We start from the raw sequence: 61122 nt of genomic DNA, 5'->3' as shown, positions 1-61122 counted from the left end.
AAGAGCCACCTGCAGAGAGAGAAAAACGGATAATCCCAGGAAGACAGAGGCAGAAGATGCAGCCAGAATGGAAGATTACAGCCAGATCATGACGTATTTTTTTAAACCTGACTAGAGAGTTCAGACTTATAACCGAATTCGGAGTTTGCTAGCTTTGTTTTCGTTGTGGTCTTGGGAGAGAGCTTACAGGATCACTGAGAGGTCTCCCTATCAGGCGAGAGGGGGTTGAAGGGCACCAGCTGTGTGGGAATAATTAGCATCTTCTCATCCCAAACACTTCCCAACCCTGACCTACTCACCCTTTACTTCTCTCTTGCTTTGTTTTTCTCCCTCCTCTCTACCCTACTCCCTCTCCTTTCCCTACTGCCCTTCACCAATCTGGGCTCTCAGTGCATTTGGGGCAGGAAAGCATGATCAATAGCATTAGGAATTCTGTGCAAGTGCACTGGTGCCCACGTGGTGGGTGTGAAGGGGAGGAGGTAAAACGGGTCCCCCACCGAGGATCACAATTACTCACTTGGTCATGGGGGGAAGTGAAATAAAGCACAAGGAAACAAAAAATGAGAGCAACGGGCACGGGATTTGTGGGAGGGGTTTTCCTACCAAAGAGGCAAGAGGTAAATTCATGTCCACGTTCGAATTTTTTTTAATGTATGAAAAAAAAGTGGGTCTGAATTATGGGTTTTGAGAAAGTAAAGTTTCCTTTGCTCCTGCCAGGGTCCTGAGCAGCTTCTCAGAGTGATTCAGGGCCATCACCCACCACCCCAGGATGTCCCCCAATTGTGACAGGCAGGACCAACTATAAAATTTCACTCAGAACATGTATTCTCAACAGGAGCAGTATCATCTCCAAGGAGATAAAAGTGGTTTGGGGCGGGGGGCAGGGAGTGAAAAGAACCTTGGATATTATTGTACATCGGTTAGTGGCCCTCCAAAGGGCCACTGTACATAAACAAATATATGTTATATCTGTGGTATTAAGATTTTATGAAAGGATAGCCATTAGGAAAATAAAATGGTCTAGAAAGTTTCCTAAGGGGCATGATAATTTTTAAAAAGTTGACAACCACTAATTCAGAGGAAAACATCAAATTCCTACATATGCCCCTATGAGATCGGGCCCATTACCTCCCTGAACACAGAAAGTTCCACACTGGCCTCTCTGCCGATTCTCCAGTACATCAGGCACACACATCCGTGCGCACACTGAGCCTTGGCATTATGTTACCTCTGCCGCGGATACTCTGTCCCGGGTTTCCTCCAGGCGAACTTCACCTCCTTCCAATCTTCGCTCGACTCTTCTCAATGTCTCCTCAGAGAGACCCACCATGACCACCCTATTTAATACTGCAGCACACTCTGGATCCCATTTGCCCTGATCTACTTTTGCTTTTTTTTCCCCATAGCACTTATCATCTTCTTTTCATACATTTAATTCATATATGGCATGTCCACGTATAAATTAGTAAGATTTTACTAGACATTGCATGTTAACTTTTTTGCATCATTACTGCCTATATATTTTAACTTTACCAACAACAACAGACAACAGCAACAAAACCTTCTCTAAAGACTACGGACAGTGATAAGACAGAGCAGTCGTCACTTTGCTATGCTCAAGTATATGGAAGTCTTCTGTTGGTGATGAAATACACAACCCTCTCCCCTCACTGAAGAATATAGCCTGAAACAGAAATGGAGCAAGTTAAAAGATAATGCAAAATGACATGCAGTTTTAAGACAACTAAAACTAGATGTAGGTCCAAAGTCGTTAAACTTTCCACCAACTGGTGATGACTGGCTGTGTCAGAATCATCTCGGGGAACTTTTGAAAAGAGTGTCCTGAGACACATTTCCCAGTTTTCAATTTTAGTATTGTTCAGGGTGGGAGCAGAGCTAGTCTCAGGTATTTCTAGCACACAACAGATTCAAGAACTACAAACTCCATTTTATTAAAGCATTTCTTAAAATATTTATTTATTTGTTGTGCCGGGTCTTAGTTGTGGCAGGCGGGCTTCTTAGTTGTGGCATGCATGTGGGATCTAGTTCCCTGGCCAGGGATTGAACCCGGGCCCCCTGAATTGAGAGCACAGAGCCTTAAACACTGCGCCACCAGGGACATCCTACAAGCTCCATTTTAGAATTAATCAGAAGCACCACAGCACAAGCCAATTTAAAAATTTACATGAGATAAGGACCCAGTTTAGTAGCTTTTCACCGAGTCACTGAAGCAGACATAAACATTTTCTTTACACAGGACTACATAGATAGGTGGAACAAGATGAAAAGGAGGCCACTTGCTACAGCAACTGATGGCAGTGTTCTACCGTCTCATTTCCCTGGTCCACCAAGTAGGTTCTAAAGCGATGCATTATCGACTTTTCAAACAATTAGACTGAGTGGAACCATAGCAGCAAGGATGCATGCTGCTTCTACCAAATCCACAGGGCCCCGAACACTGGTGACACCAGTGCACCTATATATTACTGAAACAAAAGTACCAAGAAATAATTACATAAGACGCACCGATAGCTTCTGTGTGGGGCAGGACTGGGGCCATGGGGGGAGGTGTCAGTGATTAATGTTGATCCTGAACCACTGAAGGGCTGCAATCCAGAAAAACAGACCCATTTCAATACTTCACTTCATAGGTAGGAAAACACGAGTCTGTAGATACGCCATTTCACTATCTCAGTTAAATCTTCCGTGTGACCTTTCGTTTACCAAACTCCCACCATGAAATCTCTCTACAACATAACCTCAAATGATGTCCATCTCCAAGCTCTGCATTCTCTTCCTGCAGAGGCTGGCTTCCACCAAAGGACCTAGAACAAGGCCACCAAACCTCTCACCTTACAAGCCCTGTTGCCAAAGAAAGTGACCCATACTTTCTCCTCGAGGGCAAAAATTCTAAGACAACATAAGCTAGGTAGATCATCCATTACATATGCAATCAACTGGAGCAGTTGCACAGGAATGTCCATTCTAGCCATAAGTAACCAGGAGGAAAAATAGAGCATGGGGCAGACAATGGATAGATGTACACTAAAAATGATAAAACTGTTTTTAGAGACATTTCTCTTGGCTATAACAAATAATTTAAAGTAGGCTGCTTACAGGTAAAAATCACAATGAACAGCATTATCAATTAAACAATTCCCAAAGCTAGTGATTTTAGCTAAATAATTATACATTGGAACCTTCTAAGAAGGCTGCTAATAAACTAAACTATGTCAAAATTTGCAGTTTTACAGTCAGACTTGAAAGCCAAGGTAAGCAACTACTTTGTATAGCTATTACCTCTGATCAAGGCATAAGAATTCACTCAGACAGATAACATTCATAACCTACCTAAAAATAGGATAGCTCATAATTTTTCTGAACTGTTCTTCCCTGCTGTGGACAGCCCTTGATCTCTGACTATAAAGCTTGGCAAACTTTGTCAAACGCTGTTAGTTTTATAAGTTACTAAAAACCTCTATAAATAAAGCCTCATTTCTCAAATCTGGACAGTTCTCTCATTCTGAATGTCTAAACATTTAGGTCACAAATTGAAATACCAGTAGAAAAATATTCGTCTTTAGGCAGGTTGTATAGTTACCACATGGCAAGAAACTGACAAGAAAATGTAAACATTCAGAGCATAAAAATACTTCAAAGCATTATGAACTTTGAACTTAGTACACTTTCCTAAATTTTAGTATTTCCAAATACAGGAAAAGCAGACTGCTGTAGGATCTTAGATGATTTAAGCTAACTTAATAAATGAATGAATCTTTTCCAGTCCTGGGAAGCGTATAGTCCTAGAAGGAACTGTAAATTCAGTTGAGTGTGGAAAAAAAGTATGTGGCCAGGGCTGAGGATGTGACTCATGACCACATTACTAATTCTGTCTGGGACCCCTTCCTTAGGGTCATAAGAATAACTAGAAATTGAGGCATGTTAAAGCTGTATCTGGAGCCTAGCCAAAGCGAGAGGGATTCTTTTCTTGGGCCTCATTCATGAAGAGCCTCAAATGTAGGTTTTGAACAGTCCCCGAAAGGGGGTTGGTCATATCTTCAGCCAGAGACATGCCCACTATAAAGGAAGGAGACTTTCAGCCTACAGTTTAACCGGTGTCTCATTACAGCATCCTGCCTCAAGGATTAACTTTGTAAACCCTGCAATTATTGCATGACTATCAAAATTATAAAGGTTTGTAATGTCTCCCTGTTAAAAGCATTCATTTGTTAAATGTATCTAGTTCAATCGTGCCACAATTTTGGAACCCTGCTTTTGCTTCTCTTTGGTTTTCACATACTACTAAATTTGAGAAATGGAGGTGGCTTGGGCTTTAAGAGAGCCTGCATAGGTCACATAGTCTTGGCCCCTCTTGGCCACAGAGAACCAAGGAAGTGGACTCTGCAACATTACATGGCGCTTGCAGGCTGCCAGGTCCCAGTCCCCACATGCCTCCTACCCTTCTGGTTCCCCAAGCTTCCTCCAAGATATGTTCTTACAAAGCACATTCCTTCCCTTTTGCTCAGTTATCCCATAATACTCCTGAGTAGGGGCAGGGGTAAAAAAGGGAAAGTGGGAAGGATCACTCAGGAGTGCTACCTGTGATACTGTGATTTATGATAAAAAATATATATTTGGTCTTTGTCCCATTTCTGGCACAGAGCTCCTAAAACCCTTAGAGTTTCCTTAAGTGAGGAGAGCAACAAAGGTGTCTTTCGTTATGTTGATGAGGTGACTCTGAGGTTCTGGACTGGTTGTCATTGGAGCCAACCAAGGGATTAGGGGGTTGGAACTTTCAGTCTCACTATCCCCACCTCCTACACCAATGGTCAATGATTCAATCAATCATGACTATAAGGAAGTCTCCATAAAAACTCAAAAGGACGGGATTTGGAGAACTTCTGGGTTGGAGATTCAGGAAGAATTGTTCACTCGGAGAGAGGATGGAAGCTCCGCTGCCCTTTCCCCATACCTTGCCCTGTGCCTCTCTTCCATCTGGCTCTTCCTGAGTTCCATCCTTCTATGATAAACCAGTGATCTAGCAAGCAAAGTCTTTCTCAGAGTTTTGTGAGCCACTCCAGCAAATTAATCAAACCCGAGGAGGGGGTTGTTGGAACCTCCAATCTAGAGCCAGTTGATCAAAAACACAGGTGTTAACCTGGGCTTTGACTGGTCTCTGAAGTGGGGGATGGGGCAGTCTTGTAGACAGAGCCCTTAAACTGTGTAATTTGATGCTATCTCTAGGTAGATAGTGTTAGAATTGAGTGGAATTTTGTTGAATTCTCAGACTCCCAGCTGGTGCCCCAAGAATTCTTTGTTAGTGTGGGGACCACCCTGCAACACACACACATAGCAGTGAAGTCCAAGAACGCTTTTACAGGCCCAGGTATGAATGCTGCCATGAAAACCATCACAGCAAATGGGCACCTGCCCTCTTGGGGTTTTGTGGCTGTGATGGTTCATTTTATATGCCAGTTTGGCTAGGTTGTGTGCCCAGTTGTCTGGTCAAACACCAGTCTAGATGTTGCTGTTGAAGGAAACCAGAATACGTTGCTCCAAAATCTGCCTCTTTGATATAAAAATTACTTTGCGCTAAAGGTATTTTTACCAGTAGGTGCAAGAAGGATGCTCTGACTCTCCCCTTTTTCTTCCTGAAAGCAGGAGATAAGACCTTCATATGGAAGATGTGTCCATCTCCTACCAGAAGGAAAGTAACATTCTTATCATCAAGGATGGGAAGTTAAGACTTGGAAAATTCTGTAAAACAGACCTTATTAAAATAATTCCTGTCTTTCCACAGTTTAGTTGCTTTTCCACAATCACCTCTTTGCTCAACCTGGTATAAAAGCATGTAGGTTTTACCACTTCTTTGGCAGAAACATGAAAAACAAAGCTATGTATTATTTAGAAATCTATCTCAAAATGATAAAGAAGATCAAGGAAGTGACAAAAAAAATTTGAAATTATGGTTACTTCTGGGGTAGAGAGGGGGATGGGATAGAGAAACACACAAAGGATTTCAAAGAGTTGATAGTTGCTATAGACTGAATGTTTGTGTCTCTCTGTATCCCCAACCTGCCAGATTCATATTAATCCTTAATTTGATGGTATTTGGAGGTGGGGACTTTGGGAAGTGCTTAGGTCATGAGGGTGGAGCCCTCATGAATGGCTTGAACACCCTTGAAAATAGACCCGAGCGAAAGACTTGTACTCAGAAAACTATAAAACACTGATGAAAGAAATCAAAGATGACATAAACAGATGGAGAAATATACCATGTTCTTGGATTGCAAGAATCAATATTGTGAAAATGACTATACTACCCAAAGAAATCTAATGATTCAATGCAATTCCTATCAAACTACCAATGGCATTCTTCACAGAATTAGAATAAAAAATTTTACAATTCATATGGAAAAACAAAAGACCCCAAATAGCCAAAGCAATCTTGAGAAAGAAAAATGGAGCTGGAGGAATCCGGCTCCCCGACTTAAGCTATACTACACAGCTACAGTAATCAAGACAGTATGGAACTGGCACAAAAACAGAAATATAGATCAGTGGTACAGGATAGAAAGCCCAGAGGTAAACCCATGCACATATGGTCACCTAATTTATGACAAAGGAGGCAAGAACACACAATGGAGAAAAGACAGCCTCTTCAATAAGTGGTGCTGGGAAAACAGGACAGCTACATGTAAAAGAATGAAATTAGAACACTCCCTAACACTATACACAAAAATAAACTCAAAATGGATTAAAGACCTAAATGTAAGACCAGACACTATAAAACTCTTAGAGGAAAAAATAGGAAAAACACTCTTTGACATAAACCACAGCAAGATCTTTTTTGACCCACCTCCTAGAGTAATGAAAATAAAAACAAAAATAAACAAATGGGACCTAATGAAACTTAAAAGCTTTTGCACAGCAAAGGAAACCATAAACAAAATAAAAAGACAACCCTCAGAATGGGAGAAAATATTTGCAAATGAAACAATGGACAAAGGATTAATCTCCAAAACATACAAACAGCTCATGGAGCTCAAAATCAAAAAAACAAACAGTCCAATCAAAAAATGGGTAGAAGACCTAAATAGACATTTCTCCAAAGAAGATATACAGATTACCAACAGACACATGAAAGAATGCTCAACATCACTAATCATTAGAGAAATGCAAATCAAAACTACAATGAGGTATCACCTCACACCAGTTAGAATGGGCATCATCAGAAAATCTACAAACAGCAAATGCTGGAGAGGGTGTGGAGAGAAGGGAACCCGCTTGCACTGTTGGTGGGAATGTAATTTGATACAGCCACTATGGAGAACAGTATGGAGGTTCCTTAAAGAACTAAAAATAGAACTACCATATGACCCAGCAATCCCACTACTGGGCATATACCTTGAGAAAACCATAATTCAAAAAGAGACATGTACCACAGTGTTCATTGCAGCACTATTTACAATAGCCAGGACATGGAAGGAACCTAAGTATCCATCGACAGATGAATGGATAAAGAAGATGTGGCACATATATACAATGGAATATGACTCAGCCATAAAAAGAAACGAAATTGAGTTATTTGTAGTGAGGTGGATGGACCTGGAGTCATACAGAGTGAAGTAAGTCAGAAAGAGAAAAACCAATACCGTATGCTAATGCATGTATACAGAATTAAAAAAAAAAATAAGGTACTGATGAACCTAGTGGCAGGGCAGGAATAAAGACGTACACAGAGAATGGTCTTGAGGACACGGCGGGGAGGGGGAAGCTGGGGCAAAGTGAGAGTAGCATGGACATATATAAACTACCAAATGTAAAATAGTCAGCTAGTGGGAAGCAGCAGCATAGCACAGGGAGATCAGCTCGGTGCTTTGCAACAACCTACAGGGGTGGAATAGGGTGGGTGGGAGGGAGGCTCAAGAGGGAGGGGATATGGGGATATATGTATGCATATGGCTGATCCACTTTGTTGTACAACAGAAACTAACACAGTATTGTGAAGCAATTATACACCAATAAAGATCTATTAAAAAAGAAAATAGACCCCAGAGACCTCTCACACCTTCCACCATGTGAGGACACAGCACAGATGTCATCTGTGAAACGGGAAGTGGGCATTCGCCAGACACCAAATCTGCTAGCGCCTTGATCTTGGACTTCCCAGCCTCCAGAACTGTGAGAAATAAATGTTTGTTGTTTATAAACCACCCAGTCTATTCTTTTATAGCCGCCTGAATGGTCTATGGCAGTAATATTCTATTTCTTAAGATCTAAGTGTCTCTCTCTCTCTCTCTCTCTGTCTCATTCTCTGTGTGTGTGCATACATACACACTGTTATTAATACATAAAAGATTCAATAATTTAAAAAATCTTAAAAAAATAAAGTAGGTCTTGTGACCCAGCAATTTCACCCCAAGGTATTTACCCAACAGAAATGTATACGTATGTTCACCAAAAGACATGAACTGGATCATTCATGGAAGCTTTAGTCCTAATAACTCACAATTGGAAACTACCCAAGTGCCCATCAATGGTTGGATGGATAAATAAATTGTGTCACATGCACACAATGAAACACTATAGAGCAATGAGAATGAACGAACGAAACCCCCACATGGCAACATGAATGAATCACACAACCTTGATGGTAAATGAGAGGAGTCAATCACACAGGAGTACATTCTGTGTGATTCCATTTACGTCAAGTACAGAAACAGGCAAAACTACTCAATGCTGTTAGAAGTCCCTTTCTCCATGGGAGAAAGGTTGAGACTGGACAAGAAGGGCGCTTCGGGAGCTGTAATGCTGTTTTTTCATCTGGATGCTGGTGCATGTGCGTTCAGTTTGTGAAGAGGTACTGTGCTGTACATTATGATGTGTGAACTTTTCCTGTATGTATATTATGCTTGAATAAAGGTTTTTTTAACATCTTTATTGGAGTATAATTGCTTTACCATGGTGTGTTAGTTTCTGCTTTTGAATAAAGTTTAACAACAAAGTCGGGTGAGAGGATGTAGAAGGTCAGGGTGGTGGTGGGTGTGCTGTTTTCTATCAAGGGGACAGGATCAGGTTCTCGGATAAGGTGAAAACTGGACGGAAACCCTGAGGGAGTTCGCTGTGCAAGTATCTGTATACCTTGAGGAAGAATATTAAGAATATTATGATGAAGATAATGGGCACGATTAGATCAGTTGTGATACCTGAATCCTGGAATGCTAAGTAGCCTTAGAGACTGGGAGATGTGACACTGACATGGGAGAAAACTGATGACTATGAACAGTGCAAACGGGATGACACATAGCATTTGTAATAGCCACAATTTAATTTTTCGATTATGTAAATACACATAAAATGAAAAGAAAGAAAGAAAGAAAAAGAATACGCTGGTGAGTGCTCACTGAGCTTATTTTAGACAATGAGTTCTTGAAGATGAGGACCTGGTCCACCTTGAAATTCCAGTGTCTACCTCAGTACCTAGCACGTTGCTAACCTACAAATTGAATAATTTTTTTCTATATTATTCCAGCTGCTCCCAGGATTTCCTTCTGGTTTTTAGAGACTTTTTGTTTCGGCCTCGTGGTCTCTAACTTTGCTCTTTGCCCTTCCTTCTTTTGAAAAGGAGGGAACAAATCGTGAGGCGTGAAATAACATGTTTTCGTCCATCCCAGTGGCAGAGCTGGCCTCCTCCTTTCTGTCTAAGCCGTTTCCAAATGATCCCAACACCCCGTCTCTCAGCCTAGCAGAGCCTCCTGACTGGAAACCACACATTTTAAAATTTACCCCCAACTCGACCCCTCCCAATGCACACACCTTGTCCCATGGGTCCTAAGGGGCTCATTTCTAGTGTAGCACTTACTACACGTCACTGTGACACTTTGTTTGCCTGCCTCGCTCACTTACAAGCTGAGCAGTTATGGGGTCAAAGTACATGACTCTGACTCTTACCCTATAGTCTTTTTAAAAATTAATTTTTAAAAATTTAATTGCACTGTAGTCTTTGAAAAGTGTTGGTTGAAGGGGTGGGTCAAGGTTAAGAGAATCAAGAAAGGCAGACTTGGGGTTGGGAAGTTTGTTGATGGCTGTTTGATAGGGTAAGAATTGGTACTAGGAAAATAAGAGGCAAGGACGTCTAGTTTCAAAGCAAACAACAACCACCCCAAAAAAATCAGAATCGAAAAGAAAAAGAATGCTAACCGAGGCAGCAAAGATGCCAAGCCCACAGAAACCAGCCATAAGTTAACCACTGTATTAGTCAGAGTTCTCCAGAGAATAAGGCGAAGGGGGGTGGAGGGAGAGAGAGAGTATTTATTTTAAGGAATTAGCTCACAAAGTGTGGGGACTGGCAAGTCTCGAATCTGTAGGGTAGGTCAGCAGCCTGGAAATTCAGGCAAGAGCTGATATTGCAGTTTTGAGTGTGAAATCCACAGGGCAACAGGCCAGGCTCGGGAGGGTTTCTATGTTATTCAAGTCTTGATGAGAATTCCTTCTTTTCCGGAGACCTCAGTCTTTTTCCTTAAGATCTTCAACCAGTTGGATGAAGCCCATCCACATCATGGAGGCTAATGTGCTTTGTTCAAAATTAAATACTCACCCTACCTTAGAAGTACCTTCAAAGTGTAGGGCAGGCAAATTTTTTTACCTCTACCCCCTTAGGGTTTTCAGCTGGGCCTGCGAATTGACATAAAACAGAGTAGCAGGAGAAAAGCATACAGGCTTACTTAGTACAAGTTTTATGTGACGTGGGAGCCCTCACAAGAAAATGAAGACCCAAAGAAATGGCCAGATCTATGTGCTTTTATACCAGATAGAACAAAAAGAGGTGATTGTAGAAAAGTAACTGAACTGTGGGGAGGCTAAGGAAAGAAAGGAATTATTTTAATAAGGTCTGTTTTACAGAATTCACTAGGTCTGGGTCTTGTGAGTGGAAACTTTGCTTCATTTTTCTTCATAGCACTTTTCACCACTTAATATATTTATCTATTATCTGACTCACCTTCTTCCTCACAACTTGAAACCAATAAAAAATGTGTCTTATTTCTATTCACTGCTGTATCTCCAATTCCAAGAAGAGCGTCTGGTACATAGAAGGTGCTCAATAACACCAGTTGAATGAAAGGATGAAAACCTTTGCTCCCTACATGAGTAGTATGATTCAAGCTGTTTGTGAAAATGAAACAATTCTAACGATGGCTGATGAGCAATGTCCTGTAAAAGTTTCCTCTGTGTTAAGTAAAATGAGAACAGGGAATTTCTGAGGTAAAATTAAATGTAGCTTAAAAAAAAAAAAAGTAGTTGGCCAATGGAGCAATGGAAAAAGCATCAGCCTCAGCGCCAGCCGACTTAGACTGGAATCTGGCTCTGCCAGTCGCCAGCTGTGTGCCGTGAGCAAGGCTCAATCTCTCTTGTTTCCACTTCCTCATCTGTATAGTATCTGGGATGAGTGGGTTAGGCTGGTATACAGATGAAAACGCTCAGAACCAGTATGTGCAAAAAAAAAAAAAATTGGTACCACAAACTGTCATCAATATCTAAGGCCAGGGAAGGCTTTGCAGATCAAGCATCCCCACAGAACTTTCTCTACATCCTCCTCCAATTTAAATTTTATATTATAATCATACCTCATCTTTAAAAAAGGCATCCATCTTCTCTAATTAGTTTTCTCCTCAAGCAACAACACTTTGTTTTATGTTGTTGAAATATGATTCACATACTGTAAAATTCACCCTTTTAAGCTTCACCATGCAGTGGTTTTCATCACATTCACAAGGTTGTGCAACCATCATCACTCTATAATTCCAGAACGTTTTCATCACCCAAAAAGAATCTTCACACCCATTAGTCACTCCCCATTTCCCCCTCCACTCAGCTCCTGGCAACCACTAATCTGCTTTCTGTCTCTTTGGATTTGCCCAGTGTAGACATCTCACATAAATACAACCAGACAATATGTGGCCTTGTGTGTCTGATTTCTTTCACTTAGCATAATGTTTTCAAGGTTTATCCATGTTGTAGCACAGATCCGTACTTGATTCCTTTTTATAGCTGGATAATATTCCACTGTATGGACATGCCACATTTCATTTATCCAGTCTTCAGTTTATGGGTATTTAGGTTGCTTCCATTTCGGGGCTATTGTCAATAATGCTGTTATAAACATTTGTGTACAAGTTTTGTGTGAATGTATGTTTTCAATCCTCTTAGGTATGTATTTAGGAGTGGAATTTTTAGGTCATATTTAACTTTTCTACATCTAATTCTCATTTATAAATATAGTAACTCTATATTTAACTTTTAGAGGAAACTTGTCAATCTGTTTCCCACAGCAACTGCACTATTTTACGTTCTTGCCAGCAATGTATGAGGGCTCCAATTTCTCCACATCCTCATCAAGTATTTACCGTTTTATTACTACTTATCATTTTCCCTCACCCACATTAACATTGCAGCAGCCCTAAAAACTATTTAAATTAAAAGAAAAAATTTCTATGACACTCATATATTTAAAAATGACTCCAAGGTCATTTTCTAATTATTCCTGGCAGAGAATATTCAGTATTGCAGCTGCCTTGGCTAGCGAGGGATCAATGCACCATCACACCGTTTCTTACAGAATCCCGGGACAAAAAACCACTTTGGGAACAAATTTCTGTCTTAGAGAGCTGCCCGGAGTAGGCCCAAGAGTAGCACTTGAATAGCTCTTCATCTGCATTTCACGTTTTTTTACTCTATTCTCTTACTGTCCCACTGCGGGCGGTCTAGCCCTAGGTGGAACCCGGGCCGCCTCTGTTGCGCAGGCACAAACCCTTAGCCCAACCTCCTCCCTCCGGCCCCGCCCCCCCAGGCCCGCCCCTCCGCCGACATGCCCCCCTATCTCGGCGCTTTGGGGCTGAGGGAAGAGGAGATGAATGTTAAAGAGGGTCTGCGGCCAATCCGCGTGCGCCTCCGGGAAGCGGCGCTCCACACTGGCAGAGTAAGTCTGATGACGTAGCCACTCTCCAATCCGCATTCTGGGGGCGGGACTCAAGTCGGGCGGTGCAAGGCAGGAGGAGGAGACCGCCGGGTGGAATCACGTCACCTGGGACTGGAGCCGGAAGCTACGTCTGGCAGTGAGCGCCCCCCAGCACCTAAGGCTGCGATGGTGAGTGAGGACGCATGCGCGGGACTACGCGCCGGGGGTTCGGTGTCCCTGCCCCCCCATCTCCTTGGTCGCCCAGTCCTGAGCCTGCACTCCGCCCTCACCTCCTATCCGCCCCGGGACCGAGAGGGAATGGAGATGGAGGGGTGGCGACGTAGAGGGCTGAGCAGGGGACGGTGGGAGGGTGTACAGAGGCTGGGGAGTAATCTGAGGGGGAGCGGCGGGCCACAGGTGGAATTGGAGACCGGGCTGAGGGGAGTTGTCTGTGGGGTAGCAAAGGTGGGGTGTGGAAGGCCGGTGGAGCCCAGGGGCAGAGAGTGAGGACTGACGGACGCTCAGGAAGATCAGTGTTGAAGGCCATGTAGAGGGAAGAGGGTCTGGAAGGGCCCTGGCTGGGGAAAGAGGCCTGGGGGGCCATTGTCAAGAGAGAGTCTTGGGTTTGCCAAGGGCTGTTCTTGGGTTTGCCAAGGGCTGTTCTCTTAGCCTGCTGCTCACTGATTGCATCTTTACCCACTAGACTTCTGCACTGACCCAGGGGCTGGAGCGAATCCCAGACCAGCTCGGCTACCTGGTGCTGAGTGAAGGCGCAGTGCTGGCGGTGCGTTTTGGAAAAGGGAGGGGGGGCTCCTCCAATACACATCGCCCGATGATGCCTTCTAACGTTGCCCAGTTTAACCTGATTTGTCTCTGTTCTTGATTTTTACCTGGTATCATGCCTGGCATATAGGAATTAAATTCAGGAATTAAATCAATTAATCTATCTCTGGAATCTTAGTCCTGTAACTGTTTTGAGGTAAAAGAGGTTTACTGACTTTACCAAAGCCAAAGTAGTTACAGGTTTGTTGATAACTGACATTACCTGAGTTATTCTTGAGTATGTCTTTATTTGGTATTTATTGAAGAGGCTTGGTATTTTGTTCTGCAGTACAATATAGTGTCAGTGCTCTAGAAGTTTTCAATCTAGCTGGAGAGACAAGGCTTAAGGTTAAAAGTTCAGCTAAAGTATTGCACGTGGTAAAGATAACTGAAGGAGTCCAGAGAGTGAAGGATTCAGCCCTTTGTGTTATAACTTGTGTTTTGGCAAGGAAACTTTCTTGGAAGAGACAAGAATTCAGCTGGCCTTAAAAGATGGATGGTTGTGAACAGGCAGAAAAGAAAGAGCATATTCAGGGCTGGGAGGTGGACATATTTGCAGGAGTGTGACATCAGCCTGTCTGAATTGCTGGTGGGTTTATGTTGAAAAGATTTGGAAACGTTTGGGGGAAGAAGAGGATATGTTAAGGAAAGATCTGATTGGGGAGGACTTTCAAGGCTGGGTTAACACCTGTGGATTAATCTTGGGGGGTAATAGGAGCTTTGAAGGGTTTTTGAACAGAAACAGCTGATGAAGTGATTGAGCGGAATTGTTCTATTAGGTGTAAAGATGAGCCGGAAGGAGAGGGATTCAGAAGCAGGGATGCTGTTGCCAAAATCTAGGTATGAAACAGCTGGTGGCAGTGAGAAGGAGCAAGGAGAGAAGAGATTTTTTAAAGGAAGAATCGATATGTCTTCGTAATGACTAGAGATAGGTAATAGAGGAGATAACTTTTCCATGCTGTAAGACTTTGAACTCAAGCCTAGAATTATGGTGCCTTAACAAACAGGGACTTAAGAAAGGAAGTTGATTGGGGAGGGGGAGAGGTAAGGGGAGTTTTGGTGGCTCAACTTTAAACACTGAGTTTGATATAGAATAATAGCAATTAAATATATAATGCTAGGAGTTATTCTAAGCATCTTACTAATATGCTCTTGTAACCCTCACAACAAGCCCATAAGATAGGTATTGTTGTCCCCAATTTACAGATGAGGTAACTGAGGTACAGAATGTCCAAGAGAGCAAAGCGTGCTGAATTTGACTCACTGGGAGGCCCATATTGAGGAGGTAGGAAGAGGAAGTTGAGATCATCACGAGAAAAGAGGAAGCCCAGGCCACTGTGACATCATTACCCAAGGGCTAGGTAGTAGGAAGGGGTTCAGGGACAAAGGGGATGTTATGTTTCAGATTCTGCAGACAGGGCAACAAACAGGAAGACTGAGGAAAAGACGGCGCCTGGGACAAGTCTGTGGTGGGTGGGCACTGATGTTTGAGAATGTGATTTTATCAAGTAAGTGGGAACAGGGAGAGAAATCAAGATTCAGGGATTAGGAAAACAGCGTCAGTAAAGAAATTGATGAGAGTCACTGCTTCCCAGGAGGAAGCCCGGTATTTTAAGGTTGACAAACAGGATGGCATCAAGAGGGGCAACAACGTCACAGGGCAGTTTTCAGGTGGGTCTTTCCAAAACCGGGGGTGACCTTGGGGTATTGGAAAGTGGAGGCAGGTTACAAGTGCTAGAGCCAAAGTGTCCTCGGAATTTTCTCCCAATTCTGTTCCCTAATTCCTGCCATCTTCCCTCCTCTGTCTGCATGCAGTCATCTGGGGATCTAGAGAATGACGAGCAGGCAGCCAGCGCCATCTCTGAGCTGGTCAGCACGGCCTGCGGTTTCCGGCTGCACCACAGCATGAACGTACCCTTCAAGCGCCTGTCGGGTGAGCCCCTGGCCCTGGTGACGGTGTTGGGGGGTGCTGCTCCCCGAGGCTTCTCTTCTCAGGGAAAAGCACCTGTCTCCTACCAGCCGCCCACCACCTCCCTGGAGTCCCTGGTTCTGGCCACTCTGTTCCCCTTGGTATTCACCCCTGCATCAGAATTATGAGAAAGCAAGAGAAGGGGATTTAATGGAGACCTCCCATCTTCAAATCTCTGAGCTTGCAACTGTCAAATTTCTTTGGCTTTGGAGCCCAGCCAGTTTATGGTGACCCCCAGGGAGGCCTTCGCACCCCACTAACTCTCTGCTCCCTTCCCTCTCCCGGGGCGGGGGAAGGTGTGTCTCCCCTCCAGTGGTCTTTGGAGAACACACGCTGCTGGTGACCGTGTCGGGACAGAGGGTGTTTGTGGTGAAGAGGCAGAACCGAGGCCGGGAGCCCCTTGACGTGTGAGCCTGCCAGAGGGCGAGGGGCAGAGGTGGACGGGGCCGTGAGCCTCTGTGATGAGGAAGACGCAAACCTCCCCCCGCCTCTCTTGATTGCCATTAGAACTAAGGCTGTCTGCTCACCCACTTCCCCACCCCTACCGGGAAGGGCAGAGGCTTGGGGACTCTGTACTATGTTAAGGAGAGTGAGGGCGAGGGGACCTCCCTCTCCTCACCTTCCCTCCTAATAAATGTGAGTCTGATGTTCCCAGGCCCAGGGATGTGTCGTGTGTATTGGGGGAGGAGGGTCACACCCCATGTGTCTTCCAGCTTCTAGGGCCTCAGCCCAGAGGAGTGGAGCAAGGCCACCTCTAGACATCTAAAACTGGGACTCAGAAGAAAAAGAAAATGGGTGGGAAGGGAACTGAGGGGAGCTATTTGGTGTACATGCTAAAGGAAATCTTTCTGAGCCCCTGGCTCTCTGCTCCTGCCACCAACACACAAAGAACAGTCATTCTTCTCCCTCCTGAACAGGTATTTAATAGTCTTATTTCAGTTGGAAGCAGTAGTTGGAGAATAAGTTACAGGAACAGACAAACCAAAAAAAAAAACCCAAAAAACCAAAAAACCCCACATAAAGTGCTTCAGACTGCAAACGTAAACATGAGGACGAGGGGAGGCCACCAAGCGCTCTCCCCTGACCTGAGACAGGAGGGTCATGTCATTGTCGGGTCCCTTTACCATCACCACCCTCTGATCTCAGCCCTGCGGGTGGGAGGGAGGGAGGGAATGTCAGAGGCAGGGAAGACAACTTAAAGGAACGAGGGGAACACTTTGTAAACTTAGAACCAGGGTGCAAGGCAGGGGGCAAGGGAGCTCCTGGAGCCCTTGCCTTGGCCGAGGGGTGGGGCCAGCCCCCCCAGGAGGTCCGGGAAATACTGCTGGCTTCACGCCGCAGCCATCCCTGTCCATTTCACAGCTTCTTCCCTCGTCCCTCATCAGCAGACACAGACAGGCGGCCCTGAGGGCCTCCTCACCCTCGGTGGGAGGCATCCCAGGGGAGGCACAGCCTGGAGGGAGCACCGCTCCGGGGGCTGTTGATTTCCAGGAGTGTGAGAGGGAGGAGAGCTGGATGGCGCTACTTGACGGGCTCCACCACCAGGACCTTGCACTCGCGCTTGGCGATCTTGTCCAGAGAGAGCACAGCCTTGTCCGGGGGCAGGTAGAGGGGGCGGCTGACAGGCGAGGCCACGGGGGGCGTGATGGCCCTGCGCTCCATCACGCTGCCCGACCTGGGGGAAGGCAGAGGCTATGAGCTCTGGTTGGACCCAGGGCCCCTCCCTGCTCCCTCTCCAACTCCAGCCTCTACCAAGTCCACTGGCACCCCTCCCGCGGTTCCGTACCTCATGAGGTGGCTGCGGGAGGGCTGTTGGTGGGAGAAGGACTGAGAGCGGCCCAGGCTCGCCTGGTGCCTCTCGACCAAGTCCCGGACGGCAGGGCTGCTGGGGCTGCTCTTGCGAGAGAGAGGCCGGGCCTCTGGCGGAGGGTGGGACACGCTGGCGGTGAACTGCAGCTTCAGTTTCATGTGCTGGCTCAGCTGGGGTAGGGAGACATGCATCAGCCACCCAGCTCGGCTTCCAGGCCCCGGACCTCCTTTCAGGTCATCTTCCCCACTTGACAGGCCGAAGTCGGATCTAAATTCCACCTTCCCTCCGCGCGGCTTTGTAGCACCACCCATTATGCTTCAGCCACAGAAACCAGCGGCCCTGACTCCTTCCACCTGACGCTCTGCCTCACCCAGCACACAGCCTGGCCCCCACCAGCCCACCTCGAAGAGTCCCGTCCTCAGAGCCTGGAAGGCCACACTGAAGGTGAGCGCGCTGCCCTTCCGGGAAAAGCCGAGGTTGTTGAGGGGTGTATGGCAGACGATGGAGTCCAGGGCTGCCTGCATGGCCCGGCGCTCCTCCTCACACAGCTGCTTTCCTGCGGGGGACAGAAACGGGGGCTGGGAAACACATCTGTATGGTGTTCCTCAGTTTGCAGAGGGCGTTCACGAGCACAGTCTTGTTTTGATCCTCAGAGCCACTCTGTGGAGTAAACTGAGTATATGCTATTGTTTGCTGAATTTTATAAATAACAGTAGCTAATACTTACTGTGTATTGAGATCTATTCTAACCACTTCACATAATATTAACTCACTAAGTCGCTGTAACAGCCCCACGAGGTATTATTTTCTCTGTCTGAGAGATGAGAAATCTGAGGCTCAGAGAGATTAAGTAACCTACCAAAGGTCACATAGCTAAGAAGTGGAAGAGGTACAAGTCAAACATACCAGGGAGCCCAGCTCCAGTGTCAAGGCCCTTAAAATCACTCTGCCCCGCGGCCTCTCTAAACTCTCCATTGTGACACCATGGAGACCACCCTGGTTCAGAGCCGAAGCAGCCGGCCACAGTCACCCATCTCTGTGACTGCTTCCCTTCCCCTCCCCTCCTTCGGGACAAGGTTAGGCCTGGCAGCCACCTACCAGCCTGGGCGTGCTCTGGGGTCCACACGAGCCTCACAGCAAGGAAGTCTTGGAGATTGTTGAGCAGCGTATAGGTGACAGTGAAACGCTCGTAGGTCCGAACAGGGGACTCACAAGAAGCAGTCATCACAAAGCACGGGCGGTCCAGGCGGATGCTGGGCAGGCTAGAAGCAATGAGAGAGGGAAGCAGGATGTGTGTGTTTTGAAACAAAGATGAACAGGATGGTACCCAGGCGGGGCCAGGGTGGGGTGTCCCACAAACTCACCGGTAGTGGGTATAGATGCTCTGGGTAAAGGGCAGCTTCGGCGTGGACCACTGAACCACAGCGATCAGGGGAACTTCTAGGCCCTGCCAGAGGGACAAAGGGAAACATCACATGTATCAGAGGTTCCCTCTCCCCTTAGTCAACCCCCTGGCCTCTTCCTCCCACTGCATTTTCTCACCCTTTCTCCTGAACACACCAGTCTCTTATACTCACCTCCTTGGCCCCTGGAGGGGGCTGCTCACCCCCTCTGAGCTGGAACAGGAAGTTGTGTTCCTCCAGGGCACTAAGCAAGCAGGGGAAGCAGCCAGAGGTACCAGGGAGCCGGCAGAAGGAGCCCATAGAGACTTCCCCAGATTGGTGACTAGTTCAGAAGAAAGGGACCAGAGCTGGATCTTTCCACACCAGAGCTCTCGGCCCTGCCCCCATCCCCACCACTATGCGGCCCTGCCCCTCCCCAGGACCTCACCAGACATTGTCCACCAGCAGCACAGAGCCATCGGGCATGACAGGCAGATAACTGGCATTGAAGTTTGGGAGAATGCGGATATCCCAGATGGAAATTTCCTCCTGGGAGGAGCTGTTCAGCACTGTCGGAGGTAACCAGCTCAGCTCAGAGTATCTGGACCCCTTGGACCCCACCTTTTCCCCCCTAAAATGGATCTATCCCCACCAGAGTAACTGACACCCAGTCAGTGCCCTTGCTGCTGCCCAAGAACTGAGCCGCCAATCTGCTCACCCTTGAGCACGGTCAAGTGTTTTCCAGCCACAGTGAACTGGCGACATTTCAGAACTGGAGGAGGCAGCAGAGTCAGCAGGGTGCTCACTGCAGGAGAGGGCGGAGGCAAGAGATGATGGGCTGGGTGAGCCTCATTCCAACCCACAGTTCTAATCTTGCTCTTCTCTCCAGCTTGGGCACTTGCCAGTATCACCCCTCCACTGTCCCCCAAATTCCAGACTCCAGCATTTCCTCTCTGCATTCTCCTCCCCACCTTGGGCCTTGAAAGCGCTCTGCTCGCCCCGGAAGGTCTCCCCAGGAGATCGGGTTTGCAGCAAGCGCAGGTAGCCTTGATCTCTGACCTCTGGTGCCTCAACCTCCCGCTTCCACACGGTCACTACAATCTGAACACAGGGGACACAGGACCACAGTCGAGAGAAAAGACACACAGCCAGCCTCAGCAAGGGCGTCTGAATTAGGACAACAGCTCCACCCCGTGCCAGCCTTACCTTGGCCTTAGGTGTCCCTGGGGGCAGTCTATCCAGTGAAACGGTGAGTGGGAAGATGACCTCATCTGTGGACACAATTGGTTCCTCCACAGGCAGCTGGGTTGTGAAAAGGGTGAAGAGGTCAGAAGAGTCAAGGCCGCCCGCAGCGCCAGCGTTCCCTTTAAGATCCGCGGTACGTGGTTCTCGCCCTCCCCTCTCCTCACCCGTCATCGGCCTCCCGCTTCCCTCCAGCGTCCCTCTCCCCTCCGGTCTTTGGAGCCCAGCAGACCGCCCCTCCGCCCTGTGCCGTGTCGCCCCGAGCTCCTCACCGTGGTCGCTCCCCCTGAGGTAGCAGGGCCCGGGCCGTGGGTGAGGAGGGGGCTGCAGCCTCGAAACAACCCCCCACCACCAGGGTCCCCGCCCCCCGGGGGTTCGGAATCCTGGTCGCCGGAGCCACCGCCCACGGGCGCCCCTCCGGCGCTGACCGAGGCCAGGGCGGCCAGGGCGGTCGCCAGTTCTGCCCAGGCCCCTCGGGAGCCCAAGCCCGGGCCGCCTCCGGCGCCGGACCCCACGCCGCCCCGGCAGCGCAGCACCAGCAGGAAGCGGACAGTCTCCCCCAGGTAGAGGTGGTTGCGCCGGGGCAGCGCCCGGTACCGGCCTGGGTCCCCAGCCAGCTCCGCGCGTGGTGGCAGCGGCACGGCGGGGAAGTACATCGAGTAGTCGCACTGGGACTCCATGGGCGGTGAAGGCGGCGCGGGCCGGGGAGCGAGGTGGGCCGTGGCCGGCGGAGGGCGAGGGGGCCGCTGGGGTGGGCCCGGGGAGCCCCGAGCCCCGACCGGTGCTGCGCGCGGCCGGACCGGCCCGACAGACCAGCCGGGGCCGGGAACCGGGGCAACGAGCCCGGAACCGAGACCCCGTGGGGCCGGAACCCGGGTGCTGGGCCGAATGACTGGAGAGACACCGGAACCGGAAGGGAAGGGGCGTGGCCTCGGAGGCGCCGGAATTTGTGGGCGACCGGATTTTGGACAAGAAGAGCGGCGTGTTCCTGTGGTTAGCCCGCTGCGTGAAGGGTTTGGGTGAGACTGCAGACAGACCCCTTCTTAGAGAAGAACTATGAAGAGAACCCCCTCCAACCCCGTTTCTCCCAGGAAGATGCTCCATCCCCTTCCCTTCCGCCCTATATAGAGCAGGTCAAAGTTTCAAATTATTTATTCATCCAACAAACATTTCATAGTGAAATGAGTATAGCCCAGTAACAAATATTTCATAGAGAGATGGACGCGTTATTCCTATCCCTTGTGTCCCAATTTCTGCCGTACTCCATGGTTTGCTCCTCCAGGGGGGCTTTGAGAGTGCTGTTTGGACCTGGGGGGGGGGGCACGAGGTGCTGGGAAGGGAAAGGGGCAAGATGGGGGGAGGATGCTTCTAGGACTAGGATTCCTCGGCACAGGCTGGGGCCTGTGGGGCCCACATCCGTGCTAAGTTCCACTGGTCCTTTGGGGAGCAGACATGGTCTCTGGGGGAAGCAGAAAGGGCATGTGGCTGCCTCACGTTCATCACTGTGCCCCTGTGGCTCAGCTGCTTTTCAGCCTAAGACTTAGTGGCCTGCTGCCTAGGGGGAGGGTAGCCTTGAAGTCTTGAGGGGCACAGAGACTGTTGGGGGGAACTGCTTGGCATCTAGTTTGTCCTTGTACTGTAGCTCAGGGGTAGCCAGGCGCTCACACTCCTCCTGGTCTTGGAGGCTCAGGCCACTCTGAAGCACGTAACCCAAAACCTTACCTGATCCAAACTGGAAAGGGCGGAACCGCCGGTCAGTGATGTACTTGGGGTCTAAAGCCTCACCCCCCACCAGACAGTGTTTAGCCAGGGCCTCTCGGCGAGCCCGGAGCTCCGCCACAGCACTGTCCAGCCGGCTCTGGCCGTATTGCTTTATCCGGGCCCACAGGCTGCGGTTGAAGTGAACATAGAGAGCCCAGTCCAGGTTGTTCCAGGCTCGGGCCCTTGCAGACAGCTGCCTGTCCTCAGCAGTCAGTCCACCATCGCCGACAGCACTTCCGCCCTGCCCACCTCCAGCCTGAGCGTTGTGCATGAAGCCCACCACATCATCTAGACTCCAGCACAGGGCATCTGCCAGCAGGACCAATGACTCGTCAAAGTACTCGGCCACCAAGACCAGGTCAAAGACAGAGTCCAGCCAGGCCAGATTCCACTGGATGAAGGATGAAGACCTCAAATCTAAAGAGGCAGAGCTGGACGTCTGGCTGTGACCATCAGCAACAGTGGGAACGGGATGGAAGAGAGCATTGGGATCCAAGGTGTGGGCTCGCAGGCCAACACCAGAAGGCAGCTGTGGCGGGTTGGGATCTCTGGGGGGATGAGGATTCCCTCTCTTGGTCCTCATCTCTGGGGGAAAGGGGAGGCCAAAGTCAAACCATAACAAGTTGCGTGCATAGTGGTCCCCACGGGCCCCGGGCTGGTAGAAGGCTCGGGGATTGTCCAGGAAGGCAGCCAAGGACGGTGATTTGCGGAAAGCCGATGATGTGGATTTATAGTAGGAGAAGGCAGAGCGGGCCAGAGCCGCTGGGTCTCGGACAATGGAAAAGAAGAAGCTGTCAGAAGGCATGACCTGAAGTACCTGCAGAGAAGAGGAAACAGACATAAGGAGAGAGAACTAAGCCAGGAAGAAACTAAGAGCAAACCCAGTGCCCACGGATCCCCCAGCCTCCTCCAACCTCCTTCTGACAGCTCTGCTGGGAACCCCCAGCTTCCTTCACCAGCTACATAGATCTTGGGTAAGGCACTTAACATCTCTGAGACTCAATTTGCTTATCTGCAAAACGGGGATCCATCATACCTTCCTTCCCAAGTGATGATGGAGGTTACATGAGATAAGGATAGGAAGGAACCTGGAACATGGGAAGCTCCTGGAGAACATTAACTTCCTTGGGCCTTTCTGTCTGCCTTGGTCAGTAACACTTCTAGGAATCAAGCTTTGTGTTCACTTCTCCAACAAAAACCTAAGTGCCTACTCTGGGACTCTGTCACAACTCCAAGAAAGGAGCTGGCCTCAGGCCTTCTCAGGAGGATCACTGGCAGCAAATAGGGAGGAGACAGAGCAGTCGCAACGCTGTCTCAGGTATAGGTGTCAGGGGCAGGCCAAGCCCAGGATGGCCGAAGGACAGGGCACTCCTGGGCCTCCTTGGCATCTTGCAGAGCAAGAGACACCCCTGGAATGGGCACTGGGGAGCCATGGCCACTCGGTAGGGTGCTGCTCTGAGGCCTAGGATGTGTGGTCCCACTTCTGGGCAAGAAGGAAGGTGGGGATTGGGCTGAGCCACACCCTAGCGTGGTCCTTCAGGCAGATCCATGCCAGAACTCAGCTCTGGGGCTCCTTGAAGGGTTTCTGCCTCTGAACGCGACCTCTGTCATTGAACCTGACTCCCTGACAAGTCTTCCAGTCTGCTCTGCCGATGTGGGCATGCCTGCAGGGCGAGCCTGTGAGCTGTATGTCTCTTTGAAGGCATAGGGAAACAGTGCAGAGAACGGTCTGTGGCATCAGATGGACCTGGAATAAAATCCCAATTCAGCCATTTACCAACCCTGTAACTTTGGGCAGGTTATCGAACTTCTCAGAGCCTTCTCAGAGCCTCCATCAGTAAATCTGGGTTAACACTTACCTTGAAGGATGTGGAAGTGTGGGGAACATGGGGGGTAGTGAGGGGTGGTGACAATCATCCTAAACTCCAGAGGAACCTGCCTCAGTGACCGCTGTCCTCGCCTCACTCCCAGCAGTGCCCCCTCGCTTCCCATTAGATCACATTCATGCTGCTCAGCTGCTTTCTCCTGCTCCAGCTCCAACAGGACTGCCTTTGCAGCCACCACTGAAGTTCTACCACCTACACACGCACACACACCACTGCCACCATGTCTTTAAGATGTTTTGCTCTAAGAACACTTAATATTTTCCTTACTACAAAGTCATGTCCACCCTTTCCTATAAAACCCACCTCTCCAGAAAGCCCCACCTCTTTTGATGACTATTCTCCCCACAGTTCCGAATACAAACACACATACACACGCACACAGCCCACAGAAGGCACTTTGACTTTGGAGCAGCTGGGCCTGGGTTCAAATGCTAGCTCTGTGGCTTTCCGTTAACAGAGGCCTGTCACTTAGCCTCTCTGAGATTCAACCTCCTCATCTGTGTAGTGGAGACACTTATAATGCCTTCCTGGCAGGATGACGGTAAGATGACTATCCAGCACCCAAGAAGTATTCAGTGAAAGTTCGCTCTTTCCCTGTATGTGTTCATTTGCCCATTGATTTTCTTCCTCCAAGAGGTTCGCGCGCGCGCGCGCGTGTGTGTGTGTACAGATGACCTGTGAGTGCGTGCACTCATCTCCCCCTTTAGAACTGAGGCTCCAGGGGTTGGGGGTGGGGCTGGGACTGGGGCTTGGCATGTAGCTGATCTTCAAAATCTGGCAGACGTGGTGAGGGGAGTGAGATGCAGCCGGGTCAGAAGGCAGTGACTGCACAGGGCCCTGGTAGTGCTAGCGGAAGGGGCCAGGAAGGGCCAGGTACCTGGAGGGAGGGTTGGCGGGGTGGGGTCAGAGTTGGCGGGACACTGATGCCAGCAGGATAAATTGGTCAAGGAGAGAGACTGCAGTAAACTCTAGATGGAGAGGGCAGAACTTCGGCTGCCAGAAAATTCTGAGGAAGGGACAGCTGAGGAGGGGGCAGCAGGACTCACCTTTGTGGCCCCCATGCCCAACTCTTGGGTGAGGGGATGCCTGGGGAGCCTCCAGGCCTGGGGTCTCCTCCCCTGGTGGTCTTGGCTACAGGCATGAGCCCATCTCTCGCCAGTCCTGTCCACCCCCTCGACACTCCTCACCTCTTTCAGGTTGAACCTCATGTGATGACAGAGGATGTGGAAGGGGGACTGGGTGCCTCCACCCTGAGGGCGGTAGCCTTTGACCCGAGAGGCCTGGAAAAGCTTTGGGTAGCCGAACTGATAGCGGGCGGGGAGGGCGAAGCGCAGCCCGTGTCGGTCCCCGTAGCGGTGAAGTAGACTGAGCACAGAGCTGCTCCCGGATTTATGCGTCTTCAGGAACACGAGTCGCTGCCGTGGCAGGCAGGATGGAACAGCTGGTCCCGGGGTTGAGGCCCAGGACTGTCGGAGCTGCAGCCCAGGTAGCCTGGGGAGAGACGGGAGGGGAAGTGTCGTGTCCCTCACCAGCAGGTGGATGAGTGTCTTGAGGAGAAAGGACGAGGGCGTGGAGCGTCCTCTGAGTCCCCAAGAGTCACAGCCCCAGGTGGGATGGGGAGGAGCAAGTGGGGGGGCATCTGTGGGGCGTTGGGACAAGATGGGAACTCACCTCCTCTGGAAGGGACCCCCCCAGAGCTGGAGGGCAAATCCGATGGTCATGAAGACTCCCAGAGCCACCCCCAGGCTCCGAGGCCCCCAGAGGCGCATGGTCCTGGTAGGAGACAGAGGGCCCATGTGGCACAGGGAAGGGGGTTGCTAGAGCGGGGCAGGGCAAGGGCCAGGCACAGAGGCAGAGACAGCTTGAGACAGCCGTGCAGCCGCGGAAGGCGCCGGTTCGAGTTTGGGGGTTCATTCCCCAGGTCTGCTCGCAGCCCCGGTTGAGTCTGCCCCCTGAGTTAGCAGATTTTTGCCTCTGTCAGCGTCTAGAAGGGAAATGAGGGGGAAGGAGGAGAGTCTAAGGAGGGGGTAGAGCCTTCTCTCCTGCTGCTGCTGCAGCTGAGACCTCATTCCGGGCAGGGGGGCAGCGGAGGGGGGAGCCCTCTCTACACCCAGATCTTCTAGGTGCCCCACGACTGCTTCTCTGCTGTCAACCTGCAGCTCCTTCCAACCTCCACTGACAGCTCCTCACTGAGCCCCAGGGATTTGGAAGGCAAAGGGAGAAAGATCAGACCGGTCCGCTCATACCAGTGAAACAGACATCACCGGGCCCCTGACCACCTCCTCTGCCCCTCTGTCTGTGACATGTCGGGCTGAAGAGCCCCATTCTGAGGCTGAGAGGAGAAGCCATAAGGAGCGAATGAGGGCCAGACAGGGCACCAGCTTAGGAACCCAGGGAGGTGAAACCACAGGAGCAACTTTGTAAAGAATAAGAGCCGCCCAGCTCATCTAAGCTCAGGTATGCTTTCCCTCTTGGCGCCAGGCAGAGCCCAGTGTGTGAGAGGGCCTGGGGGGGTATAGGGTTGTTTAGGAAGCCCAGATCCCACACACCCCCATTCCCACTTTCCAACCCCAGCAGTGCACCCAGAGGGGATTGAGAGGGTGGGGCTGGAGAGAGACTGCGACACAAAGAGACAAAACCCGAACGCCGAGCTTCAGAATTCCTTCCCAGGCCCCAGCTTCCCAATCTACTGAGAGTCCAGACCTGCCCCTTCAATTCCAACCCGCAGCCCCTCCACCAAGCCCCGACGGCCCCCTTCCAGGACGAGCCCGGAGCGACCCCAGGCAGAGAACCCACACTGGCCACCTAGAGACCCGCCCCCTCTGGCATCATCCCCCAATTTCCTCCCCCAACCCAGCCTCCAGGATCCAGCCCCGCACTGGACTCCTTCCTGTGTCCAGATTTCTTCTATTCCTTCCATCCATCCCTGTCTCCTCCCATTACCCCCGATTCCAGCCTGCAGTTCCCTCCAGCTTTGGTGACTGCTCAGTCTGTTGCCAGCCCTGAGTCGGCTCCCTCTGGGGTTCTCTCTATGAAACCCCCCCAAGTCTCCTCCCATAAACTCTAGAGTCCCTCCACTGGCCGAGGCCTCGGCTTCACATGCCCACTCACCAGGCCACCTGAGGAGCAGCAGGGAAATCGGGGTCTGGCCCTCCCGCCTGCTCCAGCCACCGCCCGGTTTCTCGCTCGGCTCAACTTTCCCCCTAAACTTTCTCAGCGCCCAGGCTCCTCCCCCTCCCTCCCTTTGTCCCGCCAGTCTCTGCAGCTGATTCGGCTTTGATCGCGTCTCTGGGTCTCTCCCTCCCTGCACCTTTCCCTCTTCTTCAGGGCACCCAGCCTGCCATTGGAAGACACCAGTCCTACCCTCCTTTGGCACTTAAGAATCAATTATACTTTTTCTTTCAGCTTTCTGCAGAACAAAAGCCTCATTCAGGCAACCAAAGGAAAGAAGGAAAGAAGAAAGGAGAATGACAGACAAGAGTTGAAAGCAGACATTGTCAAGGACATGACAAGGTAGCCAGAGGCTGACGCAGAGAACTGGGGCCCCGACTCTGACGGCAGGGTCAGTGGTGTGGTAATATTAACGGTGGCTTGGGTCCAAAAGAGTTTTGCAGTCCCCTCCCCGCAACTCTCCCCATTTTGCAGATGAAGGTGCTCAGACCCAGAGGGTGGACAGCTTGCCCAAACTCAATCCCAGGGGACAGGTTCCAAGATAAGCAGGCAGAAATGAACTGCTGGTCACAGAGGCTCTGGGCTAAAGGTACAGAAAGTCACACATAGGGTCCAATAAATTAGCTATTTATTTATAAATAAAATCGAGCCGAACACTGAAACATGAAACGGGGAAGCTTGTGAAGGATGTGGCGGATGGCAGAGGCCATGAGATATGCTTTTATTTCTTCTTTCTTTTTTCTAGTTTAAGAAAGTGATACTGAAAAAACTCGATAGAACCCGACCCATAGATCCTGACATCCTAGTCCCCTGCCCTGCACCCCGCAAACACCAGCTTTGTCTGTTTCTGAGACCGGGTGCCCCCACCCATTCCCCACCTTCAACTTCCTTCAAACCCCTCCCCCCGCAACTCTAAAACTCCTCCCTTTTTCTCTGTTGGGGCTCACCACCAGCCCAACCATAGAGGCTGGGTTAGAGAGACCACACCTCCTTCCTAAATAAATAACCCCAGCCCCTCCTCCCCAGATACCAAATGAAAAAATAAATATAGTGAACACCCATCCCCAACCCAACCCACCAATGGAAATCTGGATTTGGGGCCCCAGCCATTCACCCAAAAAGTCCCTTCTCTACCCTCTCTGCAGCCCCCTCCGACTCCTCCCCAGACCCAGCAGATGGGGGAGGAGGGGATGGGCCACGAACCCTTCTGATGCCAGGGCACCCCTCCCCAGTTATCGAGGTCCGAGCAGGGCCAGGGCTGAGAGGAAGAGAATGAGGAGGGGTTGGGTGTGAAAACTGACAGACGTCCCTCCAGTCCTGCTCCTGTCTTGGCTGTGGCGGATAATGACACCTCCTCCTTTGCCCCCAGCACCATCCCTTCGAGGAGGGCGAGGAGGCCGGGCCGGGGGGGCCACAGCTGCTGCCCCAGCCATCCAGTCATCTGCATAGTGCTGTCCCTCTCCAGAGCCGCTAGCGTCCTCTGCAGGGAGGAGGAGGATCGGAAACAGACAGGGATGGAAAAGAGAGGTAGCGGGAGACAGAGAGAGAGAAGGAGCCACAGGCAGCGAGGGAGAGAACTCGAGATAAAAACAGTGATAGGTGGAGGGGTGGAGGAGCAGGCAGGGTGAGAAGAGGGAGAAAGCGAATGACAGGAAGGTGAGCAGAGAGATCAGACACATGAGAATGAGGGAAGGCAACGAGAGACAGGAAGAGACAACGAGGCAGACAAAAAGGAGAGACAGATGGAGAGAGAGGATAAACAGGAAAAGAGAGAAAACAGACGTACACAGAAGCAGCGAGCAGACGGGAAGGGGGGGAGAGACAGAGACAGACAGTGGGAGAGAGGAAAAAAATAGATGTCAGTGCCTTGTTTCCCTGGCAAATTCTACTTTGGGGAGCCAGCCCCATGGCGCCCGCACCCCACTTCCCCACCTCCCGGGATTGCCCACTCTTAGGAGCTTCCCACCGTTCTGTAAGAGTGTTTTGGTGTCTCCCCCAGGGAACCATGAACTCAAGGATAGAGACCCTGTCATTGGTGCTCTACCCCCTACCTTTGAGTAAAGCGCTCAATACGTGCGTGTAAAATGTGTGAGTCAATGAATGGATGGTAACGGAGAGACGCCAGGGGAGGGACTACAGAAAGCAGGGGGCGGGGCTGCGGGTTGGCCCGGGTCCAATCGCGGAAAGCCGGGCGGAGCGAGGCCCTCGCGGCGGCCCGGGGCCTCACCCCAGTCCTCCAGCTCCAGGTCGCGTCCCAGGGCGGCCGCCTTCATCCTGGTCGTGGCCGCCCGGAGCTGCAGCCGCCGCCTCCGCGTCTGGAGGTCGGGGCTCGAGGCTTCCGCATCCAGCTCTGGGTTGTCGATCTGCCCGGCCTGGGGACCCCCGACCACGGGCGACAGGTACCTGCGAGCAGAGCAGCCCCGGAGGCTCCCGCCCCGCCCCCGGAGTCCGCCTCGCCCTCCCGCCCGCCGCCGCCGCCGCCGCCGCCGCCCGGCTCTCACCGGCCCCGCCCAGCTCCGGTCCAGCAGGGCGCCGCTTCCTGGGAGACGTCCGCAGCCACGCGGGGGTCCCCGCACACTGTCAGGGGCAGCCCGGCCCAGAAGCCCCTCACCCGGCCCAGCCGCTCGCGGAGCTCCCACACCTGGACGCAAAGAGAGCCCGGGAGGAGCTGGTGCGCGCGCCCCCCGCCCACCGCCGCGCCTGCGCCCCCGCCTGCCGCCCGCCACTCACCAGCCGGGGCAGGCTGGCGCCCGCAGCCGTCGTGGGCCGCTCCTCCTCCGCCGCCGCCGCCGACCAGAGCCGGCCCACCTCCTCCCGGGGGGCTGGGGCACGGCGGGCGCGGGCCGGCGCCGGTTGGGGGCTCCCGCATTCCTGGAACACCTGCGGCACCGGAAAGAGACCCCACAGACAGTCGTCCCGCGGTAAAAACTACACTCCAATACTCCAATCGCCCCCGACACCCCAGTTTATCCAGAGGCCCTACAGTGTCTCACTGACACCCTGCACTGTACCCCCAGCCTGGGGCCTCCCCCTCCACCCTTCTCTCTCCGGTCCTCCCGCCAACTCCCACTCTTCTCGTGGCCCCTGTACCTGGGCTGACAGCCCCACGCTGTTTTCCTGCAGATGCATCAAACCCTCCGCGATCTTCACCCCGATGGACTGTGCTGCTAGCTCAAAGGAAAAGGGGCCCTGGATCTTCTCGGCCAGGAACAGGAGACCATCTTGAAGGAGGGAAAGAAAGAGAAAGGGTGAAATGAGGGGACATCCAGAGAGATACTCACTGAAGTAGGATGTTCACGCAAATCCTGACCCCGGCCTTGGAGGGAAGCAGCAGGTCTTAGATGGGGGAAACTGATATGAGAAGAGCCGCTCCTCATCCTCTCCCCTCAGTACCGCTTAACACTCCCTCCCTGGTCCACCCTGCCCACCCCCACACAGACAGCCCTCCCGGGCTTTCCTGAATCCCCTCACCCAGATAGGCCCCCCAGTCAGGATCCAGTCCCTGGCTGCTGATACAGCCGTGGGCCACGTTGAGGCAGAAGCCCCGGCAGGGTGGCAGCGAGGGGACCCCCCGACAAAGGGGGCAGCCTGTCAGACGCATCACAGCCCGCTTGCAGCCTTCGGACAGCGGCATCTGGGAGCAGAGAGCAGGCCTGTGTCAACCACGGTTGGCTGCCCTCAGCCAAGCCTGGTGCTGGGCACAGAGAGAAGTCAAATGCCCCACCCCACCTTTCCCAGGCTCTCAGTGTAGAGCTGGATGTGAACATCTAGGACTGATGACCCCGTGTGGTAGCAGGAGTGACCCCAGGACTGCCACAGATCAGAGGAGGGAGGCTCCTAGGGGCCAGGTTGCAGATGCTGCTTCTTGGGAGAGATGGGGCGGTGAGGGATCTGAGAAAAGGTTCAAGGACAAGACTGAGCCCATCATGGTTGGGGAGAGAGGAGGATGAGGATGCAGGAAGTAAGGCTGGGAGGTCAGGGAGAGAATGAGCAGTAGAGAGAGGGCCTTGAAGGCCAGGCCAGGAACCTGGCCTCCAGTAGCAGGGAAGAGGGAGCCACTGAGTGGTCCTGGAGAAAACCAGGAGGGCCAGTACTCCAATCTCAGAGATGCTATGGAGATGAGCAGGCCCGTAGAGGCTGGCAGGGGGTAAGAGTCATCAGAGGGTCAGAGGTGGGAGGAGATCATGGGTCATGACACAAGGGAGACTCCAGCCTTTCTGATTTACCCTGGGATGCCAGGGCTTCAAGGCTGATATGGGAAGGCCCCAGGCCTCTCCTGCCAGCTGGCACCGGACTCTTCTTCATGGGACCTTTCCTGCTTCTTGTCTCCCTCCCTGGGCCCTGCCCATACTCAGGCTCCCTCTAACCTTAAGCGTTTCGCTGACCACATCTCTTCCGGTCTCCAGGCCCTGGATAAAGGCCCGGGCAGCCACCAGGGCCCGGGTTATCTGGGGGAGGGGAAAGAAGGTGAGAAAAACCACAGGACTGTTGAGGGTCAGTCAACACTGGGACCAAGAGACTGCACCAAGGGGATGAGCAGGGGGGTGAGGTTTGTAGGGTTATCTTGGGGTGGTTAGGAGTGTCAGGTGGTCCCGGGAGGCAGGTTCAAGAGGATCAAAGGAATCACAGTCTAGAAGGACCCAGGGGAACTGGGCTTGGGAAGAGGTCGAGGGATTACATTTTACAGGGCTTGGAGATAGAGGGGCTTGTATCAGAACAAACACTGAACCCGAAGCCAGGAGACCTGGGTGTGAAACATAGCTCTACCACGTATTGGCTGTGAGACCTTAACCTCTGGGAAGTTCAGTTTCCTCATCTGTAAAATAGGAATGCTAATATCTACCTCCTAGAGTTATGATGATAATTAAATGAGAGACTATAAATGAAAATTCTTCTTAAATATTAAGTGTCTAATTCACAGTTAGTTGAACCAGAGGAAGCCAAGGTATTGGGATTAGGGAGGAGTTGGCAGAAAGGTGGGGTGAGGGGAGGCAAGAGCAGGTGAGTGGGTCAGCAACTTGTGTAAACTAGGACACAGAAAGGGGGCCATCCAATTAAAGGAGACCAAGGAGCACTGGGTCAGGCAGAGGTGACTGAGGCTCAAGATAGGGGTCACCAGGTCAGACATGGCTGCCATGCAGGATAGAGGGATCACCAGGTCAGGGGTGACTGGGGCATGGAAAGGGGGTCATTGGGCTGGAGGTGAGTAGTACATACTTCAGAGGTCACTAGGTCAAAGGTGGCTGAAACTCAGGCCTTGGGGCCCCTCACCTGCAGGCGGAGGCGGCGGGGTGAGTCCCCAAAAGGCTTCAGAGAGTCATCAGCAGAAGAGGCCAGGCGCGTGAGGCAGAACAGGTAGTCAGGGGAGAAGATGTACTGTGGGTGCAGCAGGGGGAACATTTTCTCCAGGAGCTGAGCCCAGAAATCCACCAAGGCATCATCTAACCCCTCACCGGACCTCTCATAGTAGTCCCGTAGCCGAGAGAACAGGCCACTGAACAAGGGGGTGTGCTGGGCATACAGGCGGCCGAAGGAGCGCTGGAAGAGCAGGGACAGGGAGTGCTCGGCTGATGAGAGCATCTCCCGAAAAACCTCTGTGGCAAGTGTAGAGAAAGGGGTGTGAGGTGGGGTAAGGCCAGAGAAGGATGGACAAGTGAAAGGGCAGAGGCAGGAAGAGATGGGCATGGGGAGAGAAAAGAAAAGTGAGTCAGAAATTAAGCAACTCTTAGAGGTCTGGGCAAATTGGGGCTGGGGGTGGAGGGCAGGACCTTGAGAGAGCCTAGGGTGGGGATGCGGGGGCTAAGCCAGGGCCGGAGTGCCTTAGGGATAGAGTCAGGAGCAGGGACGGGATGCTTGCTCGGGTCATGAGCACAGAGAGGAGGTGCGAGGCCAGGTTTGGGGACGCCAGGTCCTCACCATCAAATCTTCTGTGCCGGGCAGCCAGTGTGTGAACCAAGAAGGAGCCGCTCTCTTCCACCAGGCCTCGGAAGGTGGCCTCAGTCTCCCAGGTCAGCTTCTGCTCTATCTCACTGGAACAGCAAGTGTACTCCTGGGGACAGATCCGGAGGTGCTCACCTGGACAGAGAAGACACGAAGGAATGGTGGGAAGTCGTGTCGTGAAACTGCTTCCTTCTCCTGCTGATCTCTGGGGGCCATCCTTTCTCTTTGAACTGTCTGGTTTCTTTTCTATTGTCTGCCACCACATTCCCACCTGGCTCTACCCCCTTCTTATTGTCCCCTCACCCATCCCAGGTCCACTGGCACTAGCGATAGGATCAAATAAAGATGGGCCCATTTAGTGATCAGAGGGTCCTAGGTAGCCTGCCTAACATCGCACACCCCAGGCCTCTAAGGACTTACAGGATGGCTTCAATGGGAAGAATGGGGTTTGGAGGGGTGGGATTACCTGGTAAGAAAGAAAGTATGGTCATAGAAGGGGCTCATGGAAATAGCGAGGGGAACAAATTGGGCTGTGAATAAAGAAACACAGAGGCGGGTGCTAATTACTAGAAAGGGATTCCTGGGGTGGGGGTGGAGTAGAGAGCTATTATCTGAACAGGAGTGTTATTGTGATCCTGGTAAAGAAGTTCCGGAGGAGAAGAGACATTATTACTATGAGACGAAAAGATTATTATAACGGCCACTCTGAAAGGGAAGAGAGTTATTGTGAGATGGGGGGACCGGCCCCCGCCCCCTCCCTCGCCCCCAATTCTCTAGTCTTCCTTTTTCTCCTCACCTGAGATCAGGGCGGGAGGGAGTAGGCTTAAGCTATATCCCCGGGCCCCCAGGATCTGCCGGGTCTCAGTGCAACTCCGGGTGACCTTTGCCTCGATACCGGGTCCAGGACCAGGACCGGGACACAGAGGCAACAGCAGAAGCAGAAGAGATCGCAGCGCGTACATAGCTGCTGCCACCTTGGGACGGCAAAGTGGGTCCTAAGAAGGAAAGAAGAGCCGCCCGAACTCAGGAAGCCGGTTCTCTGCCGCGGGATCGCCCCGCCGGCCAGAGAAAGAGCGCGACCTCCGAAAACTGAACACGGAGCACGATCGCTGGACTAGGCGGCATCTGCCGAGACAATGGGAGCGGGAGCCGGACAGGAGGCGGGGCCCGGGGCGGGGCCCGGCCAATGATGGTAAGGAGCCGGACTCAGGGGCGGGGTCAAGGGAGAAATTAAGCCAATGTACTGGGGAAGCTCGGCAGTGGGGCGGGACTCGGCAGGACTAAGGAGGCTGGGGGAAGGGCGTGGCCTTCCTCGGGGGCGTGGCTATTTGGTTCGCAAGGCGGGGCCCGGGTGGAACCCAGCGTGTGGTAGTTGATGAAGCCAGATTAAAGGAGCTCTTACTAGTGCAGTGTGAAACCCGGCCAATGGGGGGGGAACTTGGGGGCAGAGGAGCGGGGCTGGGGCGGGGCCGGGAGGAGCCGAGTTAAAGCAGGTGGCCAGCGCGCGGGAGCCCACGTGACACGCCGGCACGCTGAAGAGCTCGTGGCCGCACGAGGCTGCCGGAGCGCCGTGACTGGAACGTGGTGAGCACGAGCTCGCACGCGCCCAAGCCTCGCGACAGTTTGCCCGCCCTGAGACGAGCCGTTGGGCTCGCGCCTGCGCACCGCACACCCCGCGCCTTCCCGCGTTTTTCTGGAGTCTTCTGCCACCCAGAAGGGAAGCGGCGGGCGCCCGTGCCGGACTGTGGGGCTGGTGGGGAAGGGTGACCACAGAGACCCAAGGGACCCGCGGTGGTGACTTTTCCTCAACTCAGCTCGGCCAGAAGTCGCTGTTCCGGGTTCAGACAGTGAGGCTCCCCTTTGACCCAGGCGGTCGCCCTCCCCCACACTCTGGCCCTGAGAGAGGACTTTCCCTTTTCCATACCCTCCTCCACAGTGGCCAGGAATCCCAGACCCAAAGGCTGATAGTCGCTCTCCTGAGCGGTTAGACGGCTCCTCCGCCCAAATAGCGTAGCCCAGCGTTGAGTAGAGATCCCCTCTTCTGGAAAAATGGAGAATGCGAGCTTTCCGTGACTCCTTCAGCGTTTCCGGCCTGGTTCTGATGGCGCCTCTAGCCCCAAATCGTTAAGCGCGTCGCAGCCGGGTCCTTGAGGAGTCCCGTTCTAGCCTTTTAGAAATGGAAGTCTAGGTGCTTCTGTGGGGGTGGGGGGGGGTTGGGGGGGCGGTTCTTGTTTCTCGTTTGCACCCTGTGAGCTGGTTTTCTTTTACTGGCAGTTAACTCCGAATCCTGGGGAGAGGGGTGTGTTTTAAGCTGCCGTGGTGTGTGCCTTCCTCGGTGCTTGGGGAGTGACCCCAAACCGGAGGTCGGCGTTGGGGCCGTGGTGTCTTTAACGCCCTGATGCCTCAGGTCGGGACTGTCTCCGTCTTTTTTTTTTTTTTTAATTTATTTAGCGGTACGCGGGCCTCTCACTGTTGTGGCCTCTCCCGTTGCGGAGCACAGGCTCCGGACGCGCAGGCTCAGCGGCCATGGCTCACGGGCCCAGCCGCTCCGCGGCATGTGGGATCCTCCCAGACCGGGGCACGAACCCGCGTCCCCTGCATCGGCAGGCGGACTCTCAACCACTGCACCACCAGGGAAGCCCACCGTCTCTTTTTTTTTTTTTCTCAGTTGAAGTAATAGAAGATTTACAGTGTTGTGCTAGTCTCTGCTGTACAGCAGAGTGACTCAGTTATATACACACATACGTTTTTTAAAATATTCTTTTCTATTATGGTTTATCCCAGGAGAAACCATAGAAGCTGTGCTGTTCTTTTTTAATTTGACCTGTAGTTGATCTACAGTGTGTGCTCCGTCTTATTTTTTTGTGGGTCCCCCACTCCCCGAGTTCCAAAGCAGTTCCCTTGGAAACAAGGGGGGTCGTCAGGGCTGCGGATGGAGACGTGGTGGGACAGGAAGCCTTACCCCTTCTCTCTCTCTCCCGCAGTTGGACCACCATGGCCACCCTGCGGTCGTCGTCCTCCCAGTCCCATAGCTCCTCCTCCCCGAGCAGTGGGTCCTCCCCGCTGCGCAGAGCTGTGGGGACTGGGCCGAGGAGCATGTCTGCGTCTTCTAGTTCGTCTGTCGCTGTGCCCTGCGATGACAGGGACTCGGACCAGACATCGGAGGGGTGAGTGGGGTTGGTTGCATTGTCCGCAGCTTTTCTCATTTTCATGTAACAGACGGGTAAAGTGGCAACACGTGTGTGACTATGAAAAGCCAGGAGATGCTATACTGGTTCAGAACAGGCTGGGTTTCAGCTGCCCTACGTGTTGGAGGCGTCAAGAATAATCCATCCTGTTCTGAATCCATCATCCAACTTGTCTGAACCTTTCTTGAACACTTTTGTGTGTTCACGGACAGCCTCCGGTGGGGGCCCACAGATGGGGGAAAGGGAAAAGAGTTCTTTATTTGGTACCTGAAAACTAGTGTATACTTTTTAGTTGGTGTCCTGTAGTTCTTTTGTTTGGGGTTTTGTAAAGAGGTCCGTAGCTGTTGGCATTTATGAGCTTATTCTGGAAGATTGTATGAGTATGTCTTGGGTTTTAAAAAAATCTTTCCAGGAAAAAATTAATCAAGGTCTGATTTATCCCCTGGTAATTTTTTTTTTTGCGGTATAGTTGATATACAATATTGTATAAGTTTCAGGTGTACCACATAATGATTCACAATTTTTAAAGGTTATACTTCAGTTATAAGAGTATCCCATGGTAATTTTAATTGGTCTCTTCTGAATCATTTCTATTTGTCAGTGCAGCTGTTTGGCACCAGGTTATATCTATTTTGTAAATTTAACCCTAATCAACAAGACGTGAATTTGTTTTCAAGAGGTAAAATTTAACACCAGGCACGTATTAATCTCTGGTTTGTGTATTAGTAATACATGACTTACTGAGCCATTTTTCTCTACTCAGCAGTGATCCCCTCACTGCTTATGTGAATATCTTTTTTTAAATGTGAATATCTTTTGATTTTCTTATTCAGAGAGGATATTAAGAAAGGGTTGTCCTTTACCTACCTCAGTTCTTCATCTCCAATGCTTTATTCAAGTGAAAGTTTTCCCTTAAGACGTTGTCCCTACTTCCTGGCAACAGTAAGCTCATCTCTTCTTAAAATCTGAATATATTTTTCTCATGGAGAGGGATGTAAAGTTAGAAACAAAAAGAAACTATAATTCATTTACCCTTTTATATATAGGGACTAGGGTGTTGTATCTAAGCAGAACCACACTCCCTCACAGGGATAGTGAATCTTTGTCAGCTGGTGAAGGCAGTGACTTCGAAGACAACTTGAGACGAAATGTAAAGAAGAGAGCAGCAAAACGACCACTCAAAACAACCCCAGTGAGTCAGTTTTGTTCTGTTTTTGAACCTGGTCTGGGAAGCAGCAAAAGAAAACCTAGAAGAGGTCAGCTGATATGCTTGATGAAAAGACAAGGCTTAAAAAGTGTTAAGGGACAGAAGTAGGAAGAAGGCAGATTTTGAAGAGCAAAGAATAAGAGAAGAGGGTATTAGGGTATAGAGGAACAGGAATGGGGCTTAGGGACTTTTAAAAGGACAAGAGGCTAGAAATAATAACGTTTACAATATAAAAATCAGTTATTTCTAATCTGAGTCAGTAACTCAAACTCTGCTGTGGAATTGGCAGCTTAAGCCTACCTGTGTGATGAGACCGAGCGTTAATGTCACTTTCACTTTTTAAAGATATTCGTGATCTCTTTATGCTTACTAGGTGGCAAAACGTCCAAAGAAGGGGTCCCAAATGGTACGTGCTCATGGTCAGAAAGAGTCAGAGCCACCAGCCAGTGATCTCTTTGAGGCTGTGAAAGCTGCCAAAAGTGACATGCAGGTAAAACAGAGTGTCTCATCTCTGTTTCTTGATACCATCTTACCCCTCGCTGGGTGGAAAGATAAGTACAAGTGCTTACAAACTTGATTTAATGTAGACATTTTAGTGAACATAACCTGTATCAGGAAAGGCAGATAAGACCACAGAGTGAATCCTTGGAGGGATTGATGTAAGGGGAATCTTACATGAGAGGGAATGTTCCTTTCCTAATAGTATCACAGAACAGAATAGATTTTGCCTTGATTGATTGATGGAGGAGACAAGGAAAGGCATTGGATAATGTAGAGAAGAAGCTTGGATTTGGGTGGCAACTTGTTCACCCTTGTCACTTTTTAGCTCCATTTCGACAGTTATACCTAATTTTTTTCCCTCCCCACATATCTTTTTTCTCTTCTTACATTTCTTTTTCAATAATTTTATTGTAATTACCATCTAAAAACATGAAAGGCATATATGTGCTTAAAAATTTTTTTTCAGTGATCACCCAGGCCTCTAGCCCCAGCTCAAGAAATGAAACCTTAATGGTGCTGTAGAGACCCTTGTGTATCCTCCCTCCACCTTACTCCCCCAGTTCCCTCACCACCCAGAGATAACTACTAGAATGAATTTTCTGTTAACCATTCCCTTGTCTCTCATTATAATTTTCTCACCAATGAATGTGTTTTCCTTAATTTAAGTGAATGAGTCGTTCATTAGTTTTCTATGACTTAAATTATTTCAGTTGTTTGAGATTGACCCTTATTGATGTATAGTGTGGATTTTTCTAGTTTTTAGAAAAACTAAAAATTTTCAAACATACGGAGTTTTTCTGTTTTTGTTACTGGTTTCTGTGTGTTGGAATTCTTTGGGGCCTGGGTTGAAGATGGGTTGTTAAGAGAGGAAACCTACGTTTGCTTTTGGTGGTTGAGTGAGGATGCTCCAGAGTCACTTTTTTTTTTTTTTTTTTTTTGCGATACGCGGGCCTCTCACTGCTGTGGCCTCTCCCGTTGTGGAGCACAGGCTCCGGACGTGCAGGCTCAGCAGCCATGGCTCACGGGCCCAGCCTCTCCGCAGCACGTGAGATCTTCCCGGGCTGGGGCACGAACCCGTGTCCCCTGCATTGGCAGGCGGATTCTCAACCACTGCGCCACCAGGGAAGCCCCCAGAGTCACTTTTAATTAAATTATCTGATTGAGGTTATTTTGACTGTAGAGGTAATGTGCATCTTGACTGCAAATCCAGATATGGGAACTGGCTTATGGTTTTGAATTCTCAAGGGACAATTTGTTTTTCCCTCTACCCCACACTAAGGTCATAACAAGCTAGTTTTCTTGCTGTCCCCATCTTACCTATAGGTTTATTTCTCATTCTTGCTTTCATGAGGGTGTGACTCTTTGCAGGAGCCTCCTTTTGGACTACTGTTTTTGGAAGCCCCTTAGGCTCTATCTCCTATGCTCTACATTCCATGCAGCCATCTGGACAGAAAGTTAGTTTCCTAACTGTCTGTAGTTAAGAGACCCCTCAGAGCAAAAGTCAGCTTGCTTATCTCTCAGAACCGCTACCTTCACTTCATTTTTGGCTTTTATGGAATTTTACCTTTTATTCTGGTTTAGCAATACATTTTAAAAGATGTTTTAATATTTTAATCAGAAGTTTAGATGCTTCAGTTAGAAAGCTTATACAGAATTTCTAGTCTGTCATGTTGCCAGAAATAGAAATCATCCACATTGTTTTCCTAGTCTTTGGTAGATGAGTGGCTGGATAGCTACAAGCAAGACCAGGATGCAGGATTCCTGGAGCTCATTAACTTTTTCATCCGATCATGTGGATGTAAAGGTGAGGAAACTCCTACCCTTTTCTAATCCCCAGCCTTTGCTCCTATATTGTAAAACTTTTCCTCCTTTTAGATGTGTAGGATTAGGCATTTCCTAAATAAATGGAGAGGGAAAAGCGTAAGAAAAATTTCACTTATTTAACTAGTGCCGACTACATTGTTGATTGGTAAGTAGGGAAGAGATCCAGTAAGGAAATGTGTTGGTTTGGAGACAAGACACTTTGGAGAAAAATAAATAATCATGCTATTGTGATGGTATGATGTTTACAAATTTGGAAATGGACCATCAGACTTTTACTCTTCCTTTCTCTAAATGAAATAATCTTTTATTTTCTTATTCCTTATTTCTCAGCCACTTCATCGCATATTTCTCCACTGAAGCTGTGGGGCCCCAGGTCCCCAGAGGCCATGACCTAACTTTAGTCTTATACGTCTGCAGATTGTATTATAAGAATCTGGCATAGTTTTCTTTGTTTTTTGATTGTTTGGAATATTTTTTTAACCATAGTTTTCCACTGTTTGATTCCCTTGGGTTTTCTAGAGAGGTTGCCTTATAGCAGGTACTCAGTTAGATGGCAGCAGATTTATGACTAGGATTCAGGTCTTCTGATTCCCCACCTAAGCTCTTTTCAGTATATTTCCTAGCTCATCTTCAAATGTGTATGTTAAATGGTCATGGTGTCCTGTTATTTGCCTTCTAAGTACCTCATCTCCTCCATTTCTCAGGCACTGTGACCCCTGAGATGTTCAAGAAGATGTCCAACTCGGAGATCATCCAGCAGCTAACAGAACAGTTTAATGAGGTGGAGGAAGACAGTCCAGGATCCTCTTGCCACTCTTTTTGCAAAATACAAGGCCCATTGTCCTCCTCTTTCTGATTCTGGGAAATAGGATAGCTTTTAGAAAGAGGAGTTTAATCTCTTGGGAGCAAAAGGGACCTATACACGTTATCTGAATAGGCCTGTAGAGTTGAAAATGAGGTATAAGAGATACATTTTTACTATACTATTGGGTTTTGACATCCAGTCCCTGTGACTTCATAGACCTGGTAATAACTTTTCCATCCTTTTCATAACCTCTTTTATAGGACTCAGGAGACTATCCTCTGATAGCTCCAGGCCCATCCTGGAAGAAGTTCCAGGGCAGCTTCTGTGAATTTGTGAGGACATTGGTCTATCGGTGCCAGTATAGCCTCCTCTATGATGGCTTCCCTATGGACAACCTCATCTCTCTGCTCACTGGCCTCTCAGACTCCCAAGTCCGTGCCTTCCGTCACACTAGCACCCTGGCTGGTAAGCAGTCACTTTTATTCTGTCAGTGTTCTCTTGGGGGTTGGTAGAACTTTCCTCTGTTCTCCAGTCCTGGATCTTCTTTCCTACCTGCATTCTAGCTCTTTACTTCAGGGTCATGCTTCTTTTATCCCAAACCTCCATCCAGTTTCTCATTAGTGGAATTGTAAAAAGGAGTGGATTACAGTGATAGTTTCCAGCCTTAACGTGTTTCTTATAGCTCACCACTGGGAATATGCTAAGCATTAAAGGAAGCCCAAAAGAGTTAGGGAGAGAAAAAATCCACTCCAGAACAGTGAGTCTTAGGATTTTAGGGTCACCCTGTTCTAGCTTTTCTTTTTCACTGCCCTTTTTTTCCTTCTTTTTTGAACCTACCCTCCCTCTCTCTGACTTAATTAATGATCTCGTTATCTTATTTTTACTGACTCAAAGCCATGAAGCTGATGACCTCCTTGGTAAGAGTTGCCTTCCAACTGAGTCTGCACAAGGACAACAATCAACGTCAGTACGAGACTGAACGAAACAAGGGGCCAGGACAGAGAGCACCTGAGCGACTGGAGAGCCTGTTGGAGAAACGCAAAGAGGTGAGAAGTGTTCCCTGCCTCTTCCCTCCTCTGCTGCTTCCATCACAGCTGCTGCAGCCCACCTTATCAGTCCCCAAGCTTCTCTCTGCTAAGGCACAGTCCCCCAGGCAAGCTTTGAGATCATGAATGATGGAGTCTGGCAATAGTTTAATAGACTCCTCCGGTCAGAGGTTATTGCATGCTCACTTTGTTTCTGGGATGTGGGCTCAATAGAGCATTTCTAGTTTAGAGTAAATTTTAGAGTTCTCTATGATTCCACTTTTGCTCAGTTTCCATTGTCTGCATTCATTATCACAGGTGTTTAAATGTTGTGCCTGCATCTTGTGCAGGGGGTTAAGCATTGACTTTCTTGTCAAGTGTGCAGTATGCAGGTTACCACAGGAGTACTGAAGGCCAACCACTGATGCGGGAGGCCAAGTGTTCAAGAAATGGATAGGACACAGGCCTTTCAATCTCTCCTGCGTTTAAATTCTGTTCCAGTTAGCTACTAGCTCCATGGCCTTATGTAATCTCTAAGCTTCAGTTTCCTTTCCTTTAAAAAGGGAATAATTCTTTTTGTGAAGATTAAATGAGATGAATAAATTGCCTAGCTGGGCACATAGTAGGTACTTGCTTTGTTGCCTGTTAAAACTTGAAGAAGACCACTGGAGGACATAAACCCCAACAAAATCTTTTACACTGATTAAACCTTCAAACAACTGTGTCTATCGTGAGACTAACACTGACTTTCCCCTCATTCCCCCTAAGTATCTGAGACCTCCCCCACCATGAGGTTGGCAGGACTTATCATGTGTAACTATGCCAGTTGACTGTTTTCCAGCCCTCACCAAACATATCTTCCATGCTAAATCATTAGAGAAAAATCTATACTTTCCTGATTCTCTTTTGTTATTTTCACTGTCAGTATGTCTTAAATCTTATGTGTACTGGGTCTGTGTCAAATCTTAAATTATATACACTAGGGTGACTCCTATTATTTGGACTTCTCTGGCCTCTTGCTTCATCAGTTATCGTTTTGCTTTCTGTCTTTAATCTCTCCCTCACCACTGTTTTCCTCTCTCCACTTATAAATGTATATAAGCCCTTGAATCTTCTTTCATTCTCCTCTATGAGCTACTCCATTTCTATCCTTCCTTTTAGAATTTCCTTACTTCCTTAATATCCAACTGAATCCTTTCACTACCTAGCTTCTATCCCCATTTTTTTTCTTTCAAGTTATTTTCAACAAACCAGTGACTTTTTTTTTTTTTGCGGTATGGGGGCCTCTCACTGTTGTGGCCTCTCCCGTTGCGGAGCACAGGCTCTGGACACGCAGGCTCAACGGCCATGGCTTACGGGCCCAGCCACTCCGTGGCATTTGGGATCTTCCCAGACCGAGGCACGAACCTGTGTCCCCTGCATCGGCAGGCGGACTCTCAACCAGTGCGCCACCAGGGAAGCCCAAACCAGTGACTTCTTAATCCCTATAGCCAATGACCTTTTTTCAGTATCCCTTTTCGATTTACATAGAATTTGGTACTGATGACACACTTTTCCTCCTTCCCTCCCTCTCTCCTTTTCCTTTAAGTATGAAAATTTTCAAACGTTCAGAAAAATAGATAACACTGGTAGAATGAACACCACATACAAATCTAGATTTAACTAGATTATTTAATTTAAATCTAGATTTAACTAGATTTAAATTTAGTTTTAACTAATATTTCACTATATTTGCTTCATCTATTTTTTTTTTTTTACTATTTTGTATTAAATTATGGGCATATTGGTATTTCAACCTAAAGACTTAAGTATGTCATCTCAAAAACATGTTACTACATAATCCTAATACCATTTTCATATCCAAAAATATTAACAGTGATTCCCTAATATTTTTAATCCCAATTCATATTTAAAATATTCCACTTGTCCCCAAAATACCTTTTATATCTGGTTAATTCCAACCAGGATTTAATTAAGAACTATGCATTACATTGGGTTGTTGTGTTTCTTAAGTCTCTTTTATACAGAACCTCTGCTCCCCCCCCCCCCGCATTTTCCCCCAATATATTGATTTATTGAAGAGTTGGGGCAGTTGTCTTAAAGAATGTTCCCTTGTAATTCTGCTTCTTTGTTATCTGTTATTCATCTAATCTAGGGTTTCTCAACAATGACATTTAGGGAGCTGTCCTGGCATTACAGGATGTTTAGCAGCATCTCTGTCCTCTATCCACTAGATGGCAGTAGTACCTTCCCAGGTTATGACAACCAAAAATGTCTACAGACATTGCTGAATGTCCCCTGGGAGCCACCAGTTGAGAACCACTGATACAATCTCTTCCTTCTCTTTTTTTGTTGCGCTTCTTTTGTCAAACTGCATTTATTAAAATTTTTTTCCCCATTGTTGTTAGTCAAAAACATGTATAACTACCAGCTAGGGCCTCTGAATAGCCAAAGATAGTCAAAATAATGAGACACAGAAGGGATATTATTTTTTCCAAACACAAATCTCTGAGGCATTAGTTGACTATACGGCTTCCTCCAGAATTAGAAGGTTTAACCTTTTTCTATTCTGATAACTTATTGGCTACATTTTCTTTTTCGCTGCTTTTGACTGATTAGTTTAATTACTTTTGTTTGCAAACTCCACCCTTCTCATCAACTTTGTATTTTAGATGTATCTACTGACTGCCTGATTTCACCGGCCTGTCCACTGTCACAAGTGGATGAGTCGGTGATACTCTTTTCCAAGTTATCTAATCCATAGAAAGAGAGAGAAAGTTAGAGGCCTGTAACTTTCATACCTTACTATAGATGTATATTTCTCATGTGGGGGAAAAATGATTTGGGGAGATAGAAGTATTATGAACGTGTGGGAAGTAAAGCCAAATGTCCTGAAAATTTAAAAAAAAAATTAGAAGGTTTAAAAGGGAACAAAGGATACCAGAGGTTCAGACTGTGTCCTCCTATTAATAGGAAGTAGGTGGATGTCATGCTTTTCTTATATTTTTGTGGCCTTATATTATTGGGGGACATGAGAGATTGACCTGTTACTCCCTGTCCTCTAGCTCAGAGAGCATCAGGAGGAGATTGAGGGAATGATGAATGCCCTCTTCAGGGGTGTCTTTGTACATCGGTACAGGTGAGTTACTGGGCTCCTCTCATTGAAGTGGCTGGTCCTCAGTTATGGAGTCTGTAGAAGTGACAAGGTCTCCTCCTAACCCTGAGTTATCTGGTTAGTCCCACAGCTAGCGCAGCTGGGGCAACAAATGTTCCAAATTAGGTTTAGTTTATCCCCACCTACAAAGGATCGTGTAAATTCTTCTGGGAGAGACGATAAGAGGGTAAGGCATTGCTGAGTATTCTTCTGCTCCAGCTTTGCCTGAGACCTCCCCTGCCCCATCTTTCTGGGGCTTGAGCCTTGAGAGAACAAGAGCAGAGAGCCAAAAGGCAGGACCTTTCTGAGGGTGTACAGCTCGGCAAGCCTTTTCCTAGCCCACTTCACTGTGCCTTACACTGTGCTAAAGGCAGGGGAGTTTTTTTTTTCTGTTTTTTTGGTTTTTTTGGTACGCGGGCCTCTCACTGTTGTGGCCTCTCCCTTTGCGGAGCACAGGCTCCGTTCGCGCAGGCTCAGCAGCCATGGCTCACGGGCCCAGCCGCTCCGCGGCATGTGGGATCTTCCTGGGCCGGGGCATGAACCCATGTCCCCTGCATTGGCAGGCAGACTCTCAACCACTGCGCCACCAGGGAAGCCCGGCAGGGGAGTTTTATACTGGGTAAAGAACTTCTTCCTCAGTATTTGTGTCTCACTCTTACCTAGATTTCAACCTCTGCCTTTCCAGAACCCTTTAGCTGATGTAATCTTTTCTTGAAGTGGAAGCAAAACAGACAGGTGGATATATTGTACAACACAGGGAATATAGCTTATATTTTATAGTAACTATGAATATAACCTTTAAAAATTGTGAATCACTATGTTGTACCTGAAACTTATATTGTATATCAACTGTACCTCAATTAGACACACACACACACGCACACGCATACACACACACACGCAGTTTGGGCAACAGCTAAATTAAATTCCAAAATCGGTTTTTAAAAGGGGCATGGAGGATAAGTTCAACTATTTTATAGGTTGGTTACAGAAAGAAAGTGTTCACTTTTTAAAATATTCACATTGGGAGGAGGAAATGAAAGACCTAGTACCTGGTGTTTAGGCAAGAAAATAGATTCTCCTGTGACAGAGATATCTGCTGGGATGGAAAGTGAGTTTGGAGAGAAGGTAATAAGGGTCAGTTTCTCTCTGTGCCTAGGGATGTCCTTCCTGAGATCCGTGCTATCTGCATTGAGGAGATTGGGTCTTGGATACAAAGCTACAGTACCTCTTTCCTCACTGACAGCTATTTAAAATATATTGGCTGGACCCTGCATGATAAGGTGAGAGTTGAGTCAGTCCTCTTCCCTGCCCTAGGATGCTTCAGCTTTTCCTGGTACTGCCACTTAGGTGTTTCACTAGTGGTCAGTGATCAACTCATCAAGACACTGAACCTCGAAATTCCCCCAGTATTTGGGAGGGTAGGATAAGTTAGGAGAGAGAAAGATATATCTAGGAGATTAAATGCCTCAAAACCACAGTCGAGTGGAGAAAGACTTTCCCTATGGAAAGGCGAGAAAGTTGACAGGGTGGTAATGCAAGTGTTAGGGTGGTAGCCAAAAGATCCTTTTAATCATGATTGCTAAATTCTGCTGTGATCCTGTTGGATTTTAAGTGAGAAGACAGCTGTTCATTGTCTCTGAGACATCTCAGAGTCCTCGATACAGAGGACACCCAGGCCCAGAATGAGTAATCTGAGAGGGAGGTATGGAGGCCCAGTGAGGGTGAGTAGAGGAGGAGTCAGCCACATTTCCCTTCTCCTCAGTAGCATCGAGAAGTCCGTCTGAAGTGCTTGAAGGCTCTAAAAGGGCTGTATGGCAACCGAGACTGGACTGCACGCCTGGAGCTCTTTACCAGCCGCTTTAAGGTAAAATCGGGACAGTGCTCCTGTGCTTGGCTCTGTCTGTGGTTCCCATTTCCCCACCTCATTTATCCATGTCTATTACTTTTATATATCCATAGATATCCCAGTGTCTGCTTCTACACCCTGTCTTTAGGAATCCCTCAGATTCTAAGAAAGCGGTGTTTTGGGATGGATATAATGAGCTATTGAGCAATGTTCTCCTTTTTACAGGACCGGTTGGTTTCCATGGTCATGGACCGAGAGTATGACGTGGCAGTGGAGGCCGTCAGGTTACTAACACTTATTCTTAAGTGAGTCCTGGGAAGTGGAGAGGCAAGCATCTCAGACTTACCTTTCAGCATCAGACAGGCCCTTCCAGAGTCCTATCCCTCCACGGATCATAGGTTGACTCTTGTTTATATACAGGTTGAAAGACAGAGGTCACTCCCGAGTTGCAGGATCTTCAGGGGGCAAATTTCCTATCTTCTCTAACTCTTCATATCCCTCTGTTTTCCACTCTTCCATTTGGAAGTTCTTTGTGAGTTAATCCTTGTTGGTTTTCCCTTTTTGTTTCTAGCCTTAGTTAGAGGCTAGAGGACGACATCCATATCCACCTGCTTGTTCTGCGTTTCTCCTGGCAGGAACATGGAAGGGATGCTGACAGAGGCAGACTGTGAGAGCATCTACCCTGTTGTGTATGCCTCTAACAGAGCCCTGGCCTCTGCTGTGGGGGAGTTTCTGTACTGGAAGTGAGTGGGCCTCTTTTCGTTTGTTCCTTTAACACCATCATCTGTTGTTGTCTCTCCATCATCAGCTGGTGCTCTTTCTAAGGGCTCCCCATACCTATAAAGTCTCCCTTGGTGTCTCCTTCCCTTCTCAACACCTTGGGGCTTTCCTTAGCTCTGTGCCTCTTTTTTCTTTAATCCTCTCCTTGAACTGTTTCTTCCTTCCATGGTAACTGTTGCACTGCTTACTTCCTTCCGTGCTATGCCCTTTCCCTGTGTCCCCTCTACCAGGCTTTTCTGCCCTGAGTGTGAGACAAGAACGGTGGGTGAGAGAGAGCGACGCCGAAGTCCACGCTCCCAGAGGACTTTCTTCCACCTTCTGCTGTCCTTTTTTGTGGAGAGTGAGGTGACGTATGAAAAGGAGCTGTTGGGCTCTCAGGCGTAAGACCTTCAGGTAGAGAAGGATGGGAGCTGGCACTGCAGGAAGGAGAGAAATGGTTCATTAGTAGCCAATTTCTAGAGTTTTAACATGTGGCGTCAGTAACTTAACATCTGTCTTCTTCCACAGCTCCATTACCACGCTGCATACTTAGTAGACAGCCTGTGGGACTGTGCGGGGCCTCAGCTGAAGGACTGGGAGAGTCTGACAAGCCTGCTGCTGGAGAAGGACCAGAGTGTGTGCCACCTGGTAGCCAGGGGAGGGGACCTGTCATCTCCTAGTAGGAAACCAGGAGAGATTTCTCTCCTGACTTGTGAAAGACATAGGTGTCATGGGCGGTGGGGCGGTGGGGTGCTTGGAGATGGAGGGTGGCCACCCTGTGATTCTGTTTTCCATCCTCCTGCCACCTCAGACCTGGGCGACGTACAGGAGAGCACACTGACAGAAATCCTTGTGTCCAGTGTCCGGCAAGCTTCCGAGGGTCACCCGCCTGTGGGGCGGGTCACGGGGAGGAAGGTATGGCAAGAGGGGCAGGGTAGGTTGCTTAGCAATATTAAATCCAGGCAGGTATTGTCTGTCCTAATTCTCAAGTCTTAGGTTCAGGTGCTCCTTCCTCTGCCCCTCAAAGAATTCCATTTCCAGAGAAAGAAATTGAAGGGAGCTGCTGAGTTTTCCTTCCTGGGAAGATAAAATTGTTGGGCAGAGGAGTACATGTACACACACTTTTACCCCACCCCCAAATGATTGTAATTCCAGGGCTTAACACCCAAAGAACGCAAGATCCAAGCCGACGACAAGGTGAAGCTGACTGAGCACCTCATCCCCCTGCTTCCCCAGCTCCTGGCCAAGGTAGAGGGTCCCCACTGCTCAGCCTCTGGGAATGAGCGGGTGGAAGGAACTGGCCTCCAGATTAGCAGTATAGCAGGTAATAAGTAGGCTTCCCTCTCAATCACCACAGTTCTCAGCTGATGCAGAGAAGGTTGCTCCCCTGCTGCAGCTTCTCAACTACTTTGACCTCAACATCTACTGCACCAGGCGCTTGGAGAAAGTGAGGAGAGAGGAGGACACATTCCCTATACTTTGCTACTTTCATCCTAGGGCCAAAGGTTCTACTGCCAGTATCCAGTTTTTCTCAAGAACCTGGATTCTAGAAAAACCAATAAGCCCTCCCTTTCTGAGGCATCTTATGCTTGAAGTTTAAAGCTTTCGACCCTGTTTCTTTCCTCCCCACCTCTAGACCCTCCCGGAGGAGTTGTCCTCCCTGCCCCCCCCACAGCACGGTCTTCTCCCACCGTTTTCTCTCTCAGCACCTGGAGCTGCTCCTGCAGCAGCTCCAGGAGGTGGTGGTGAAGCACGCAGAACCAGCGGTGCTTGAGGCTGGTGCTCATGCCCTCTATCTGCTCTGTAATCCGGAGTTCACGTTCTTCAGCCGGGTGGACTTTGCCCGCAGCCAACTTGTGGATCTGCTGACTGACCGCTTCCAGCAGGAGCTTGAAGAGCTGCTGCAGGTTGGAAGTGGGGCTGCGTGATGGGACACCCCAGACTTGTGTGGGAGAGGCCCCAAGATGGGGGTGTGGATCTGTGAGTTCTTGGGGAAATCCCACTGTGGACCTTCTTTCTTCCTCAGTCTTCCTTCCTAGATGAGGATGAGGTGTACAGTCTGGCAGCCACCCTGAAGCGCCTCTCTGCCTTCTACAAGTGAGCAGCTCCCCTCCTGCTCCTTCTTCTGTTTCTACCACTGTCTGTGGGGTTGATTCCTCTCATTTTCTTCCAGTGTAACGTTTTTCTCTCCCCGCCCCCCAAAGTGCCCATGACCTAACTCGCTGGGAGCTCTATGAGCCCTGCTACCGACTCCTCCGGAAGGCTGTGGACACAGGAGAGGTTCCTCACCAGGCAAGTAGACAAGTTGGAGGCAGGAGAGGAGTTTCAAGGGCTGTGTCCTAGGTGGCCACCACATATGCAGTTCGAGTCCCGGGGCTGTGGAGCAGATGAGAGAGAGAGAGATCTTGATCATGTGTGTCGTTCCTTCCATCCCAATCTTGGAAGGTGACTGTACTTTCCAGCACCTGAAAACAGCTATTCTCTCTGGTTTCTGGGGAGTCAAGGATAATATTGAGGGGGTCTAGGAGACTTTAAATAAATTAGGGAGAGGTGGCATTCCTACTCAGGATAGAATCCTCTGAAGACTTCCAGAATCAGTTTTTTTCTACTGGGTCTCTCCTAATCTCATTTTCTCTCTTCTGTCTGCTTTTTTCTTTTTTCCCTCCTTTGTGTGTATCTGCCTGTCTGTCTCTCTCTCCCCACCTGCCCCTTACTCCTGACCCTCATTTTGTCACATTTGGTTGTTACAGGTGATCTTACCAGCCTTGACTCTTGTCTATTTTTCCATTCTCTGGACACTAACCCACGTATCTGGATCAGATGCTTCCCAGGTGAATATGGGTCTGAGTAGGGGGAACGGGAATGGAGGAGTCCGTGTCTTCCTTCATTTCTCCCTGCTGAAGCCATTGTCTCCACAGAAGCAGCTGTTGAATTTGAAGGGCAGGATGGTGGCCTTCTGTGAACTCTGCCAGAACTGCCTCTCAGATGTGGATCCTGAGATTCAGGAGCAGGTGAGCGTTTTCTCAAGTGAGCGTATGTCAGGATGTGAGTCATCCCCCCGACCCCGACCCTGTGGTCTGAGGAAACCCCGTTCTGAGGGGAAATTGGCAATGTAATTTCTGTCTTGGTCAATATTCTGTCCTTTTTAAGCGTTCTTTTTTTCCCTGACAGGCTTTTGTATTGTTAAGTGATCTGCTGCTCATCTTCGGCCCTCAGATGATTGTCGGGGGACGAGAGTTCCTTAGGCCCCTTGTCTTTATTCCTGAAGCCACTCTCCAGTCTGAGCTGGCCAGCTTCCTCATGGACCACGTCTTCATCCAGCCTGGAGGACTGGGCAGTGGTACAGGGGCTGTATACCTGGGGCTCAGGCATATAGGGCAGGAGGTCTGAATCTGTGATTCTGATGTTTCCCATTCTGCACTTGGTGTGAACCAGGTCATTCCCAGGAGGATCATTTACAGATAGAGCAGCTGCACCAGCGGCGCCGCCTCCTGGCTGGGTTCTGCAAGCTGTTGCTTTATGGGGTGCTGGAGATGGACGCAGCCTCGGATGTTTTCAAACACTACAACAAGGTACAGCAGGGCGCCAAGCTGAGCATGGCCATGGCTGCAGACTCTGTAGCACTACAGAAAGGAGGGTTGGAGAGATGATGGTATCAGGCTTAAAAGGAGAAGCAGGGGGGAAGGCCAATAGTTTAGAATAAAAGGACAAAGAAAAGAGACTTTAGTAGTAAATAGTTAGTGGAGAAAAAACTGTTAGGAGGAAGAAATTCATTGGAAGGAAAGTATCTTATTCTTCTTGTCCAGATTTTTTTGTGTGTGTGAATCTAGTCTATGGAATGGGGTAATGTAAGAAAGGGAAATAAGAATGGAAGAGGGATCAGTCCTCACAAGATACCTAGATATATACCTCATTTCCTCAATCCAGCATTGTGTTGATTTCTCTTTATTGAGTACGTACTATCCCAGGCACTAAGGACACCTCAGTGAACAAAATAGTCAACGGTTCCTTCTTCCTGGAGCTTCTGTTCTAGTGGGGAGAGACAAATAGCAAAGGCTTCGGTGCTGGATGACACTGGGCTCTGGCAGGCTTAATATCCTTCTTCTCCAAGAAATGGGCTCAGGGCAGAGTTTCTTCCCTTATTTGCCTAAACTGATTTCTTTGGGGCTTTGTACCTGTTGGTTAGAAGTATGGTCTAGTTTGAGTTGTTTTACGCTTAGGTTCACATTTCCCTACCTAAGGCTGTTTCGGAAAGAGATATGGTTAGGGCTGTGAAGAAACAAAACAAAACAAGTAGTTTTTTCCTGTGGTCAAACAGTATCTTCTCCACTTCTTTTCCCTCAGTTCTACAATGACTATGGTGACATTATCAAGGAAACGTTAACTAGAGCAAGGCAGATTGACCGAAGTCACTGTTCCCGAATCCTGCTGCTGAGCCTCAAGCAGGTATGCCCTTCTGCCTACAGTGCCTCAGACCTGACGTGCCCTCCTTGCAGCCCACCCACAGCTGTCTAGAACATGAGATCCTTCAGAGCAGGAAGTTTCTGATTTACTTTGGCTTTTATTCCACATGACAGTCACCTTCACAGTTAACGGAGCCATAAAAAGTATTTTTTTTAACTGTGGGCTGTTTCCACCCCAACCCCATAGAAACTCCACGTCAGTTAGGACATGGGAGCACCAACAATAAAGTGATAGGGAATTCCTAATTCTTTTTCTAGTCTGTTCTCTCTCAACCCCTTCAGTTACTACAGATATTTTTATTGTTACAGAGCAGGGTGAAGCCTCTCTCTGTTGCAAGGGGGTCAGGAATAGGGTCAGTGTCCTAGGAGGAAAGAAAGAGTAAAAATAGCAGATGGTGTCCCAAGCCCTTTCGGATTTCTGGGCAGAGAAGGGAATGCTATACTTCCTTGTTTCTATCTTGTTCCTCCCTTTCCCAAATGTGCCATGTCTCCTGGACACAGTTATACACAGAACTGCTGCAGGAACAGGGGCCCCAGGGCCTGAATGAGCTTCCAGCCTTCATCGAGATGAGGGACCTGGCCAGGAGGTTTGCCTTGAGCTTTGGACCCCAGCAGCTACAGAACCGTGACCTTGTGGTCATGCTACACAAGTAAGGAAGTATTGGTTGGAAAGCAAGGTACTTGAATCTTCCTAAGAGGGCTGAGCCAGAGGCTGGGTACAGGGAGGGCTGGGAGTGAGGTCTCAGAGGGGGAGGGTAAGCATGTCGAGGAGTCGCAGTAGAGTTGGTGAGCGGGTATCCTTTGGAGACAGGCTGGGTCCAGGGGAAGAAGCACTTGGACAGGATGCCTCAGCCCTGGGAGGGAAGTGGGAAGGGACTCTCTTCCTAAAATGATTTTGCTCAACCAAGGGAAGGCATCAGGTTCTCCTTGTCTGAGCTTCCTCCAGCTGGCTCCTCCAGTCAGCCCCCAAATCTGGCATTCCTGGAGCTCCTTTCAGAGTTCTCCCCCCGACTCTTCCATCAGGACAAGCAGCTGCTGTAAGTTAGGGCGTGGGTGGATAAAGATGGGAGTTAGAGAAGAAGGGTGTGGCGAGGGCCTGTGACCACTTCAGCCTCTCCATCCCACCCCTTTCTTAGACTGTCCTACCTGGAAAAGTGTCTGCAACGTGTCTCCCAGGCACCTGGCCGTCCCTGGGGTCCAGTCACCACCTACTGCCAGTCCCTCAGCCCTGTAGAGAGTACAGCAGAGGCCAATCCTCAGGGCTACCCCCGCTCCAAGAAGAGGCGCATTGAAGGTAAAGTGCTGTGAATGCAGGTATCAGGGTGCTCAGTGCTACTTCCTTGATCGCCACTACCTAGATACGCAGCATATTGGCTTTTGCCTCCTTCAAACTCTTGTGTCTGGTCAAATAATTATTTCATTAATCACCTACTATCATTAAGGGTACTCATTTTCTTCAAGGTTTATCTAGCCAACTAAAAACAGCGAACTTCTGTGAAAAATTAAATAGAAACTAATCATAAAACCAGAGATTGAACTCAGAAATCTGTACATTTAGGATGCCTCTCTGTGACATCTTGTTATTTTCCAATTTTTAAAGATTTTTATATAACCTTTGTGATTTTTTAATCTTCAGATCACTACCTGTCTTATAATTTACCTGTTGTTTTCTTTAAACTGATTTTCTTTTTTTTAAAAAATATAGTCTCATCTTAAGTGGTAATATCCTAGAAATCACAAGTTTGAGGTGTATGTTTGTGCTTTTTAGGGTACATTTTATTTTTATTAAAAAAATTTTTTTTTGTGGTATGCAGGCCTCTCACTGTTGTGGCCTTTCCCATTGCGGAGCACAGGCTCCGGATGTGCAGGCTCGGCCCAGCCACTCTGTGGCATGTGGGATCTTCCTGGACCGGGCCACGAACCCATGTCCCCTGCATCAGCAGGCGGACTCTAAACCACTGCGCCACCAGGGAAGCCCTAGGGTACACTTTAAAATGTTAGTAGTCATTCGCCATTCTCCCCATTCCCCCAGCCTAGGCAGCATAACTAATCTACTTCCTGTCTCTGGGTTTGCCTATTCTTAGACATTTTGTATAAATGGAATCATATGGTATGTGGCCTTGTGTGTCTTTTACTAAGCATCATGTTTTCAAGGTTCATCCATGCTTAGCATTTATCAGTACCTCATAACTTTTCATGACCAAAAAGCATTCCATTGAGTGGATATGCCATATTTTATTTATCCATTCATCAGTTAATTGACATTTAGGTTGTTTCCACTTTCTGTTAGGCATAATGGTGCTGTGAACATTCATGTGTAGGTTTTTGTGTGGATGTAGGTTTTCACTTCTCTTGAGATATACCTAAGAACTGAAATTGCTGGATCATATGGTAACTCTATGTGTAACTTTATGAAGAACTACCAAATTGTTTTCCAAAGTGCCTACATCATTTTACAATCCCAACAGCAATGTACAAGGGCCCCAGTTTCTCTACATTCATGCAAACACTTGTTATTGTCTTTTTTATTTTATCCATCTCCTAGTGGCTGTGGATTGGTATCTCATTCATTGTAGTTTAAATTTGCATTTCTCTAAGGACTAATGCTGTTGAGCATCTTTTCACATGCTTATTGGCTATTTGTATATCTTCTTCAGAGAAATGTCTGTTCAAATCCTTTGCTCATTTAAAAATTGGGTTGTCCTTTTCTTGTTGAGTTCTTTACATATTCTAGACAAAAGTCTCTTATCGGATGTATGGTACAGAAAAATTTTCTTCCATTCTGTGGGTTGTCTTAATTTTCTTGATGGTGTCCTTTGAAAATACAGAAGTTCTTAATTTTGGTGAAATTCAACTTATCTATTTTTTTTGTTGCATGTGCTTTTGATGTCTTAAGAAGCTATTGCCTAAAGTCACAAAGATTTATTCCTGTGTTTTCTTCTAAGAGTTTTCTAGTTACAGCTAATACATTTAGGTCTGTGACCCATTTTTTTTTTGCGGTACGCGGGCCTTTCACTGTTGTGGCCTCTCCCGTTGTGGAGCACAGGCTCCGGACGCGCAGCCTCAGCGGCCATGGCTCATGGGCCTAGCCGCTCTGCGGCATGTGGGATCTTCCCGGACCGGGGCACGAACCCGTGTCCCCTGCATCGGCAGGCGGACTCTCAACCACTGCGCCACCAGGGAAGCCCTGTGATCCATTTTGAGTTAATTTTTGTGTGTGTTGTGAGGTAGGGTATGAATTCCTTTTAATGTCTTTTGTATACCACCTAAGGACATACTATATGCGAGATACTGTGTTAGGTGTTTTAGAGGCCATGAAGGATTCTCAAGCAGCTTACCATCTAATAGAAAAGAAAGCAAATACATTTATAGAAAATCTGAGTTATGAAGTCACCACTAAGTAATAAATTCCCAGGGATTTGACAGAGGAATGCTATAGAATTCAGGGAAGGAAGGTATCATTTTAAGTTTAGTTGATCTGTGAAGGCTTTATCAAGAAGATGGGATTTAAGCCGGATCTTGAAAAATGGGTAAGATTTATATAAGTTGAACAGAGGAGTGAGTATCATGGGCTAGCAGAAGAGCACAAGCAGAACATAGAAAGGTAAGATTTTGCCAAAGCACATAGATGTATAGATTGGTTTGCCTAAAACAGAGTTTGTAAAGGTAGGAGAAAACTGAAAAGATCGGTTCCATTGTTCATTCAGCAGACACTTACTGAGCACCTTGTGCTCAGTTGTGCTGAGAATACTGCAGTGAACTGGGGATGGGGAAATACTGATGAGGTGGGGATTGCAGTCTTACAAAGAGTGATTGGGGAAGGCCTTGGAGAGAACATGAATGCAGGGGAGAAAACTGAAGGAAGTGAAAGAGGGGGTGCCTTGTGTATATCAGAATAGCAGACTAGAGGGTGCAGCCGGTCCAGAGGCCATGGTGGGAATGTCTCTGGCACATTCAAGGAACAGCAGAGAAGGCCGGTATTGCTGAATGGAGACTGTGTAGGATATGAGACCAAAGAGGTCGTAGGAGTCCAGAGCATACGAGCCAGAATAAAGACTCCAGCTTTTACTGACAGTGAGATGGGTAAACATTGGAGGATTTGAGCACAGGATTGACAGGATTTGCCTTAAATTTTAAGGGGTTCCTTCTGGCTGCTGTGTTGAGAACCGACCGAAGGAGAGGCAGGGGTTGAAGCCAAGGAGCTGGTGAGGAGGCTGCTGTGGGGGCCCAGACAGGAGATGAGAGTGTGTGAGCCAGGGGAGCAGCGGATATGGTGACAAGTGGCCAGATTCTGGACATACTTCCAAGATATCACTAATAGGACCTCATAATAAGAAAGAATGTAAGATGTAAGAAAGAAAGGAGTTGAGGATGACTCCAAGGATTTTGGCCTAATAACTGGAAGGATGGAGTTGATAGCACCTGAGATGGGGAAGGCTGTGAGTGAGAAATGAAACCAGGGCTTTAGTATGAGCCATGTTACTACAGGTGGAGATGCTGGACAGACAGGAATTTGGAGGAGGGGGGCAGGCAGACTTGAGATAGATGTGGGAGTTGGTACTTAAAGTCATGAACCTGAATGGCTAAGGAAGCCAGTGAAGATGGAGATAGGGAGAGGTCCCAGGGCTAAATCTGTGGACATTACACCAGTGATAATAGGTTGGAGAGATTAGGAGTCACGTGGGGGCCCAAGGTTTATTCTCTGGGAACACAGCTCACGGACGTGGCTCTTCCCTGTTTCGATAGCCCTCTGCTTAAACCAGAAGCAGCTCACTCTCCGGTTGCCGGTTTCAGTGTACAAACAAGGCTGTGGGGAGGGAGGATAATGGGGGTATGAACGTTTACAGTTGACAAATTCTAATATGGATTTGACTTATGTTTTAAAAATAGCATTACCTAGGTTTTCTAAGACATTTTGGGTTTTTTTCTCTTCCTCTGCCTTCCTAGCGCTCTGCAGGAGAGAGTCCTTAATATTTTGAGCCCCAGGTCTTCCATTTACCCTTCATATTAGAACTGTGCTGACATTGCCGTTATCTCATTTTTTCTGGCTTCTAAAAAATCCAGTCTCCCGTTTTGCTGTTTCTCCTTAACCCTCATGTTTCCTCCCTCATTTCAGGCCATTCTAAGCTTTTTCTCACTACAGAAATCTTGAATGAATAGGATTTCAGATGTCTTCATTGATTAACTGAGACCTCTCAATCTTAGGGACTCCAACCCTCTCTCACATTCGTGTTTGTATGTTACTGTTTATCTGTGGAATGTATGTCTCTTTCCTTCTCGTTTTCTAAGCTGTGTAATGAGCTTTTCTTGGACAAGTCCTTGGTACAATTCTGTAAACCCTACTTTTTATAGTACATAGGGCTGTACTCGTTTTTAGTTGTGTCATAATGAGACCATCTAGATTTTCCATTCCCTTCTTTTATAACTTTTCCTTACCAAATTCTGAGCAGGTCTTGAAAAACTAAAAGTGTCTGTGGTGGTACCTGGTTTACAGTTAACATGTGCCTCTGCTGCTTTGCAGGCCCCTCCAGGCGGCACAGAGAGGACATCTCTGCATCACAGGAGGAAAGCCTACAGCTGAACAGTATCCCACCCACACCCACCCTCACCTCAACGGCTGTGAAAAGTAGGCAGCCCCTGGGGGGATTGGAAGAGATGGAAGAAGGCGGCGGCTCAGAATTGGCATTTACCCAAGGGTGCGGCCCCAGGAGAGCCCGGCTGTGATGTCCCAGTTTGGTGTCTCGTCATTTCTGTTGCGTTGTTCCCTCCCACAGCACCCCCTCATTCTCGGGTTCTTCTCTGGTCCTTTCCCCTTTCTTTAGCTTTACATTTTCTCTTTTTCCCTCCACTCTGAGCTTTTCACTGGCTTTCATGCTGGCCACTTTACCTCCTCTTTTTACCTTTGTTTTTAACCCTTGTCACTGATCCACCTTCATTCCCAACAGCCAGCCCCTTTTAGGTGCCCAGAGGTTAAGGTCCTCGAGTCCACAGCATTTCCAGACTCCACTCAACTCTTTGGGTCCTGGTCTGGGCAGCCGGCTGACCCGGTGAGCTTTTCTCATCATCTTCTGTCTTCACTTCAGATGTCACCCATTGTGAGGGGATTCTTTCCTTCTCATTGCTTCTATGCTGGTGCTTTGTGGACTTGTTTTAACCACAGAACACTTCCTTCCAGTGTAACATGGAACCCTAGTATGTAAAACAGATATAAGTAGAGCTGCTTTGATTGAAGCTGGAGTGGGACTCTGGAGCCCTGGTCTGCTTACTGCCCACCCTGTTCCCCTGGGATGCCTCTGAGAAACTCTCCGGGGTCCTTGAAAACCTCTACTCTTTGCCACTGTTTCCAGGCTCAGCCTGATGGAAGAGGATGAAGAAGAATTAGAAATTCAGAATGACTCAAGTGAAGAGTGGCAAGGTACAGGCAAGGTGAGTGGATCCAACAGTCCCTTCTCCCTCTAGAACTGGAAGCAGATGTGAGGGAGAGAAACTATTGTGATTCTCCTCTGTCCTGATGATGCCTTGTCCTTGGAAGCTGCCCAAGATGTTTTGAAAGAATCATAGAGTAAAGGAGGAAGGGTTTGTAAGTTGCTGTTGACTTTGCTTGGACTTTAAGGAAATAGGGGGGGAAAATTTTAAATACCATTGGACTGGAATAGCACTCCCACACTCTCAATCCCCTTATAGGTATTTTGCCTCTTAATCTACTAAGAATTAAAGGGAGTCCTAGAGCTAGACAGAGATGGAAGGTCACCCAGTCTCCAACCTTGCAGCCCATTCAGCAAGTCTCTTCATAACACATGCACACAGGCACAGCCGACCTTCCTTCCTCTCTCCTTAGAGGGCTGCCCCAGTCCCTCTTCCTCCAGTCACTCCATTTTCTACCCTTGCCTGCCTGCTTCCTCAGGAGGATATGCTGCCAGTTCAGTAGGAGAAGCATGCAATTCGAGTGAGGAGACCTAAAAGTCTTCCCGTTTTACCACTTTATCAAGTTAGCTCCTTAACCCCTCTCAATCCCCTCATCTTTAAAATGGACCTTTTACACAAAATACGAAGTGAAGGTGCCTTATAAACAGAAAAGGATTGTGTGTCTGCTGCTGTTCTGCTCCCTTCTTTTCTCTTTGAAGGTGGAGAAAGGACACAGTAGAAGAGGGGAGTGGAGGTCTTGTGCTCAAAGGGAAAACCAGATAACATGTTCAACCCAGAGACTAGACAGCAAGGCCTCTATTAGTCTTTCCTAAAGTCCCCTCAGGAAAAACCCCATTCTCTCGTTCCAAAGCTGAACAAATTTAAGGGTCTCAGTTGGCAGGCCAGGAGAGGAAGCACTTCTCTGATGACTCTGACGCTGCTGCCCACTCTGACTTTGCTCCTCTTCCCTCCCTGGCTGCTTCAGGGACCTACCCCAGCCTTCAAGCTTGTCACGAGAGACTGGAAAGGGACCTTTTGTTGTTGTTTGCAGGTGATGGGAGTGGGGAGGGACCTTTCTGATTTTTGATCCCATTCTCTCTAGCAGTCTTCCCCCAGTGAGCACGGGCTGGACCTCTTAGATTTTACAGAGCTGAACACTGAGGTGAGCGTCCCCAAAACAGACCGTGGAAGGCAGGTTAAGAGGAGTTGTGCATCCTTGGGAGACGCTGGCAGGTAGCACATGTGCCTGTCAAGTAGGTGGAAAGAAAGGCCACAGCCCCTGGCCTGCTGTCTCAGCTGCCTTGGGGCTTTAGGGGTATGCTGGGGGAGGGGTGGTACAGGAAGAGAATGAGAGTTGTCCTCTGGAGGACCTTGCAGTCATCTCTTTGCCCTTTGGTCTGTTGTTAGGTCTCTGTATCTTACTTTCATCTTTCTCATTGTAGGATTTCTGACATGTCCCTATGTCCCTCCCCATCTCCACTCCCCATCTCCACTCCGCACCTCTACGACATGACCACTTGGAAAAGGCCAATGGGAAACGGAGCAAAAGGAATCATCACTTCCCCTTCCCCTTCCCCAGGGGAAGGAGAGGTGGGCTGTGCCTTTCTAACCTGACCTTTCTCTGACTGACCTTTCTCTGATGCTGCTAGGATAGAGCAGTCATAAGCCCCCCTGTCCTTCCTGGTGCACCATGGCTCTGTCCCTCTGTTTGAGCAGAGTGCCTATTTTCTGCTGTTTGGAGGGGTGGGAGCTTCGCCTCAGTATTGGAGAGGGGTACTGCCTGTGTTGAATGGAAGGAGCCCATTAGTTTTTCTGTATTTTGGGAATGTCTTTCCTAGCCTCTTTTGTGCCTTGCTGATTTAGCTCAATAAACATGTTTGAGTCAATTCCAGGTTGTGGCTTGAGCGATTGTTAAACTGATGGAGGTCAGGTTCTTTCCTGGAGTCTTACGCAGCTCTGCCTAGCCCTGTGGTCCCATGTACCAGGTGCGTTGCACCCCTGCGCACGCACGCATGCACGCACGCACACACACACACACACACACACACACACCCCGCTAGGTGCTTTGTACGCTGGCTTTTAGGGATGTATTGCTTAGTAAGTGGGAGACTGGCTGCCTTTGAGTAGTTTATCTAGTGGAGACAGTTTAGGCTGAAGAGGGAAGGTAAGAATAGCATCCTGATTGGCTGAAGGGTGCACCTACCCGTCTCACCTCCACTGAGGCCAGGCCAGTCCACATATCTTGGCAGCCTTCACTCAAAGGTTCTTTCCAGGGATAATTTCATGCCCTCATCCCAGAGACACCTGTCATAGTTTGAACTTTTATAGAATCTCAGTATCTGAGAGTTGGGAAGAAACTTAGAAGGTATTCTGAATGACCAGCCCCAAATCCTCAACACCATTGTCTCCTTCATCCTTTCCTTCCCTAGCTAGTTCCTCACCAAGTCCTGGCAGGTTACTCTCCAAAATGTCTCAGATCTCTCTCTTCTCTCGGTGATTGCTATCATCTCTCACCAGACTGCCACAAAATAGCCTCCGGATGCTGGACTCCTTAAAACTCTGACTTGTTCTTGTTCTGCTTCCTGGAACAGCAGAGCGCCTCTGTTCTCTCCTTTCCCTCTGACAAGCAATCAAATACATGAAAACACTGTCGTCTCTTTCTGCTTTCACTGTTTCCTTCTGTGGTTTAAGGAACTCTTCAGCCTCTCCTTTTAAATAGGACTTCGAGTTCTTCCCTGTCCTGGGCATCTGCTGTAATTTCAAGTTCTCACTGTGTGGTGTCCCAGGCTGGACACAGTCATCCAGCTAGTCTAGGGGTTTCTGCAGGAGGATCCATGATTTCCTGTGATTAGGTCACTCAGCCAAACAAGCTCATTTCTTCTTCTTTCCCCCTCCCTCCCTGCCAAATAAAAGCTAGAAGTTGGGTTTGTGAGTCTCATTTTAGAAAGGCAGCCTACCAGTGCCCTGGGGATCTTTAGCCTGTATTCAGTGGAACAGTTCC

At 48.9% G+C, this 61122-nt stretch overlaps 5 protein-coding genes and 1 long non-coding RNA gene across 8 annotated transcripts; 3 read left to right on the top strand and 3 right to left on the bottom strand.

Annotated features, from left to right (window-relative positions):
• The first annotated feature begins 13014 nt into the window (after positions 1-13014).
• LAMTOR4 (late endosomal/lysosomal adaptor, MAPK and MTOR activator 4) lies at positions 13015-16400 on the top strand. The gene is made up of 4 exons (XM_079944568.1): positions 13015-13147; positions 13662-13742; positions 15596-15713; positions 16063-16400. Exons 1-4 carry the CDS (start codon positions 13145-13147, stop codon positions 16158-16160), a joined length of 300 nt encoding a protein of 99 aa, XP_079800694.1. The 5' UTR covers positions 13015-13144; the 3' UTR covers positions 16161-16400.
• A 139-nt stretch (positions 16401-16539) lies between these two features.
• On the bottom strand, positions 16540-21214 carry TRAPPC14 (trafficking protein particle complex subunit 14). The gene is made up of 11 exons (XM_079944565.1): positions 20456-21214; positions 20148-20243; positions 19913-20042; positions 19660-19746; positions 19390-19510; positions 19137-19284; positions 18924-19006; positions 18658-18821; positions 17961-18115; positions 17536-17729; positions 16540-17424 (listed from the first exon to the last, which is right to left on the bottom strand). The coding sequence occupies exons 1-11, from the start codon at positions 20861-20863 to the stop codon at positions 17271-17273; spliced, it is 1740 nt and encodes a 579-aa protein (XP_079800691.1). The 5' UTR covers positions 20864-21214; the 3' UTR covers positions 16540-17270.
• On the top strand, positions 17882-20756 carry LOC307197982. Its single transcript, XR_013831563.1, has 3 exons — positions 17882-18003; positions 20240-20319; positions 20630-20756. It is a non-coding gene; the product is annotated as an uncharacterized lncRNA (long non-coding RNA).
• A 179-nt stretch (positions 21215-21393) lies between the features above and the next one.
• On the bottom strand, positions 21394-27014 carry GAL3ST4 (galactose-3-O-sulfotransferase 4). 2 transcript variants are annotated; one of them, XM_079944566.1, is made up of 4 exons: positions 26942-27014; positions 25502-25814; positions 24877-25321; positions 21394-22761 (listed from the first exon to the last, which is right to left on the bottom strand). In XM_079944566.1, exons 2-4 carry the CDS (start codon positions 25624-25626, stop codon positions 21739-21741), a joined length of 1593 nt encoding a protein of 530 aa, XP_079800692.1. In that variant the 5' UTR covers positions 25627-25814; positions 26942-27014; the 3' UTR covers positions 21394-21738. The 2 variants fall into 2 exon arrangements, with proteins under 2 accessions (XP_079800692.1, XP_079800693.1); XM_079944567.1 differs by having other exon boundaries at positions 25018-25321.
• Positions 27015-28093: 1079 nt separating this feature from the next.
• Positions 28094-33949, bottom strand: GPC2 (glypican 2). Its single transcript, XM_079944122.1, has 10 exons — positions 33738-33949; positions 32918-33076; positions 32273-32595; positions 31369-31449; positions 30473-30635; positions 30092-30222; positions 29732-29881; positions 29503-29642; positions 29229-29404; positions 28094-28481 (listed from the first exon to the last, which is right to left on the bottom strand). Exons 1-10 carry the CDS (start codon positions 33901-33903, stop codon positions 28234-28236), a joined length of 1737 nt encoding a protein of 578 aa, XP_079800248.1. The 5' UTR covers positions 33904-33949; the 3' UTR covers positions 28094-28233.
• A 625-nt stretch (positions 33950-34574) lies between these two features.
• Positions 34575-59997, top strand: STAG3 (STAG3 cohesin complex component). Of its 2 annotated transcripts, XM_079944121.1 has the most exons (33): positions 35926-36108; positions 37219-37321; positions 37710-37826; positions 39545-39641; positions 40366-40442; positions 40727-40931; positions 41361-41512; positions 44557-44630; positions 45805-45928; positions 46414-46512; positions 46720-46799; positions 47130-47237; positions 47505-47619; positions 47782-47887; positions 48065-48168; positions 48409-48501; positions 48611-48700; positions 48960-49160; positions 49280-49350; positions 49458-49545; positions 50004-50084; positions 50172-50264; positions 50425-50593; positions 50689-50825; positions 51598-51699; positions 52218-52366; positions 52625-52753; positions 52853-53010; positions 57238-57412; positions 57662-57763; positions 58064-58142; positions 59224-59283; positions 59564-59997. In XM_079944121.1, exons 1-33 carry the CDS (start codon positions 35936-35938, stop codon positions 59570-59572), a joined length of 3720 nt encoding a protein of 1239 aa, XP_079800247.1. In that variant the 5' UTR covers positions 35926-35935; the 3' UTR covers positions 59573-59997. The 2 variants fall into 2 exon arrangements, with proteins under 2 accessions (XP_079800246.1, XP_079800247.1); XM_079944120.1 differs by lacking the exons at positions 57238-57412; positions 57662-57763; positions 58064-58142; positions 59224-59283; positions 59564-59997 and adding an exon at positions 34575-34788 and having other exon boundaries at positions 52853-53039.
• Positions 59998-61122: the final 1125 nt, after the last annotated feature.

This window comes from Stenella coeruleoalba, assembly GCF_951394435.1.
Source record: "Stenella coeruleoalba genome assembly, chromosome: 15".
NCBI classification, from domain to species: Eukaryota; Metazoa; Chordata; class Mammalia; order Artiodactyla; family Delphinidae; genus Stenella; species Stenella coeruleoalba.
Note: the sequence above shows the minus strand (reverse complement) of the source record. Positions and strands in the feature narration are given on the sequence as shown.

Coding starts and splice junctions, on each gene's coding strand:
- LAMTOR4 (XM_079944568.1), top strand. Junction 13,743..15,595: donor GTGAAGGCGCAGTGCTGGCG/GTGCGTTTTGGA, acceptor GTCTGCATGCAG/TCATCTGGGGATCTAGAGAA. Junction 15,714..16,062: donor ACCCTTCAAGCGCCTGTCGG/GTGAGCCCCTGG, acceptor TCTCCCCTCCAG/TGGTCTTTGGAGAACACACG.
- TRAPPC14 (XM_079944565.1), bottom strand. CDS start 20,863: ATGGAGTCCCAGTGCGACTACTCGATGTACTTCCCCGCCGTGCCGCTG. Junction 18,822..18,923: donor AGCATCTATACCCACTACCG/GTGAGTTTGTGG, acceptor CATTGCTTCTAG/CCTGCCCAGCATCCGCCTGG. Junction 17,425..17,535: donor TCCCGCAGCCACCTCATGAG/GTACGGAACCGC, acceptor GCCTTCCCCCAG/GTCGGGCAGCGTGATGGAGC.
- GAL3ST4 (XM_079944566.1), bottom strand. CDS start 25,626: ATGGGCCCTCTGTCTCCTACCAGGACCATGCGCCTCTGGGGGCCTCGG. Junction 25,322..25,501: donor GGGGGTCCCTTCCAGAGGAG/GTGAGTTCCCAT, acceptor GTCTCTCCCCAG/GCTACCTGGGCTGCAGCTCC. Junction 22,762..24,876: donor TGGGCATGGGGGCCACAAAG/GTGAGTCCTGCT, acceptor TCTTCTCTGCAG/GTACTTCAGGTCATGCCTTC.
- GPC2 (XM_079944122.1), bottom strand. CDS start 33,903: ATGTACGCGCTGCGATCTCTTCTGCTTCTGCTGTTGCCTCTGTGTCCC. Junction 32,596..32,917: donor CCGGCACAGAAGATTTGATG/GTGAGGACCTGG, acceptor CACTTGCCACAG/AGGTTTTTCGGGAGATGCTC. Junction 28,482..29,228: donor CCTGGAGCTGGAGGACTGGG/GTGAGGCCCCGG, acceptor TCCTCCCTGCAG/AGGACGCTAGCGGCTCTGGA.
- STAG3 (XM_079944121.1), top strand. CDS start 35,936: ATGGCCACCCTGCGGTCGTCGTCCTCCCAGTCCCATAGCTCCTCCTCC. Junction 40,443..40,726: donor TAACAGAACAGTTTAATGAG/GTGGAGGAAGAC, acceptor CCTCTTTTATAG/GACTCAGGAGACTATCCTCT. Junction 52,754..52,852: donor CATCAGGACAAGCAGCTGCT/GTAAGTTAGGGC, acceptor CCCCTTTCTTAG/ACTGTCCTACCTGGAAAAGT.